Here is a 72,089-nt window from a genome sequence, read left to right as displayed (position 1 = left end):
CTACGATGATCAGTGAACACCTCACAAGATACGCCATACAAGTAATGCCTTCAAATCTTCAATGCATGAACTATGGCATCCAACTCCAAATCATGAACGAGGTAGTTCTTCTCATGGGGCTTCAACTGACGAGAAGCATAAGCAATAACTCTACCCTCCTGCATCAACACACAACCAATCCCAACTCTCGAAGCATCACAATACACAGTATATGAACCTAAAGCTGATGGCAAAACCAACACTGGAGCTGTGGTCAAGGCTGTCTTGAGCTTCTGAAAGCTCTCCTCACACTCGTCTGACCATACAAATGGAGCACCCTTCTGAGTCAACTTGGTCAAGAGCGATGCAATGGATGAAAATCCCTGAACAAACCGGCGATAATAGCCTACTAACCCAAGAAAGCTATGAATATCTATGGCTGAGGATGGTCTAGGCCAACTCTGAACCGCCTCTATCTTCTTTGGGTCAACCTGAATACCCTCGCTGGACACCACGTGTCCCAAGAAAGCCACTGTACTGAGCCAAAACTCACACTTGGAGAACTTTGCATAAAGTTTCTCCTCCCTCAATCTCTACAACACAACTCTCAAATGCTCCGTGTGCTCCTCCTGACTACGCGAGTACACTAGGATATCATCAATGAATACTATAACGAACGAATAAAGATAAGGCCGGAACACGCTGTTCATCAAATGCATGAATGCTGCTGGGGCATTGGTTAGCCCGAAAGACATAACAAGAAACTCATAATGACCATATCTGGTCCTAAAAGAAGTCTTAAGAATATCTGAATCCCTGATCTTTAATTGGTGATAGCCCGAATGGAGATCAATCTTGGAGAACACTCTCGCTCCCTGAAGCTGATCAAATAAATTATCAATGCGAGGCAAAAGATACTTGTTCTTAATAGTTACTTTGTTTAATTGCCTATAATCGATGCACATTCTCATTGTGCCATCCTTCTTCTTCACAAACAGAACGGGCGCACCCCAAGGTGACACACTAGGCCGAATGAACCCCTTATCTAGGAGTTCCTGAAGTTGTTCTTTCAATTCCTTCAACTTTGCCGGTGCCATACGATACGACAGAATAGAAATGGGCTGAGTGCCCGGCACCAGGTCAATACCAAATCAATATCCCTGTCCGGTGGCATGCCCGGCAGGTCTGCAGGAAAAACATCGGGAAAATCCCTCACAACTGGAACAAAATCAATACTAGGAGTCTCGGCTCCAACATCCCTCACAAATGCTAGATATGAAAGGCAACCATTCCCAACCATACGTTGGGCCTTCAAGAAGGATATCACTCTACTAGGAACATAATCAGTCACACCACACCACTCGATCCGCGGTACACCCGGCATAGCCAAAGTGACTGTCTTAGCATGACAGTCTAGAATAGCACAACACGGGGATAGCCAATCCATGCCCAAAATGACATCAAAATCCACCATGCTCAATAGCAATAGATCTACTCGGGTCTCCAAACCCCCAATAGTCACCACAAATTACCGGTACACACGGTCTACAACAACAGTATCGCCCACCGGGGTAGATACATGAACAGGTAAATCAAGAAACTCACAGGGCACACCCAAATAATGAGCTTAGTATGATTACACATAAGAAAAGGTGGAACCAGGATCAAATAATACAAAGACATCTCTGTGGTAGACTGAAACAATAACTGTACTGACAACATCCGAAGCAATGACGTCGGGTCTGACTGGGATTGCATAGAAACGGGCCTGATCGCCCCCTTATCGACCTCCCCCTCTAGGGCAACCCCTGGCTGCCTGACCTCCACCCCTAGATGGATGGGCGGGTGGTGAAGTAACTGGAGCAGAAGTCGAGGGCTGACCCCTTTGCTGATATTGACCATCGTGAAGTCGAGGACACTGCCTCCTCATATGCCCAAACTCTCTACACTCGTAACAACTACCCGGTGCTGGAGATGGGGACTGAAGGGAACCCTTGGCAACAGAATGGCCAGAAGAAGGACCTGCCACGGAAGAACCCTGGACTGATGGGGCACGAGATGAACTCTGAGCTGGAAGGGAGCTGAGTGATGACTGGCCCTGCTGCGACCCATGATAACCATGACCTGAGGATGCCCCACGATACTCTGGACGGGCCGACTGAGCGGGCCTAAAAGAACGACCTCTACCCTGCTAGAACTGGCCCCTCGAAGGAGCACCACTAAAACTGCCAGAACCTCGAGGCCTCTTGACCTCCCTCTCCTCTCTATCCTGACGACGAACCATCTCAATCTCCCGAGCGATATCAACCACCTCCTTGAATGTAGCACCCAATACCCTCTCTCTAGTCATCAAGATACAGAGATGGTAGTTAAGGCCATCCATAAATCTCCTGATCCTCTCCCGATCGGTTGGAACCATCAAAACTGCATGACGAGCCAACTCGGAATACCTCGCCTCATACTGTGACACAGTCATATCTCCCTGCTTTAGCCACTCAAACTACCTACGTAGCTCCTCCATGCGAGATTGTGGTACATACTTCTCTAAGAAGAGAGTGGAGAACTCCTGCCAAGTTAGGGGCGCTGCACCAACCGGCCTACGCCTCTCATACGCCTCCCACCAAGTGAAGTCAGCCCCAGTAAACTGAAAGGTGGTAAATGCCACACCACTAGTCTCACGAATCCCTGCTGTACGGAGCATCTGCTAACACTTATCAAGAAAACCCTAGGCATCCTCGCCCTCGGCACTACTGAATGACGGAGGCTGGAGTCTACCAAACCTCTCAAGATGACGCTGCTCATCGTCCGGCATGACTGGCACAACAAACTCCTAAGCTGGTACAACCGGCTGAGCTAGAGGTTCCCCCGGTGTCTGTAGTCCCTACACTACCTGCTCAGGTGTGCGAGCAGCGGGGGTCTGATTGCCTCCTGCGGCCTGTGAAGTAGTTGCTGCTATGGTGGCTGAAACTGCCCGAGCCAGGCCTGTGCAAACTGTCAAGATCTGTGCCAAGGCCTCCTATAGACCCGGAATCACGATGGGCACTGCTGGTTCCTGAACCGGTGCTGCTGCTGGAGCCTGATCCGGAGTTGGGGCAGCTGGAGGATCAATAGGTGCTGCCCTCGCTACTCTGCCTCTACCACAGCCACGACCGCGCCCACGGCCTCTGGTGACCTCAGTGGGTGACGCTGATGGTCGTCCGCCTCGTCCGATAGCGCGAGCCCTCACCATATACGAGAGAATAGAATAATGGAAGTTTAGCACTCGGACCAACAAGTTCGCACGACAAGAGTTTCAAGGATATGAAGATTTCCTAAAGGTTGTGCAGCCTCTCGAGGATAAATACAGACGTCTCCGTACCGATCCGCGAGACTCTACTAAACCGGCTCATGACTCGCGAGACCAAGTAACCTAGGCTCAAATACCAACTTGTCACTACCCCAACCCCGGCCGTGATGGCGCCCAACACAATGCTAGGCAAGCCCGACCAATTAACATCTCACAATCTCTTTCTTTATAATTCAATACCAATTTAATATAAATAGAAGTATAAATTTTAACAAATGAAATGTGTGGAACCCATAATTGTAAGCACGTGATTTTTGCTTCACGGACAAACGCTCCAAAAGAAAACAAAAATAGTGACCAGTGACCTCGCTGTACAAATTTTCAATTTTTCATGACATGTGCTGTTAGTCATTCGTGGTTCGGCCCATTTTGCATTTAATCTTACCGATCAAAATACAAAGTATGTATGTCATAATAATTAAATCGTAATTCGATCACTAAAAGAAAATCCAAAAATATATGCATCTTTGTGATATGTGTGTGATAATTAGGTTAAGTAATTAAATTAATGATGATTTTAATTTCAAATTTTTTTATAAAACAAAAAGAAAAGAGTAATGAAGTTGGTTTGGGCCCAAAATGAATTAAAATCAGGCCCAAAACCAGGACACAGGTCCATTCCAAACATGAGTTGCCCAGGCACGGACCCAAAACGACGCCGCATAGGGCGTCTGATCTGAGCCGTTCAACCACACTCATCCAACGGTCCACATCCGCACCCGTAACCCGACCTGTTTAGCCGGTCCAACCCAACCCCTCACTTAAATCCAAACGACCCCGTTTTAATACCAAATGACCCCGTCTCACCCCTCACCATCGGATCCAAGCCGTTGAGATCATCTGATCTAACAGCCCAGATCCAATCCTCTACTCCGTATATAAGCCTTCCCTCACACCCCACGCCCCCTATTCGAACCCCCCTCCACTCATCGTCTTCACCAAACACTGAACCCCTCCGAAACCCTAGCAGCCGCCCTGATTTCCCTTTCACCAGAACCCGGCGGCATGAACGCCGGTGACCACCACCTGAACACCCTAGGACCACCTCACTGTCGTGAACATGGATTTGCTATCCCTTTGCCTCGAATCACCTTCTTTCATCTCGAATCTTCATTTGAAGATTCGAGTCGAACTCTGACCTACACCAAACCTTACCATCTTCGTACCAGACACTCCCCTGACCTCCCTCGTGACCAAACCAGGCTTGGTTTGGTCCGAATCTACCCACAACTCCTAAAAAACCAGATCTGAAGATCCAAACCCTAGAACACGAATAGCCTTGGAATCCGGCCAGTCCTAACAGGGGTTTGAGGTCTAATAGACCTTAATCAAGGTGTTCTCGTTTGAGAACACCCTGATTAAAGTTTGTTCGGCCTCAAATGGTCAAAGCTGAGTCCGACTTGGGTCGACTTTGTTTGGACATTTTTTTCAGTAAGTTTTTCTTTGCCTTTCCGTTTTATTCGACTGCTAATTGAGTTGTCAGCATGTTTTGTTGTGTTTGTTTGTTATTTCTGTTATTTTTCATTCTGATTTCTTCCATCTTTGTAAGGCCTTTTATTTGGCCGATTATTTTCTGTATAGGTTTGCATACGTTCTGTGATATACATGTTCGATTAGGATAGTCGTCGCATAAATAATTCATATAGGTTCCTAGTAATTGAACAAAAGTTGTCTGAAGCCCTTTTGGTCCCTGTACGTATTGTTTATATGAACGATTGATTATTACCTGTTATATTTAGTATAGTCAACTCGATAAAACGTCGTCGATTAGTTTTCTATGACTAAATGTTCAAATGAACTAATAATTTCACATGACTAATTGAACCATGTCACTGATTGAATGCCCGACATTGTTTGAAATGAGTTTGTTTGCATTGCAAAACGACTGAAAAGATTCAGTCTAGGGTAGTTATGAAATTGAACTTTCAGAAGTTCAAAATGCCCTGATGCTGCAATGGGTTTAGGGCAGTAATAATCAAGGTTTAACAAGGGTAGTCTGGGGTTCGAAAAGAACAGAAAAAGCTTAGTTTAAGTGAGCTGACAAGTAGGGTACTGAATTAGGATTAAATTGATGTCAATGGGGAACAAGACATAAGAGCATGGGAATTAAAATGAATACTTAAATGAACCCATAACTCTTGAACAAAAGGGATAAGCCAGGCGTGGGGAACAAAGTGGCTGGCATCAAGAAGATGCTTAGGCATGGGGTTTAATAGGTATGGGCAGTCTGTAATTGGCAGAATCCAGGCAGCTGGACTGCACTGGTTTGTTTGGCTTATAAATAAGCTGTTTTCAGAACTTAAGAGGGGCTGGACATTTTAATCTTCAGAGAGATTCTGTGAGTAAGAAAACTGAAAAGGGAAAAACAGAAATAAATTTCAGAATACTGTGAATGAGTATTGTCTAAAAAAAAACTGTGTAAGAGTTCAAGGTGGTCAGGCTGTCTTTGTTGTTTGCTGTTGGTTGTTTGCCAAGCTTTTGTGGTCATTGGTTTTCTGTTGCTGTTAAATTCGATATCCTAGGCTTCCTGCTGTCTCTCTACTCTGTTTCTGGGATTGCCTGTTCATTGCTCGATCACTTGTTGAGTTTCATCATTGTGGCTGTTTGGTTGTTGCTGTGTTGTGCTATTTATCTGCTGCTACTGTGCTTGCTGCGTACCACTCAGTTGATCATTTTCCTTCTTCTTTTGTTCTCTATCCAGGTACACGACTAATAAACTATCAATGTAACTTGAAAGATGAGCATGAATACAAAAGAGAAGATCTGAAGATGTTTTTCATACGTAGACTGTTATGTTAAACCTCATGTAATGTACAATAGTTTGCAGTTTTGTTTGGATACTGAAGATAGCTTGCATGCCTAGTAGATATCAATGTAGGGTGATTAAATGTTAGTTTGTATATGCAGGCTGGTAGATAAAAGTATTCTCAATGCAGTAGGTTGTATCTTAGACTTAGTTTAATTGTGTAGTATACTCTTTAATGTAGGCCAAGCATGAAAACTGTACACTATTAGTTAAGCTCTTTCTCTTTTGATAAATTGTCTCATATAACTGGTAAACCATACTTTAAGACAAAGAATACAAAGCTTACAATCTCAACCTCACGAAGGTTGAGCCCAAGTTGAGCGAACCAAACAGGCTCTCATGGGAAAAACAGTGGCCCAGGCCCAGCCGATACTGTGTGGATTGGGTTTGGGCCCTTAATATTTGATCGGCTAACTGTGTACGTGGCCGTGCTTCTGATTTTGCGCAAGCATTCGGAATCCCGCTATAAATAACCCGCAAACATGTAATTAACTAGGACTATCTCCGTTTTCAGTTAGTAGAGACAAGCGCGACAAGAAACATAGTTGCTATAGGTTTATCCTTAAAAAAATAAAAATAAAAAAAAAAATGAGACGAGCCTCGCCAAATAAATCACAAAAATCGTCGGGGTCCTCGATAAAATGCATCACCATTGACTAGACTTTGGAGTTGGCCGTTTAATGAACCTTCACGGCCTCTTCCTAAAATAACAAGACGTTAGACTCTTTAGGACGCGCCTTAACAAATCTTACCTTCTTAAGCTCGGGTGCACATTCGTGTGACCCAAATCCAAATCTCAGCGGAGTCGAAGCGTGTTTTCTAAATCGTGGGTACATTGATTGTGACTTGGTTCGAGATGCGTGTCCATGACGTTGCAAATTCCTTTTAAAAATAAGAATGAGACGAGCCTCGACAAACAAAGAATGAACAAAGCTGCGGGGCCCTCTAAATATATATATATATTAAATATATATATATATTAAAAATACTTAGAATTCGGGACATGCCGTTTAGCAAATTTTACGGCCTTCCCCAAAATAACAATACGTTAGTTGCTTTAGGCGCGTCTTAATAAGTTATTTTTCTTAATTCGGGTGCACATTTATGTGACCCAAATCCAAATCTCAACCGAGTCGAGATATGTCGACAACCACGTGTGCATTGATGTAACGTGGTTCGAGATATATTTTCACGACGTTGTAACTCCTTATAAAATATATATAATAATTATGAAAGCGGTAAAAAGTTAAATTTTGCACATAGGTTTAACATGTATAAAATCAGATATTCAAGCCGAATATAACAGTTGAGCGACCGTGCTAGAACCACGGAACTCGGGAATGCCTAACACCTTCTCCCGGGTTAACAGAATTCCTTATCCGGATTTCTGGTACGCAGACTGTAATATGGAGTCATTCTTTTCCTCGATTCGGGATTAAAATTGGTGACTTGGGACACCCTAACCTCCCAAGTAGCGACTCTAAAATAAATAAACCAATCCCGTTTCGATTGTCCTTTAATTGGAAAAAACTCCCTTGCCCCTCGCGGGGCGGAAAAAGGAGGTGTGACAATAATCACGAAAAAAAATCTCTGTAAAACAGCCCACTGATCCGGTGTCACAAGTCCGAGCCTCTAATACAAGGTTTCAACAATCTAATATAGAAATATGTCTAAAATGCGGAATAATAAGTGGAGATAGAAGGAGAAATCGGGTCTGCGAATGCCATGCAGCTACCTCGATAACTCCGATGAAAATAGAACGGTAGGAAAACTTGCTCTATGCCTCAGGAATACCTGTACCTGCACACATGGTGCATGGAGTAATGTGAGTACTCCGACCCAGTGAGTAATAACAATAAATAATGGCTACCAGTATGAAATCCCGTAAAGGCACTAAGCAGTTCTATATCAAAACAACAAAATCATTTAAGCAACAGTGAATAAGGAAATCATGTGAAATTTTTTAAACCAGGTAAAACAGATATAATCAGTATAAATCAGCTCCTCAAGCATTTCAGTTCATTTATTCGTTCTTATCCTCTGTTCTCAATTCATATACTTCTCACGATAACCGAATCAATAAATATATATACCGTTGCGGTGTGCAGCCCGATCCATATTATATCGCTATGGCGTACAACCCAATCCATAATAATAATAGTCGACTGCGCTCACTTGGGGTGTGCAGACTCCGGAGGGGTTCCTTCAGCCCAAGCTCTATATAATTGTTGCGGCATGCAGCCCGATCCATATAAGTAATTGATGCGGCATGCAGCCCGATCCATAATATGTATAATATATATATCTGCTGCGGCGCACATCCCGATCCATATCATATAAAATATCCTCACTATTGGGTCTTCGACCCCTATCAGTCATTTAAAAATCACAGCCTCTCGGGCATAATGTACGGTTAGGATCTCAGCCCTCATATCTCATTCTATTTACGATTAACATTTCAAAAATCTGGTTCACCTCATTTTTTTAAAACAATTGGAAACATGATTGAGGATATAAATTCTTTAATAAAATAAGCGAGGAAAACCAGTCAAAAATCCCATAAGGGTTCTACAGGTCGGCACAAGGCCCCAAGCATGGCAACAAGCCCAATTCACAATAATAAAGTATATGTCTCAATTAAAAATGTATTAAAATATCATTCAGGGTGGACCAAGTCACAATCCCCATAGCATTGAACCTCACGCTCGTCACACAACGTGTATATCAACTTAGTATAGCACTACGTTGTGCAAATCCGGGGTTTCAAACCCTCAGGACATCATTTAAAATTATTATTCACCTCAAACTGGCTAATTCTCTAGTTTGCAACGCCTTTGCCCCTCTAATCTATCCAAAATCAGAACGAATACGTCACAATATGCTAAGGTAACAAAGCCCAAGTGAAAACATTCGAAAATATCAAAAATCCCAAAATTAGCAAAACTCGAGCCCCGGGCCTACGTCTTGGAATCGGGTAAAATTTACATTTTCAGAATCCTCATACCCTCACGAGTCTAACCATACCAAAATTATCCAATTCCAATACCATTTGGTCCTTCAAATCATCACTTTACATTTTTGAAAGATTTCACAATTTTCTTCCCAAATTCCATCCCAAATCACGAATTAAATGATGAATTCAGTGATAGATTCATGCATTCTAGCCAAATCTGAGTTAAAATCACTTACTCCGATATATTTCTTGAAAAACCTTCGAAAAATCGCCAAAATCCGAGCTCTCTAGGTTAAAATATTAAATAAAACCCAAAACCTCGTATTTATAGGTATTCCCTCAGATTTCAGCTACCGCGGGCCGCACCAAAATGACTGTGGTCCGCGCAAGCCAGTGCGGTCCGCGCAAACACAACCGCGGCCGCACAAGCCTTCCTCTGCAGTGACATGCTTTAGTATTTTGGACATATTTTTTGCTACAGATGTTCAAATTGCGATATCATTACCTTATGGAAATTAGACACGAAGGGCTACAACTTTCGTTGTTGAATCATCTCAAAATTCCTTGTAGATCAAAAGATATGAGTTTACGAAGTTGGACCAGCGGGAAGGTTCTTCACCGCGGCCACGCCCACTTTTGTGCGGTCCGCGCAATGCCTACCGCGACCGCGCCCACTTTTGTGCGGTCCGCACAACACTCACCGCGGGCACACTCATTTTTGTGCGGACCGCGTGGGTGAGTTCTGGGGCCTGCAACCCTCCTGGACCTACTGCAACTATGATTTTCGGCCTAAAGCATCCCGGAACCTACTCGGGACCCCCGAAACTTTAAACTAATTGTACCAACACATCCTATGACATCTTCAAACTTGTTTAACATTTCGGACGCTTCCAACAACATCAAGACACCAATTTAACATAGGATTCAAGCCTAAGAACTCCAAGAACTCTTAAATTATGCTTTCGATCAAAAGGTCTATCAAATCTTGTCCGAATGACCTAAAATTTTGCACACATATCCCAAATGACACAACGAAGCTACTGCAACTCTCGGAATTCCATTCCGACCCTTATATCAAAATCTCGCCTATCAACCGGAATTTGCCAAAATATCAATTTCGCCAATTCAAGCCTAAATCTTCTCTACAACTCCAAAACCCATTCTGATCGTGCTCCTAAGTCACAAATCACCTCACGAAGCTAACCGAACCATCAGAACTCACTTCCGAGCCTTCTAACACATAAGTCAACATCCGATTGACTTTTCCAACTTAATCCTTCTTAAAAGAGACTAAGTGTCTCATTTCTTACCAAATCCTCTCCGAACTCGAACTAATCAACCCGATCACATAAAACATGGATAACGAAGCGTAAAGAAGCTGAAATGGGGGAAATGGAGCGGTACTCATGAGACGACTTGCCGGGTCGTCACAGATCTTCGGAGCGAGGTGAGTCTCCTTTCTAACCTTGTATGAGGGAATTGTCCCCATAGGTGAGTTAATTGGTTATGTGCTCCTATTTGTGAGGGCTACTTACGCACAAGGTGACGAGAGTCCGTGCGTAGCTACTATTATGCTATTTTCCGGGTAGTTTAGGACCCAAGAGCATGTTATACTTGGATTATTTGTGAACTTATTGACAACTTGAATTGCTTAAATCACATTGAATTAGTAAATGAATTTCTAAACTGATTAAAATTCATTTTTATTAAATGGTTAAAAGAGGATTGGCTTTCTTTGGAAAATTTATCCGTGTGGACTTCTTGGTTGTTAGTCTGTATGTGTTTATTTTTGGAGCGGGCCAAATGCCTCAGTAGATTAAATAAATGCATCTATGGTTCGCGCCGTTCGACCCTCGGCAGTGCACAGTTTAAATATTGTTGGATCGGGCCGTTCAACCTCAGCATGATTTGCGCATGCTTGTATTGCTTGCCTTGAAACTCATTGAAGTCGTTGTTGTCTTCTCCCCGGCTTATGAAATTATGTTAAAATGATGAAGAGAAATTTGGAAATTTTCTATAAAAGAAAAAATTGCTTACTTGCTTCATTCCATTGAATTATAATCATGTTTATAAACACCCCTGATTTACTATATTATCGATATAACATTATTGGACCACTAGTAAGTGTCGAAGTTGACCTCTCGTCTCTACTTCTTCGAGATTAAACGGGATACTCATTGGGTACACGTTGTTTTCGTACTCATACTACATTTGCTGTGCATTTTTGTTGCACAGATTCATATGTGGCTAGTGGCTTAGTGGTATAGCGGCTTTGGTTGATACAGAGACTTAGGCGAGCTGCATTCCTCGAGGCGGCCCGCAGCCAGTACAGTCTCTTTCAGTGTATTGTAATTACTTTCTGTCCAATTTGCATTCTGGACAATTGTTGTGCTTTATTCGATTCCTTAGTAATTGCTCAAGCACTTGTGACACCGGGTTCTAGGATGATCACATGATTTTATTTCAGTAGTTAAATTTTGTAAAGACATCCTCATTTATTCAGTGGAGATTATTAATTATTATTTATTTGTTTAAAGGAAATTATCTCAAAATAATTAGATAAAATGAGAATTTAATAATACTTCCGCAATGGCTTGCCTGACAGTGGTGTCCGGCGCCATCACGACCCTTATTGGATTTTTGGTCATGACATGATTAGTAATCTTATAGATGAATTCAAAGATGATCAATTAATTCCAGATTCAATGAAAAAATGCTTGATCAAATTAGGCACCACACAGGACGATGATTCCACCATCAGAAGAGAAGCTGAAATATTGGACAAAGATTCAGAAGGAGAAGAGATGAAATCCGAAAAGGTTCAATCAAAAATTGAACTCAAAATTCTCCCTTCTCATTTGAAATATGTTTATCTTGAGCAAGAATTATTTTCAATAATTATTTCATCTTCTCTTACTGCAGAACAAGAAAATAGTTTGACTAAAGTATTGAAAGCATACAAAAGAGTCTTAGGGTGGACTGTAGAAGATATTAAAGGGATTAGTCCAGCTATTTGTACACACAAAATCCTCATGGAGGATAGCTACAAGCCAATAGTACAGCCGCAAAGAAGATTAAATCCACCAATGCAGGAAGTAGTGAAAAAAGAGATCGTAAAGTTGTTGGCAGCATGTATTATATACCCCATTTCTGATAGCCCATGGGTATGTCCCATTCAGGTAGTACCAAAAAAAGGAGGAATGACAGTTATAAAAAAAATAAAAATAATGAGCTCATACCTACCAGGATTGTTGCAGGATGGAGAGTCTGTAATGATTACAGACGTCTCAATGATGTCACTAGAAAAGATCATTTTTCTTTGTCATTTATTGATCAAATGTTGGAAAGATTTGCAGGATGTGGTTTTTACTGTTTTATTGATGGCTACTCAGGATACAATCAGATACCAATCACACGACAAGATCAAGATAAGGCAACCTTCACATGCTCTCATGGAACATATGCCTATAGGAGAATGCCATTGGGCCTGTGCAACGCCCCTGCTACATGTCAGCGTTGCATGTCGGCAATTTTTGCTGACATGACTGACAAATTTCTTGAAAATTTTATGGATGATTTTACACTATTTGGCAAAACATTTAAGGATTGTCTTAACCACTTGACCTTAGTTCTTAAAATATGTGAAGAAACAAACTTAGTTCTTAATTGGGAAAAATGTCATTTTATGGTCACGGAAGGAATTGTTTTAGGAAATAAAATCATTGCTAAAGGGATAGAGTTGATAAGACAAAAATTAATCTTATAGTAGAATTACCCCCTCCCACAACTGTGAAAGACATTAGAAGCTTTCTAGGTCATGCAGGTTTTTATGTACGATTCATAAAATATTTCTCAAAGATTTCAAAACCGCTGGCTAACCTCTTGATGAAAGACATTAAGTTTGATTTTTCAGGTGACTGTGTGAAAGCGTTTGAAACCCTTAAGGAAAAGTTATCAAGTGCACATATAGTTGTGTCCCCTGATTGGAACCTACCTTTTGAGGTCATGTGTGATGCTAGTGATACAACAGTTGGAGTTGTTTTAGGCCAAAGAAGGGATAAGATTTTTCGTCCCATTTACTATGCCAGTAGGACATTGAGTGAGACTCAAGTGAATTATGCCACAACACAAAAAGAGTTACTAGCAGTAGTGTTTGCTTTTGATAAGTTTCGCTCCTATTTGATAGGAACCAAAGTCACTATTTTTACTGATCATGCAGCTTTAAAATACCTCTTAGCTAAAAAATATGCTCGACCTAGATTATTAAGATGGATTTTACTTCTGCAATAATTTGACCTTGAGATAAAGGACAAAAAAGGGATAGAGAACCAAGTAGATGACCATTTGTCTAGATTAGAAAACTCTCCTCTTGAGTTTAATGAGATAAAAAAAGAATTTCTTGATGAACATATTTTTCCAGTTGACACAATTGTGACTCAAGCACCCTATTTTGCAGATATCGCGAACTACTTGGTTGGAAAATGAACACCACAAGATTTCTCTTACCTACAAAGAAAAAAACTTATATCTGATGCAAAGTATTATCTGTAGGATGAACCTTACTTATTTAAAAATTGTGGAGATAATATCATTAGAAGGTGTGTACCTAAAGATGAGATGAATAAAATTCTATACCACTTTCATGATGGAGCAAATTGAGGACATTATGCAGCAAATCGAACGGCTTTTAAAGTCTTAGAAGCCGAATTCTTCTGGCCCACACTCTTTAAAGATGTCCAAGCATATGTAGCACAGTGTGATAGGTGTCAGAGAACAGGTAATATCACCAAAAGAGATGAGATGCCACTACAATCAATACCGGTATGTGGAATATTTGATGTTTGGGGAATATATTTTATAGGTCCTTTTCCTTCTTCTCACTGTTTTGAATATATCCTTGTGGATGTGGATTATGCGTCAAAATGTGTTGAAGCCATCCCCACAATAAAGAATGATGCTCGTACAATGTGCAATTTTCTTAGAAAAAATATTTTACCAGATTTGGCACACCGCGAGTCATCATTAGTGACCAAGGAACTCATTTCATCAGTAGGCAATTTTCTACTTTACTGTCAAAATATAATGTGACTCACAAAACAGAAACACCATATCATGCTCAAACTCAAGGGCAAGCTGAGGTTTCCAACCGCGAGTTAAAAGGAATGCTTGAAAAAACAGTTGGAATCTCGAGAAAAGACTGGGCTTTAAAATTAGATAATGCACTATGGGCGTACTGTACGGCTTTCAATACGCCAATTGGAACATTTTCATATAGATTAGTCTTTGAAAAAGCTTGTCATTTGCCTGTAGAATTAGAACATGAAGCTTTTGGGGCATTGAAAACACTGAACTTTGATTTAACCTCCGCTGGTAAAAAGCGATTTATTCAGGTTAATGAATTGGAAGAAATGAGATTGGGAGCCCATGAAAATGCTAAATATTTAAAAAAAAAATATGGCATGACAAGTTGATCCGACCAAAGAGTTTCAAAATTGAAGATCAGGTACTTCTTTACAATAGCCGACTCAGGTTATTCCCATAAAAATTAAAATTCAGGTGGACAGGTCAATGTTATAGGTGTTACTCTATACGGGACAATGAAATTCAGAAAAATGGAGGAGACAAGTTTAAGGTAAATGGTCACAGGCTAAAATTGTACTTTGGAAGACACTTTGAACAACATCCATCGGTTACTTTGATAGACTAATGAATTCTGCAATTAATAAGTCGAGCTGACGACATTAAACTCAGAACTAAGATACAAAACTCGTAGCCATTGAGGGAGAAGCAATGGATCCTCATATGCCCGACATAGATTTAGTAATTAAATTCTTAATCAATTGATCTGGTGAATATCCAAGTTATTGTACAACCAGAACATCTCATGAAGGCCTCTACAAAAACAGAGTCACATGTACAGGAATAACTCCATGGTGATCAGTATGCCTAAGTAACTGGTTGATTAACCATTTAATGAATCAATTCAAAATGTTGGCACAAGTAAATTTGTTGGTTTATATTTAAACCAGAACCAAATGACTGATAAGGTCTTAAATTAGTCAGTCTATTATATATAAAAACATGTGTTGTCACACACTCTTTCAAGTTTTTTCTTCTCTCTCCCTATATATATATCCATCTTTTATTTTATTCTTAATTGTTGTTCTTGTACAATATTAAAGTTTCAAAGTAAAAGTTTACATATTTTTCAAACATAATTTTTTTCATTTATGCCATATAACTTCCAAGTTTGTGATTTTATTTGTGTGCACGCGCGCGTGTGCATATTATGTAAATTAATTAATTGTTGCATATAATGCTAAATTCTAGAATATTATTCATCATTAAAACATAACGATAATAAATAAATAAACAAATACTATATGTTTCAAGAAATATAGCAATGCACAAATAAAAAAAACTTAGTATTTTATTATTCTAAGGATTTAAAATCCTATTAGTTTAAACCTCACGTCTTGTGGAAGACTTTCAGGTACTCTTAATTAAAAAAAAAATTAATTTGGAGTTCCAATGCTAAATTGGAGTCTCACGTAACATTTTAAGGATTAGTATTTCTTTCCCTCTTCCTAAACAATACTTAGTGTATGTATTTTTATTTTCATTTAAAAAAAACACACACTTTAAAGAGACAAAATTTTGTAGTTATCTCACGTGCACATTGGGTCATGGGTTGTTGGGGGTTAAATTACTCTTTACACTTCTTTAGGTCTTTTAAAGTATAAATTTTTTGGGACCTCTAGAACATTCTGAACATTGTTTTCATCTTTACTTCTACAAGGGCTAAAATCAATCACCGTTTTCTTCTCTTCTTCTTTTGTTCTTTACCTTTGTGCTTCACTTTTCTTCTTTAATAGTTCTCATCACTGTTTAAGAATGACAAGCAGTACAAATCTTGCTGACGATTGGAAGGGAAGAGACACCGTTAAAGAAAAGGGAATGGATTTTTTTGCTGCAGATGGTGATTTCGACGAGATGATAGTTGAAACCATCAAGTACTACAAATGGGAGCGTTTCGTACAATCTCCAGGTGATTTCTGTCCAGAACTTGTTTTAGAATTATATGCGAATCTTAACAAGGACAAGAATGAATCTATAGTTAGAGGAACAACAGTAAATTTCTCATATGAAAGTATCAATGATGTTTTTGGTTTAGAAACGGTGAATGATGACTCAATTGATGATTAAAACACCTAATTGGGAAGTAGTGGAAGAGAAATTGTGTCCATTTGGGGCTAATTGGAAATTCTGTGCTTATGGTTCTAGAAAACATTTAAAGGGAAGAAATGTTAGTTATTGTGATAGACCATGGGTTTCATTGATCAGTAGCAGATTGAGTCCAATATCAAAATAACCTAGTGGTATTGGTATCTAGAGTGTCACGACCCTAAACGGACCCGGTTGTGATGACGCTTGTCGTGAAACTAGGCCAACCGACACAAACCCCCAACACCAACCAACCAAGTATAATAAGTCATTTAAAGACATTAATAATCTAAAATCCCATAGAATAAAGTAGGAAAAAATAGTGCGGAAACCAAAACACAGCCCGACTGTCACGACCCCAACTCGCCCTCCGTGAACTATCGTGATGACACTTAGTCTCCACGAATAGGTAAGCCTAACAAATGCGGAAAAAGAAAACAATTGCGGAAAGAAAATAATTAAAAACTGAGATAAAAAAGAAAATAGTGTTTAAAATGCCATCTGGCATGTAACAGTACAAAATCTCAACCTAACACTCCCAAAATCCGGAACCCCATGAATCACAAGCTAAGAGTATATATAAAAATCTCTAACTCCAGAAATATCTATCAAAAAGGAAAATACAAAACGACTATACTAGTACTGAGAATAGAAAGAGACTCTTCGGTCTGCGGACGTGGCAGATATACATTGAAGTGTCTATGAAAGCGCCTTTGCCTAAAATATGATAAGACAGTGTGGAAGTACCTAGATCTGCACATGAAAAACATGCGCAGAAAGAGCATGAGTATACCACATCGATACTCATTACGTGTCAAGCCTAACCTCGGTCGGGTAGTGACGAGGAAAGTCAGGGTCCTACTGAGATTAAATGAAATATAAGGTAAAATAGTGTAGAATGAGACAGGATAACTAAACGCAATAGTAAGAAGTAACACATAATAGAAAGAACAACAACAACTATAATAGAGAAAAAAAATCACGGGAAAAGAGTACAATTCAACTTAGAAATAACAACCAGGGATCTCCCAGGATACCGTCTTGTTGTCCCAATATACATATCCAGTGGATCTCCCGGGATACTGTCCCGTAGTCCAACTCATAATGCGCGGGGATCTACCAGAATCCCGATCCGTAGTCCCAAATGTAAATACCCAGTACTGGGGGAATCTACTGGGTGCAGTCCCGTAGTTCTAATATAAAAATGTAGGGGATCTCCAGGAATACCAATCCGTAGTCTCAAACTAAACATGCAGGGGGATCTCCCGGGATACCGTCCCGTAGTCCCAAAGTAAACATACAGCATCAACAAGAAGAATACATAGTTCAGTTCAAATTCCATACCAAGGTAAAACATGTATTTCTAGCCTAGCATGCTGCACATAATCCAAATAAGGCAGTTTGAGCAAGTAAAGCAATTAAGTCAATTAGACATGCTTTTCTAAGCTAACAACAGGTTTAAATTGCAAGTAGTATAACAGGAAAAGAAATATAGTTAAAAATTACTTAAAGAAAATCGAATTTTTAACAATTAGCACAAGTACGCACTCGTCACCTCACGTACAAAGCATTTCAAATATCAATAATATCAAATCCTAAGGGGAGTTCCCCCACACAAGGTTAGACAAGCCACTTACCTCGAATCGGCTCAATAATCAACCCGAAATCACGTTCTTGCCACGAGTACTCGACTTCAAATGGCCCAAATCTATTCAATTAGATTGCATAATGTAAATAACACTTCAAGTAACTATTTCTACTAATAAATTCTAAGCTAATACGCGAAATTAGGTAAAATGACCAAAATGCTCCGGGCCCACATCTCAGAATCAGGTAAAATTTATATTTTCAATATCCTCATACTCTTACGAGTCTAACCATACAAAAATTATCCAAATCCAATATCAAATTCCCAATCAAAACTCAAAATTTAAGTCTAAGAACTTTCCCCCAATTTTCATCAAAATTCCGAAATTAAATGATGAATTCATGTTTAGATTAATGGGTTACAAGCAAAAAAGGAGTTAAGAATCGTTACCCAATCGATATCTCTAAAAATCCTCAAAACCTCGCTCAAATCCGAGCTCCCAAGCTCTAGTTTTCACAAAAATGGCTAAACCCTCAATTTTTGAACTTAAACATTCTGCCAAGGTACTCCTTCTTCACGAACGCAGAAGGACCCTCGCGTTCGCAAAGTACAACTTCGCTTGTGTTCAGCTTTCCTTCATCGCGAACGCGATGCACGATTTCCTCCTTCTACGCGAACGCAGAACTACCCTCGCGAACGCGTAGGTATAAGACCTCCCAGCTTCGCGAATGCGGGAGCACCTTTTTGAACGCGAAGCATTAAACTTCCCTCAGGCCCAGCTCCTCTTCGCGAACGCGAAGAAGGAAACCAGAATTGGGTTGCTGCAATTTTCTGCAATTTTTCAAGTTCCATAATGACCCGTTGAGCATCCGAAATACACCAGAGGCTCCCGGGATCTCAACCAAACATGCCAACCAATCCTAAAACTGTCACGCCCTCACGACCGACGCTCAACCGAGTAAACCCGACTGAGCAAGCCTGTTAGGTTTCATTCTACCCAAAGTAATTCATGAATAAAGAGGAGATGAACTCCATTAATCATACTTTTGTAAATATTTCATTAACAACTTCCATTTTGTTTTCATTAGCCATTTCAACCATAATATCCAAAATATCACAATTTTTATAAATATGAAGGAAAACATATTTGGCGAATACCAATATTTCTAATTTAATTTCCAATACCAAACACGACCTACAACCTGTCTACGGAGCCTTTAAATATAACTGAAGAGTAATATGGAAATGCTGGCAACAAGGCTCCGACTATACCTCAAAATACAAAGTACATGATAAACAATGGTACAAGACCCCGAAATAAAGTGGGACTCACCAAGTCAGCTGAAAGGAAGATGCGTCACTAGCTGCGACCAACACTACCTGCTATGGAACCAACTACATCCATTTAAAGACGTAGCGCCCCCGGCTAAAGGAACGTTAGTGCTATCGAATAGCACTAGTATGTATGACTAAACACCATCAACAAAGCTTTGAACAATCACCACATCATCAAATACAAATAAGGGATCACATAGCTTTCACACAATTTCCATAGCTTTAAGTTGGGACATTTCATATTGTTGCACCATCATTCACAATACCATCGCCTTCTTGCAGGGAGTCCGATCTCGGCCCGATCGGCTAAGCCATCTCATTTGAGACGTATACCTCAATCACAATTTTATTTTCACTTTCCGATTTCAATATCAGTACAATACTACCATGTGTGCAGCATAGCATCCGATCATGGCCCGATCGGCTAAGCCGTCTTACTAAGACGTTTCCATTTTTCCATCAATCATCTCCTTTCAAGTTTATATTACGCATATTAATTCATCGGCACTTGGGGCCACAATTATCACATCATACTTGGCACTAGGCCACATTTCATAATTCGAGCTCTTTTCCCCCACATTTCACATCAATATTAATTTCAACAACAAGTCATTCAATCCAAGATGTCAAGTACACATGAGAGGAAATCATGAATCATTGGCATATACAATATTTCAGAAATCATACACCTCAAGTTCATTGGCAGTGGAACTTTAAACACAAAGGATTCTTCCAAAAAGGAGGGGACACACCAAACCACAATAGAAACACACATCAAAGTCATAAACAAGAAATTACACCAATTTTATTCTTTGAATAACTTTTTTCCAATCACGACAATATACAATCACATCAGAGCATGTAACAACTCGGATCACTTGGATGTACTTATAAGGCAAAATATTATCTCAAACAGCCACTTATGGGCATAAATTGTGTACAAAGCCTTTAGGACACTTTATTATTGAAGTCATTTATGGAAAGTAGATTCAAGGCTCATTTCATAATCAGTTTCATATTTTCTCATGTCATAGGCATCACCAGGCACAATTATAACTCAAGTTCTCGGCACGTTGGCCACACTCTATTTTTCAAGTTCATTTGATTTATTTCAAACATCTTTATACATAGAGGATTTCACATAGTTTGGCATAACAATCTCAATTTAAACTTAACTTGGAATCTAGGCATTTTAGCACATAGTTCACATTCTTCACATATCCTCAATTTACCAAGAATAACATATTGAACACATTGAGATATGCCTTTCACATATATTCTTGCAACATCATTTCACTTGACATAACAAGTGCTACATTTATAAATTTTTCAAACTTACACATTTATATGGACGCCATGGGAGCTCAATTTCTAAGAAGAGGGGGTTTTGGCCATACATACCTTGTTTAAGCTTTCCTTAAGTTTCTACAATCCACCAACACCTCTAGTAATAAAAATCTATAAGGAGATAGCGGGAATTGATTAATAATTAGAAAGATTACCCATGGTATAACTCTCTTAGGAATTTCATCAAACACATAACATGTGAAGTAGTCTACAAGGTCTGAAAATGGAAATTCCTTCTTCCCTCAACCAATTTTAAAAGGAACTACCCAAATTAGTTCTTTAATATCACATACTATGACTTAGTCCCATATGCATGACCTATTTCTAATCCCAACAACATATTTGAACCCTTAACCTCTTGCATGAAATCTTGGAAGAAGGACTTACCCGGATGGAGGACAATCAAGTGGTTATCTTCCTTGATTCTTGAAAACTTGAGCAAGATTTGGGTGATTATGAAGCTAGGATCCTTCTTTATCTTTCTATATGCTCTCAACTCTATCTAAAATCAGTAGAAAAATGACTCCAAATGAAGCCGCTAAGCCTATTTATCAAAATGGGGTCGGGTTATAAAAATAGAAAAATAAGCCTCCGAAATCGGGTCTGCGGTCGCATAATGGACCGTAAAATAGGAATGTGGGTCGCAAAATGCATCGCGGAACTGGTGCCCAGAAATGGGCTACACTGGATAGGTCTGCGGCCATTTTGCGATCGTATAACCACTTCTGCGATCGCTGAATTGGCCGCAGAATGGGATTTTGTCAATTTTTGGTAATTTGATCATAACTTTGTGTAGTAATGTCCAAATGACGAACGATTTGAAGCGTTGGAAACTAGACTCGAAGATATTTAATTTTATAGGTTGTTCATCGTATAAAACCTTATATATATTTAGATATGCTCGTTCAAAGAGTGGACTTACGCGAACTCATTTGGAATTTTAGCCTATTATGAAAATTTTCAATTTGACTTAGACTTAGGCGTCCCATTAGACGCCACATTACTTATAATATGACTTATACACTTATTTACCAAATACAATTGATGCCTATCATGTTAATAGCATATAAAATATTATAATCAGCCTACATGGCACCAAGAAATCCTAAATTACTTAGTGAAATTTTCCGGGGTCTTACAAAAACATCATTCAAACTTGTTCCAATTTTTGTAACGCTCAAAACAACACCAAAACACTAATTTAACATAGGATTCAAGACTAAGAACTCCAAAAACTCTCAAATACGCTTTCGATCAAAAAGTCTATCAAAATCTCGCCCGAATGACCTGAAATTTTGCAAGCACGTCACATTCGACACTACAGAGCTATTCCAACTTCCGAAATTCCATTCCGGGCCCGAAATCAAAATCTCACTATCGAACCGGAAACTTCAAAAATTCAACTTTCGGCGTTTCAAGCCTAAATAAGCTACGGACCTCCAAAACACAATCCGAACATGCCCCTAAGCCCGAAATCACCCAACAGAGCTAACGGAACCGGCAAAATTTCATTCCGAGGCCGTCTTCATACTGCTCCGACTACGGTCCAAATTCTAAAGCCTAAGCACTCATTTAGGGACTAAGTGTCCCAACTCCGAAACTCAAAACCAAACATCCACGGCGAATCAAAATAGCAGAAACCAACACGGGGAAAGTAGTTAATAGGGGATCAGGGCGTTAATTCTTAAAACGACCGACCGAGTCATTATATCCTTCTACACTTAAGCATTCGTTTGTCCTCGAACGAGCACAGAGACATACCTGAAGTAGTGAAAAGATGAGGGTTACTTCTGCGCGTATCCTACTCAGTCTCCCAGGTCGCCTCCTCGACCGGATGACCCCGCCACTTAACCTTCACTGATGCAGTGTTCTTTGACCTTAGCTTCTAAACCTGCCTGTCCAATATTGCCACTAGCTTCTCAACATAAGATAGATCCTTGTCCAACTGGACTGAACTGAAATCCAACACGTGCGACAGATCACCGTGATACCTCCGGAGCATCGAAGCATGAAATACCGGATGAACTCTTGCCAAGGTGGGAGGTAAATCAAGCTCATAAGTAACCTCCCCAACACGCCTCAATATCTCAAAAGGGCCAATAAACTTCGGACTCAACTTCCCTTTCTTCCCAAATATCATAACGCCCTTCATAGGCGAAACCCGAAGCAGAACCCACTCTCCAACCATATAGGAAACATCACGAACCTTCCGGTCCGCGTAACTCTTATGTCTGGACTGGGTTGTACGGAGTCTATCCTGAATCACCTTAACCTTCTCCAAAGCATTCTGAACCAAGTTTGTGCCCAATAATCTAGCCTCACCCGGCTCAAACCAACCCACTAGGGATCTACACTGCCTACCATATAAAGCCTCATACGGTGCCATCTGAATGCTAGACTAATATCTGTTATTGTAGGCAAACTCCGCCAATAGCAAGAACTGATCCCAAGACCCTCCAAACTCAATCACACACACACAAAGTATATCCTCAAGAATCTTAATAGTGCACTCGGATTGTCCGTAGGTTTGAGGGTGAAATGTTGTACTCAACTCCACCCGCTTACCCAACTCATGCTGTACGACCCTCCAGAACAGTGATGTGAACTGAGTGCCTCTATCTGAAATGATGGATACTGGAATACCATGCATACAAACAATCTCCCGGATATAAATCTCTGCTAGGCGTTCCAAAGAATAGGTGGTACATATAGGAATGAAGTGTGCAGACTTGGTCAGCCGATCCACAATCACCCAAATGGCATCGAACTTCCTCAAAGTCTGTGGGAGCCCAACTACAAAGTCCATGGTGATCCGCTCCCACTTCCACTCCGGAATCTCTATCTGCTGAAGCAACCCACCCGGTCTCCGTTGCTCATACTTCACCTGCTGACAATTGACGCACTGCGTTACAAACCCAACTATATCTTTCTTCATTCGCCTCCACCAATAGTGTTGCCTTAAATCCTGGTACATCTTCACGGCACCCGGATGAATGGAATACCGCGAATTATGGGCCTCCTCTAGGATCAACTCCCGAAGCCCATCAACATTGGGTATACAAATCCGATCTTGCATCCTCAATACCCCATCATCACCAATAGTCACATCTCTGTTATCAAACTGACGCTTCCTGATACGATCAAATAAGGAAGACCGAGAAACCACGCAAGCTAGAACCCGACTAGGCTCCGAAAGATCCAATCTCACAAATTGGCTGGCTAAGGCTTGAACATCCATTGCCATGGGACTCTCCGTTGTTGGTAAATAAATTAAACTCCGCAAACTCTCTGCCCGGTGACTCAAAAAATCAGCCACCACATTGGCCTTGCCCGGGTGATACAAAATACTGATATCATACTCCTTTAACAGCTCTAACCACCTCCTCTGACGCAAATTAAGATCCTTATGCTTGAACAAATGCTGTAAACTCCGGTGATCAGTATAAATCTCACAAGGCACACCATACAAATAATGACGCCAGATCTTTAGGGCGTGAACAATAGCAGCTAGCTCGAGATCATGGATAGGATAATTCTTCTCATGTACTTTCAACTGTTTGGACGCGTAGGCAATAACCCTACTGTCCTGCATCAAAACCATTCTAAGGCCAATCCTCGAGGCATCACAATAGATGGTATAGGACCCCGAACCCGTAGGCAATATCAAAACTGGGGATGTAGTCAAAGCTTTCTTAAGCTTCTGAAAGCTCGCCTCACACTCTTCCGTCCACTGGAATGGAGCACTCTTCTAGGTCAACCTGGTCATAGGGGCTGCAATCGATGAAAACCCCTCAATAAAACGACGATAATAACCCGCCAAGCCAAGAAAACTGCGGATCTCTGTATCTGAGGATGGTCTGGGCCAACTCTGCACTGCCTCTACTTTCTTTGAATCCACCTGAATACCCTCACTCAATACCACGTGGCCCAAGAATTCCACGGAATCCAACCAAAATTTACATTTCGAGAAATTAACATATAACTTCTTTTCCCTCAAAGTCTGGAGCACAGTCCTCAGGTGATGCTCATGATCTTCTCGACTCCGGGAACACACCAAAATATCATCAATAAAGACAATGAAGAACGAGTCAAGATATGTCCGGAACACACTATGCATAGAATGCATAAAGGCTGATGGGGCATTGGTCAACCCAAATGACATAACAAGGAACTCGTAATGACCATACCAAGTCCTAAAAGCAGTCTTCGGGATATCTTGCTCCCGAATCTTCAACTGATAGTAACATGAGCACAAGTCAATCTTAGAAAACACTTGTGCGCCCTAAAGCTGGTCAAACAGATCATCAATACGAGGCAAAGGATAACGGTTCTTCACTGTAACTTTGTTCAACTGGCGATAATCAATGCACATACATATAGAACCATTCTTCTTCTTTACAAATAAGACAAGAGCACCCCAAGGTGATACACTGGGCCTAATAAAACCCTTATCAAGCAATTCCTGTAACTGATCCTTCAACTTAGGAGGAGCCATACGATATGGAGGAATAGAAATGGGCTGAGTGCTCGGCATAAGGTCAATGCCAAAATCAATGCTCTATCGGGCGGCATGCCCAGAAGGTCAACTGGAAACACATCAGAAAAATCATGTACTACTGGTACTGAATCAACTGAAGGGGTATCAATACTGACATCTCTCACATAAGCTAGATATACATCACACCCTTTCTCAACCATTCACTGAGAATTAAGGAAAGAAATAACTCTAGTGGGAGTGTGATCTAAAGCACCCCTACACTCAACACGCGGAACACATGGCATAGCCAGCGTTACGGTTTTGGCGTGACAATCAAGAATAGAATAATGGGGCGATAACCAGTCCATGCCTAAGTTAATATCAAAATCTACCATGTTGAGCAATAATAAATCGGCTCTGGTCTCAAAACCACTAAGAGCAACCAAACACGACCGATAAACGCGGTCCGCAACAAGAGAATCTCCCACAGGAGTAGAAACATAAATAGGGGAACTAAAAAAATCCTGAGGTACACCTAAATGCAGAGTAAAAATAAGAAGACACATAAGAATAAGTGGAGCCTGGATCGAATAGAACAGATGCATCTCTGTGACAGACCAAGACAATACCTGTGATGATAGAATCAGAGGCAACAACCTCGGTACGGGTAGGAAGGGCATAGTATCTGTCCTGGCCTTCCCCTCTAGGGTGACCTCTACCTCCCCGACCTCCACCTCTAGCTGGCTGAGCAGGTGGGCTAGCAACTAGAGCTGTAACCTTAGCCTGAGAACTCTGCGGGGCACGCTGTAGGTGAGAAGTTTGTGGAAGTGTACCGCTCCTAAGTTTGGGGAAATCCCTCACCATATGATGTGTGTCACCACACTTAAAACAAGCTCTGGGAGGATGTGGAGGATGTGACTGGCTCGAGCCAGGTATGCTGGATTGACCACTGAAAGCACCCCGCGTAGGAGGCGCACTAGATACTGGAGGTGCATAATAAGGCTCCTGCGGCCTAGGAGGAGCTGGAATACCACTGGCTTCTGGAAGAGCTGAATGAACGGGGCGACTCATATAACCCCCACCATGACGACCTGCAGCTGGGGCACGGGCACCAGAATAATGGCCCGACTCTCGAGACCTCTTGGCCTCCCTCTCCTCTTTATCCCTAGCATGCATACCCTCAATCCTCCTAGCAATGGTCACGATCTGCTGATAAGAAATATCCATCTCCAACTCACGAGCCATGCTAGAACGGATGTTAGGAATAAGCCCCTTAATAAATCGGTGAACCCTCTTACGAACAGTAGAAACCAAGGCTGGGGCATGTCTAGCCAAGCTAGTGTAACAGACAGTATACTCCGAGACAACCATAGTACCTTGGAGAAAATGCTCAAACTCTACGCGCCACGCGTCCCTGAGGAACATACTCCTCTGGAACATATCTGAAAACTGAGTCCAAGTCAAGAAGCAGCCTCATCCAGACTGTCTAACTCATAGGTGCGCCACCACTCATAGGCGGCTCCTCAAAGCTGGAAAGCAGTGAAGGAAACCCCGCTCGATCTTGATATACCCATGGTACGGAGAATACGGTAGCACTCATTTAGAAATCCCAGAGCATCATCCGATGCTAGACCACTGAATGAATGAGGCTTGTACTTCTTGAACCTCTCAAGCCTCAGCTGCTCGTCCTCAGAAACCGTTGCCCTGTCCTCGGGCTGATTTCGGATTGCAGGCTATACATGAATAATCTCTGGGACCTACTCAACATGAACTTGCTGCTCAGGAGTGTGGGCGACGGGAGTCTTTGCTCCTCCCCCGGCCTGAGATGTAGCTGCAGCAAGGGGAAACAACCCTACCTATGCCATGCCTGAGCCATGCTCATGAACTGTGCCAGAGTCTCCTGAAGTGCTGGAGTAGTAGTAGCAGTAGGCGTATCAGGTGCTTGGACTCCAGTTGGAACTACTGGTGGTACCTCGGTGGCAGCTCGTGTAGGTGCTCTGGCTGCACCACGTGAGCTTCCTCGGCCTCTACCCCAGCCCCGGTCTTTGATGGCTGCATTAGGGGGCGCGAGTGTCTGATCGTCTCTGGTAGCACGTGTCCTCACCATCTGTGAGAGAATAGAAGAACAGAAGTTTAGAATTGTGATGAACAGATTCGCACGACAAGAATTCAAGAATATGAAGTTTTCCTAAAGGTTTTGCAGCCTCCCGAGGATAAATACAAACGTCTCCATACCGATATGCGAGACTCTACTAAACCTGCTCATGACTCGTGAGACCTATGTAACCTAGGCTCTGATACCAACTTGTCACGACCCTAAACGGACCCAATTGTGATGACACCTGTCATGAAACTAGGCCAGCCAACAAAAACCCAACACCAACCAAGCAAGTATAATAAGTCATTTAAAGATATTAATAAGCTAAAATCCCATAGAATAAAGTAGGATAAAATAATGCGGAAACCAAAACACAGCCCGATATCGGGATGTAACTAGTCATGAGCATCTACAACTCATGTAGGAATATGAAAAGGCAACATAGTTTTATATAAGGCTATTACAAAGCGAAATAACAATAGGAAGGAGATGCACTGGGCAGCGAACGCCAAGAAGCTACCTAGTCAACTCTGGAAAGCCTGCTGGAAGACAATCAACACTCGCTAGCGTGACCCGAGACTCCTGGATCTGCACACAAGGTGCATGGAGTAATGTGAGTACGCCAATTCAGTAAGCAATAAAAGTAAAGGCAGCTGAGCAGTAAGAAAACACGTAAACCACGGAATAATGCTACAATAAAATAGTATAAATCCTGAACAATGCAGTAAAACAGTAAAAACTCGTAAAAACATCTCAGTTCAGTAAAACCCTTTTAAAACATCTTTTAGTAGTTCAAACGAGTGATGAAAACAGTGAAAAAAAAGGAAAGAAACATAAACAGCCTCTCGGGTAAAATAACAACAGAACCAGCCCCTCGGGCTACTTCACAATCACTCGTATCAGCTCCCTCGGGAAATATCACATCTCACACTAGGTACCCGTGCTCACTGGGGGTGTCCAGACTCCGGAGGGGCTCCTACAGCCCAAGCTCTATCACAAGCCACCTCATGGCATAACAAAATTAGGCCCTCGGCCTCTCATATATCACAATCAGTACACATGTTGCGGCGCGCAACCCGATCCATAATAATCCTCACAATACAGGTCCTCGGCCTCACTTAGTCAGAATCTCTCAAGCCCCTTGGGCAACAGTAAAACATGATGCTCAGCCCAAAATATCATTTAGAAATATCAAAATGGAGTAAATTTGGCTGAGTTATGAAAACAGTAGAATACAGCATGACTGAGTACAATTATGAAGTAAAAACAGTGAGGAATAGCATTAAAAAGCCCCTAAGGGTCCAAAGCAGTTGGCATGAGGCCCAAATATGACATTCAGCCCAAAACATAATAATACTTTTCAAAACACAATGATATCAAGTAGTTTTAAATCACATATGCGACTTACTAGTCATACGGGATGGACCAAATCACAATCCCCAACGCTGCATGACCCCACACTCATCATCTAACGTGTATGTCACCTCAAAGTAGCACAACGATGTGAAATCCGGGGTTTCATACCCTCAGGAAAACATTTACAATCATTACTTACCTCAATCCGGACCAAATTCTAGCCCACAATGCCTTTGCCTCTCGACTCGGCCTCTGTATGCTCCAAATCTATCCAAAAACAGATTTATACCATCAAAATATGCTAAGGGAACAAAGCCCACTCGAAAACGACCAATTTACATCAAAAATCACGAAATTGGCCAAACCCGACCCCCTGTCCCACGCCTTGGATTCCGATAAAAATCAAATAACTAGAACCCTTACACTCTCACGAGTTCGCACACATAAAAAATACATCAAAATTCGACCACAAATGACCCCTCAAATCCTCAAATCAAAATTTCAAATTCCAAGCCCTAACTTTCAAATTTTAGGCTTTAGATTCCACAAATTTTATGTTTAATTAGGTGGAAATCATAATAGGATCGAGTATTAAGTCCATAAATCTTACTTCCAAGTGTTTCCCTTTGATTCCCTCTTCAATTCTTCTCAAAAATCTCCAAAATCGGTCAAAAATGGTGAAAGTTAGACCCAAAATCGCGAAGGCTATTTAAACATTCTGCCTAGGTGACCCTTTCCTTCTTCGTGAACCCAGTCAACGCCTCGCATTCGGGAAGCACAAAATCCATTGACCACTTAAATCCTTCTTCACGAACGCGACATCCTAAACGCGAACGCGAAGCTTCAGCTCCTCAACCCATCACGAATGTGACCTCTAGCTCGCGAACGCGAAGCAAAAATGAACCTAGACCCCAGCTACTCCCATTTACTCTACTCGAGCGCGGGAAACTCATCGCGTTCGCGATGAACACAAAACCTAACCCTTCGCGAACACGAGAACACATCGCGAATGCGAAGGCCAAACTTCTTGCCTCACACCACATCCCTTCACGAACGCGAAGGCCAAATGTCTGCAACACCAACAGGATAATAAGGATAACTACAACTAAAACAGAAACAGAAACAAGCACCAGGAATACCACTCTTCTCAAATAAAATAACCGAGGATCTCTTAGTACCCTCAATACATGTCAGGGATCTCTTGGTATCCCGAGGATCTCTTGGTATCCTTAATATATGCTAGGAATCTCTTGGTATCCCGGGGGATCTCTCGGTATCCCGCACCTCAACTCAAATCATAAATACGTACAGGGAATCTCCCGGGATGTCATCTTGTAGTCCCAAAGTAAAACACATAACAACAATACAAGGAATACTCAATTAAGCTAAATTTCGTACCAAGTAAAACAGGTTAATTCTAACCTAACATGCTTCACATAATACAATTACGACAGTTTAAGCAATAAAGCAATTAAGGAAATTAAACATACTTTTCTAAGCTAACAACAGATTTATATTTCAAGTAGAATAAGCAGGAAAGAAAAACACAATTAAAGCTGTCACACCTCCTTTTTCGCCCGCGTCGTCGCGAAGGGGGACGCGGAAGGGAGTTTTTTCCAATTAAAGGACAATCAAAATGGGATTTATTTATTTATTTCAGAGTCGCCACTTGGGAGATTTATAGTATCCCAAGTCACCGGTGAATCCCGAATCGAGGAAAAGAATGACTCTGTTTAACAGTCTGCGCACCAGAAATCCGGATAAGGAATTCTGTTAACCTGGGAGAAGGTGTTAGGCATTCCCGAGTTCCGTGGTTCTAGCACGGTCGCTCAACTGTCATATTCGGCTTGATTATATGATATAATACATGTTGAACTTATGTGCGAATTTTAACTCTTAACCGCTTTTATCATTATTATTATTTTTTATCGAGAATTGCAACCTCATGAAAATATATCTCGAACCACGTCACAGTCAATGTACCCGTGGTCGTCGACACACTTCAACTCCGTTGAGATTTGGATTTGGGTCACATAAATGTGCACCCGGGTTTAGGAAAATAACATTATCAAATACGCGCCTAAAGACTAACGCGTTATTATTATTTTGGGTAGGGTCGTGAAATTGGCTAAACGGCTCGTCCCTTAAGTCTAAGTATTTTAAAACAAATAATTATTGAGGGCCCCACAATTTTGTATTTATTTTGGCGAAGCACGCCTCATTTATTTTAAGGATATCCTAAAGTGACTACATTTCTATTAAATTCGTCTCTAAAATAAAAGAGAAAAAATCCTAATTAATTACATGCTTAAAAAAAAGCGTAACATATTAAATGCTAGATTAAGACAAATGTTAACGGAAAGGAATATTACTAAAATTGAAATTATAAATAAAATACGGAATCGACAAATAATATATTCAAAGGAAACTAATTATCCTATAACTAGATTAAACCCGCATTGTTAGATGACTTGAACCGTTGGAATTAATTATTTACAACTATTTGAAACAAGAATCAATCTTAATTACTAATGCATATTCGAAAGTTTATTAAATTTAAACATTAACTCGTCTTGTTTGAACTCAAATCATGCCATAATGCCTAATTCGCGAAATTAATTTAAATTCATGCTTTAACTAAATTTAGCTACATGTTCACGATTAACCTAATGTTGACAATATTAAAACCTTCATAGCTAGTGAACTTAATCAGTTTTGCCAAGCCGATTCACTAAAGACCAACTTATGTTATTTTCCTCTTATTCCAATTATTAAACAGTTTGACAATAATGAGCATGCTTAAATATATACTACCTAATAATCAAGTTAAAGCAAAGTATTATTTAATACATTACTACAAGATGCCTAGTTATGCAAAGCGACAAAAATTTACAGAATAATAATACATGAAATAGCCTAAATACAATTAGTAAAAGAAACAAATAAAAAGCTAAATTAAAACTTCAAAGTTCCATTATTCATATGTATTCATGCTTTCACATTTCAGCTTACAATATGCCAAAGTTACAGTTGTGTACCTGGTATTGCCAATACAAGAAGAAGAAGAAGGTCAGCAAAGTAGTATGTAACACAGCAACAACAATAATAACCAGCAACAACCAGCAAACGGAACACCCAGTGATAGATTTGAAAACCAAAATAAAAATCCAGCAATAACCGGTGAAGTAGTAGCAAATAACCAACCAAATTCAAGGAACAAACCACATGAAAATCCAGAAACACCAACAATAATCAACGAGCAAAAACAAAGTGATTTTTTTTTTAGATTGAAAGACCAGTTAATATTTAACCCTTAATTCTTTCTTAATGTTCAGAAAATTCTTTCTTTTAAACTCTCTTCAAATTCGAATCCTCAAAAATCTTTTAATATTTCTGAATTCTTCTCCTCTCTCAGCCAATCCCCCCTTCTATTTGTGTCCAGCTCCCCCTTATTTATTTACAAACTTGAAGAATTTAAAATTAAATCCTACCATCTTCTACCACCCCCCTTTAACTTCCCACTATTTAATGTTTTGTCCCCCACTATATTAAACAAATATATTAGTTCCCACTAACACATATTTTTTCTTTATTTAATTCCATTATTCCCCATTATCGCATACTTTGTCTCCCACTATATTAAACAATGTATTAATTTCCCACCATTATGTCTTGTCCCCCACTACATATTATTTTATGCATTATTTTAATATATCAACGCTTAGTGGACAGAACACTCAGATTAAATAATTGTTCAAATTTTCAATTCCAAAAATACCCCTATGAAATTACTGAAATTACCATTTTACCCCTGAAAAATACTGCAATTTACCATTCTACCCCCATCAGCTATAACCAATTCACCTAATCATTTTTGACCAAAATACAGCAGCTATAACCAATTCCTAATCAAATTTAATCAACAAATTTAAACTAGAAACTCAGATTATGTCAAATATCATCAAAATAAAGACTAAGGATTCAGGGAACCAAACCATATGATGAACAATAAAGAAACAACTGAAATCATTTTCTGAACAACATTTTTAACAACAAACATACTTTCAGATTCAATAACAGTAACAGATTGAACATAACAAACAAGTAGATTCAAATCAATAAACTCAATAATCAATTGAACTTCAAATTAAATCTAACAACATTACAACCAAGATAAAGGATTCAAGTGATTAAACTAACACACTTCTATATTAAAACTAAACAAGAACAAATGAATAAAAACAAATTGAAGAAATAATCAAGAAATGATAAACAACGAACAAGAAAAGAATCAAACATATGTTGATTTCGGATCCGAGAATATCAAACAAAATACAGATAGAAATGAAACTTAAACCAACTAACCGGAAATGACCGCAACGGAACAGAAACTCAGACAACAACCTCGATGTACCGGATCTCGACTCAACGAAAACCGACCTTCTCTTTTAACCTCGACTAACTAAGAAGGACAAACGATGACCTCGACGGATTGAACCTGAAGAACGACGAGACAGTAGCTGAGTTTCTAGGGGTGGCTGGGCGACGGACGAGTGAGCTGGGTTGCTCGACTAGTGGTCGCTTGGTATGAGGAGATGAAGCAGCAGCAATGGTTGTTGTACATAGAGCGACGGACTGTTTGGTTGCTTGGTGGAGCTCGTTTCTAGACTGGAGGTCGACGGACTGGTGAAGACGAAGAAACAACAACCATGGTTGTTGGTCGTTCATGGTGGAGCTGGGGTGGTGACGGCGAGACAGCAGCTGAAGACGAAGCAGATGCAGTAGCGGCCATGGTAGGTCATTGAAGACGAAGCAACGAAGGACGATGGGGAGCGGCAGTTCGTAATAGTGGTCGATGTTGTCGTGCAACGATGGGAGATGGTCGTCGTCTGGGCGTAATGGTGTTGAGAGGGAAACCATGGGATGTGAGGAGGAGGCTGGAACTGGAGCTTGGGGTCAGCCATGGGAGCTTGGGACGAGGGGAAGGGGGGGTGGTTTGGAGAAGAAGAAGAAGAGAGAGGGGCGGGTAGCTTTAGGTTAGGGTTTTTTAAAAAATGAAAAATGAAAAAATGGAAGAAGGGGGTTTGGGATTAGTTTGGGCTATGGGGCGGACTGGGTCGGGTCGACCCAGTGGGGTTATTTGGTTTGGGCATGGTTGATTTAAATTAAAAGGTGGCCCAATTCCGATTTTCTTTATATTTTTTTTGCTCTCTTTTATTTTACTTTCTAATTAATAAAACTAAAATTCTAAATTAAGTTATAAACTAAATTAACTTATCAAAAATACTAATTAATTCCTAGCAACAATTATCATACATAATTAAACACCAATTAAAATAAAATTGCATAATTTGCTATTGAGTGCTAAAAATGCAAACGATGCATATTTTTCTAATTTTCATTCTTGTAAAACAAACTTAATTACTTCTAATTGTAGAATTAAATCCTAAATACAAATGCGACATATTTTTGTATTTTTTATTAATTTAACAAATAAACATGCATGGACAAATACAAATAATTTATCAAAAATTCCACGAAAATTCTCAAAATTGCACACAAAGGAAAATTATTTTATTTTGAATTTTTTTGGGAGTAATTCTCTCATAGGGAAATCACGTGCTTACAGCTGCCCCTCTTTGTCCGAAAACACGAAGAGTTTTCGTGCAAAGATAAAGTGAGCGATTTTTGCCCATCCGAGTACTCCGTGTGAAGCATTTTTTGAAAAAGATTTAACTGAACCTTTGCTTCAAAGTTTTCCTACATATCCCTGGCTAGAAGGGAATCAGGTTAATGTAGTTCGGAAAGTTTTGGTAGCTGGGACTACCATGGGACTGCAATGTTACTGCTGTTATTACTGCTTGCCGACCTCCTTATTACACCATGCTGAAAGAAAACAAGAAGCTGGACTAAACTATAGTCTATGAATTACAAAATCTTATCTAGATCTCCAGTCATGCTCTTGTATCTCTTGTTGCTTCGATGTCTCGGTGACTCCTCTGGTATTTCTTGTCTTGTATTTTCCCTTGATTGCCGATCTCGAACTGCTTATGTCCTTCTCGGGAGATTCGCATTATTTTTCCATCGAGTCTTGGATTTCCTTCTTCTGCTGGGGATTCTTGTTGTTTACTGCAGGGGATTTCGATTGTATTCCTCTGCTTTACTGACTTCAAACTTCCATGTATTCCTCTGTTATATGGGCGGGCTCCCAACTTCAAAACTTGAAATTTAACAAACTGAAATGTATTCCTCTGTTATATGGGCGGGCTCCCAACTTCTTCAACTTGAAATGTAAAGACTGAAATGTATTCCTCTGTTATATGGGCGGGCTCCCAACTTCAAAACTTGAAGTTTAAAGACTGAAATGTATTCCTCTGTTATATGGGCGGACTCCCAACTTCAAAACTTTGAAATTTAAAGACTGAAATGTATTCCTCTGTTATATGGGCGGGATCCCAACTTCAAAACTTTGAAATTTAAAGACTGAAATGTATTCCTCTGTTATATGGGCGGGCTCCAACTTCAAAACTTTGAAATTTAAAGACTGAAATGTATTCCTTTGTTATATGGGCGGGCTCCCAACTTCAAAACTTGAAATTTAAAGACTGAAATGTATTCCTCTGTTATATGGGCGGGCTCCCAACTTCAAAACTTTGAAAATAAATCGCGATTCTGTTCTTCAGGGGGCTCCTGACCTTAACAACAACTTCGAAAATAAATCGCCATTCCTTTCTTCAGGCGGGCGAGATTTCAACAACTTTGAAAAATAAATCGCCATTCTGTTCTTCAAGGGGCTTCTGACCTCGACAACAACTTTAAAAATAATACGCCATTTTGTTCTTCAGGGGGGCTCTTGACCTCAACAACTTAAAATAAATCGTCATTCTGTTCTTCAGGGGGGCTCCTAACCTTATCAACAACTTCGAAAATAAATTGTCATTCCTTTCTTCAGGCGGGCGAGATTTGAACAACTTCGAAAAATAAATCGTCATTCTGTTCTTCAGTGGGGGCTCCTGACCTCAACAACTTTGAAAATAAATCGCCATTCCTTTCTTCAGGCGGGCGAGATTTCAACAACTTCGAAAAATAAATCGTCATTCTGTTCTTCAGGGGGGCTCCTGACCTCGACAACAACTTTAAAAATAAAACGCCATTATGTCCTTCAGGGGGGCTTCTGACCTCGACAACAACTTTAAAAATAAAACACCATTTTGTTCTTCAGGGGGGCTCCTAACCTCAACAACCATTTTCCTTCTGATTTGAATTATCTTTCCTCAAAACTACTTACCTCAAAACTTGTACTGTCTACTCTGCGGACTGCTGGGGATAACATTTTTTCAAAAATATGTTATCTTACTCCTTCAAAGACTACTTCCCTCAAGACTGATGTTTCATTCTTCTGCAAACCGTTTCCTTTTTGCAAAACTGGTCTTCCTCTTTTTTTCTCTTCTTTTTTTTTTTTCTAAAAAATTTCTTTCTTTAGTTTTTTTTTTTATTTTATTATTTCTTTTTTTTTTGTTATCTTCTTCCTTCGAAGACTACCTTCCTTAAAACTCATGTTATCTTCCTCTTGACATTTCTTTCTTTAAAACTTGTTTTGCCTTCTCACGAAAAACTGCTGGGGATACCGCTTTTCACCAAACTTGTGTTATACTTCCCGAAAATTTTCGAAATGAACGAAAATTTTCTGCCCCAGTTTGACAATCTTTCTTGTGGTGTATCTTTCCGTCATTGGTAGCATACCCTGTCCTTGCTTCAAATCAAAGAAAATTTGGTCAGTTTAAAACGTGGTGGTTGGTTGCGATACTCCTGCTGGGGATGCCATCAACCATTCTCCATCTATGCGTTGTCTGTCCATCTTGAAGCTTGGGCTGATACCTTCCGACCTTCTTGATGATTCCTTATTCCCAAACCTCTTAACCATTTTCTCAGTCTCCTTATCTGACCTCATGTATTTTCATGACAGCTGATTTCACTTGAAGATCTTGCATGTTCATTGATTAACCACTTTCTTTGTTTATTCGTGTCATTGAAAACAACCTTTTCTGCTGGGGATATCCCTCTTCTTTTGTGGCATAGCTCGGAAAGTGGCATTTCCCCGACCTTTTAGTCTCATATGAATTTCCCAAATCATTCCCATTGCTCTCCACGTTGTTCTTTCTTGATTTGTCCACGGGCTTTGGCCTTGAGATCTATAACCTTTGATTTCGCCGAGGATATCCCTCTTGACATTCGTCCATCCTTTTGTCAATTCCCTCTTGCTGGGGATATCTTTCTTGACACTGGCCTCGTGCTTGTTCCTTGCTAACTTACCACTTGGATGTACTAGTCAGATCTCATCTTGCATAATTGGAAAGCTGATGGTAGATTTTGAAGTCATTTCTCACTTGTTCTGACCAAACAGACTCTACTGGGGAATTTTTCTATGAAAGGAGAAAGATAAAAAGGAACAGAATAAACGACAAAGGAAAGAGATGACTATCTAACGAGGAAACTATAAAATAAAAACCTATCAAATGTGGATACCAACTCTAATGGTCATGGCATGCACATATGGCCTATCCTCCGTCGTTAATTGCCTTTCATAACTTTCGTCTGGTGATTTCCATCTGGTTCTCAATATTTATTTGACTTGTAGTGCCCGAAGGGTTTTCACTGCCAAGCCTCTCTCATTTTGGTTTTTCTCTCAGTTTTCATCGCCTTATGGTGCTCGTGAAGATTTTCACCGATAAGACTCTCTTATTTTATTACTTTCTGTCGGGGATTAGAGTGTTATTCTCGACTTCCATTTGCATGACTTGGCATCTTTTGAAGAATGGTCAAAAGGTCTTTCTTTGGACCGTAACATGGGGTTTTGGATAGGGCTAGAAAGAAAGGGTATTAGCGGCTCAAAACGAATCAATTTGGGTTCAAAATTTACAACCTTCAGAACCAGATTTCTTTGCATCAAACACAACTTCTGCCCCAGTTTCTTGCTTGTGGATTTTTTGATTTTTTTGTTACACTATGTTACACTATGCACACTATGACCGAGCCGTGAAGCGCCTACGTATCCTCTTTGAGGAATCAGGTCAAACGTAGTTCCCAATTCCTCTTTTTTCATTTATTTATTGATTTCTTTTCTTTGCTTTCTCTTTCTCCTTTCTCCTTTCTCTTTTGTCGTTTTTCTGTTGTTTTCTTTTCCTTTTTTTTATTTTTCTTTTTCTTTATCTTTTTTTTCTTCCACGTTTGTGTTTCTAACCTTTGCTACTGATTCCGAACGAGGGATATGAAAGAAAATAAATAAGGCTCAAAAGAGGTAACGAAGGATAAAGTGTTTAGGTAGCAGAACAAAATTCTTTCGTCATTCCAGTCTTCAAAACATGCCAAGTGCAAACAACACAATTAAACAAAGATTTGTAGCCTCTTCTGATAGTGCTGGACTTGACAATTATATTCACACATTTGCTTTTTCATTTGTCATCTCTAAAGCACCGTTGGGGAACACTCTCACTCTCATTATCATGAACGACCCTCATGTCAATTTGGCGAATCTTGCCTTTAACGGTTTTCTTTATGTTTTACTTGCCCCAGTTCCACATACTCGAGCTCCAAATAATCTCAAACCGTCCTTATTTCCTTTAAATGTTCCGATCACCTCCCAATGGTTTTATGATTAACTTTTAAGATTAGGCCCAAACTGCGTGCGCATGTCATGTCACTAGAATTGGCATTTGAACAAGGACAAAATAAAAAGAACTAAACAAAGAAGATGACTGGAGGTAACAAAAGACCGGAATTTGCATTAGACAAGCGGTGAAATGGTTCGTATAACAAAACAAGCAAAACAACTGGGGTACAACCTGGGAACAAACCTAAAACGAACCTAGACAACACTAAACGAGTTACTACGAAAAATAAACTAGGCAAAATAAAAGGATAGAAAGGTTTGAATCATAAGACAATATCCGGATTACAACCCTGAAAATAACCCGGACAACAGAAATGACAACAAAATAAACCACCAAGACTCATCTCCAGCTAGCCAAGAGATGAAGTGTCTTTAAAATTACCAAGCACGACATCTTAACCACTGGGTTCCCCATCAATATTGCCAAAACCATTAATAACTTCAATATCATTAACTTCAGTCAGCAAGCTCCCGAGAGGATTCTCAAACTCCGTGCCACCAGGCATCTTCCCCACAAAGTGTTCATCATGATGTGCAGGTAAATGATTTTGCACGATATTCTGGGTGTCACTATCTTGGATCACAATCAGATTTTCCTGGATCATCCTCTCTATTTCTCTTTTCAAATCCCGACAACTTTCAACATTGTGCGCCTGGGCATTGGAATGGTATTCACACCTTTTAGAAGGGTCAAAGCTTCTTGCACGTGGGTCCACATGATGTGGAGGAATAGATGCAATCATGTCATGATGCTTTAACTTCTCACATAAGCTTTCATAGGACTCTACTATTGGTGTAAAATTATCTTTCAACCTCTGTTCCCCTTTATACCTCTGGCTTGGATGTGGGTTATAGGGCACCTGAAAGTTTTGTGGAGGCTTCTGGAGATTTTGTGATGCTCGTGCTCGCCTTCTGGGGTGTTTTGGTGGCTGGGCAACATACTGAGGTGGAACAACAGAGTGTTGTGGGTTCTGAGGGGGATAATAATGCTCAGGGGATTCATGGAAAACTTGAGGAGGCTGCTCATACCTTCGAGATGTTCTCCTGGGACCTCTTCTTGACCCTGATGTCATCATGATTTCTTCAATCTTCTCATTTGTGTCGCTAAAATTATCAGACTCAACCCGGACAACGTGAGTTGCGTCTTTAAAAACCGCTTGACTTATAATTTTGCCCGTCTTAAGACCACTCTATATCATTTCTCCCATTTTGATTGCTTCCGAGAAGGATTTGCCAACTGCGGACATCATGTTTTGAAAGTAATATGGCTCTTGCGCTTGAAGGAAGACAGTTATTAGCTCGTGGTCATCCATGGGTGGCTTAACTCGAGCTGCTTGCTCTCTCCATTTAATGGCATATTCCCTGAAACTTTCACTTGGTTTCTTCTTCAGGTTTGAAAGGGAAATGCGGTCTGGGGCAATGTCGATGCTGTATTGAAACTGTTTAACAAAGGCCTGTGCCATGTCATCTCAGACATACCAGCGAGACGTGTCTTGATCCATAAACCATTTGGAGGCTACTCCCGTAAGGCTTTCCACAAAATAAGCCATCAACAATTCTTCATTTCTTCCCGCACCTCTCAGTTGATTGCAATACCTTTTCAGGTGGGCTATGGGATCTCCATGTCCATCCTACTTTTCAAATTTGGGAGTCTTGAAACCAGGCGGCAAGTGGACATCAGGGAACATACATAGATCTTTGAAGGCAACACTCTTTTGACATGTCGACCCTTGCATGTTTATCAACCATTGTTCTAAGCTTTTCACTCTTTGCGTCATTTCTTTCTGTACCACCTTTCGGGCAGGCTTCTCAATCTTTGCAGGAAGATCAAACGAGTACGAGTGGTACTCATGAGAGTGGTGCTGTTCTTGTTGTGTCGCAAATTGTGACTCATGTCGAGGCTGTTCTTGACCACTGGCCCATGCTTGACACATTCCGGTTGATAGGTGAGATTTTGATCTGGGAGTCGGAATGGAATTCCGAGAGTTGTTGTAGCTTTGTTATGTCATTTGTGATGTGTGTGCAAAATTTCAGGTTATTCGGACATCGTTTGGTCGGGTTTTTGATCGAAAGTGTATTTTCAAAAGTTTTTGGAAACTTAGGCTTGAATTCGATGAGTTTTGAATAATTTGATATTGTTTGAGGTGTTTTGATGATTGGAGCAGGTTTTAATGATGTTATGAATTATGTGGGCATGATTGGTTGAGGTCCCACTGGCCTCGGGTGTGTTTCGGATGCCTAACGGGTCATTTTTGGTAGATTTTTGCCGTTTTGAGCATAAATGTAATGATCTAAAGGTTCATTTGTAGTTCTAGATATCCAAATTTGATTTCGAGACTTCCAGAATTTAAATCATGAATTATAGGACTGATCTGGAAATTTTGGTTTAATTTCATCAAGTCGCGATTGGGTTTTTGACGTGAAATGTGAGTTAATTGTTTAACGAGCGAAATGGGTATTGAACTGGGAAAACGAGCTCCGAATTAAGTTTCAATTGAAGGGTTGTGTTTGTATTATTATTTGTGACTCATAGGAACAAGAATCGTCTAATTACGAGTTCGTATGATGGAGTTAGAGCCATTTTAGTAAAAACATGGTTGTGCTGCAAATTTCACATAAAGCTGCTGTATTTACTTCCGTGAACAGTGAACAGTGTCGTGAATAGTGATCCGTGAACAGTACTTCCGAAATATTAACATTTCATCCGCGAACCCAACCCATTTTTCCACCATTTTTGAGCAACCTTGAGAGCTTTTGGACGGGAATTGAAGGGGTTTTGACGGGAAGTGATTGGAGGTAAGTCCTATGAACTAAATACATGATTATATTGTGCAATCATCCTTGAAATTCATGAAAATATAGCCAAATTGTAAGAAAATAGGGCTTGAAATTGAAATTCTAAATTAGGGATTTGAGGGGTCAAATGGACTCCGATTCTTGTGAATTTGGTATGTATAGACTCGTGGTGATATAAGGAACATTTTGATGTAAAAATTTCTGGATTTTGAGAAGTGGGCCCGGGGGCTCGGATTTTGCTAATTTCGGGATTTTCGACATTTTTCGAGTCTTTTCGATTGGGTTATATTTCCTTAGCCTATTGTAACGTATTCGTTGTGGTTTTGACTAGATTCGACGCGCGAAGAGGTCGGTTCAAGAGGAAAGGGCATTGCGGACTAGTCTGCGGTCGGTTAGAGGTGAGTAATAGATGTAAATGTTGTTCTGAGGGTTTGAAACCCCGAACTTTCACATCGTAACGCTATATTGAGGCATGACACCCACTCCATGGCGAGTGCGGGGTCGGATACTATTGGGGATTGTGACTTGGTCTATCCCGTGTGATGTTTATACTATACTGGTGATTGATACACATACTTCATTGATATTACAGGGCATGATGCCATGTTTGGGGCCTTGTGCCGATTTGTAAATTCTTCGAGGATTGATATTACTGCTTTGCATGATTTGCATATCATTTAATTTCAGTCCAAGGTTTTAAATATTGTTTTGCAAACTCAACCATAATTCTAAGTGTTGAAAACTTAAATGATATTTTTAAATGTATTCCGGGCTGGGAACTTCTGTTTTGTAAATGCCCAAGGGGCTTATTATATTATTTTCTGGACTGATTATAAAGTGACTTGAAACAGTGGTAACAATGACATTATGTGATATACTTGAAACAGTGGTAACAATGACATTGTGTGATATACTTGAAATAGTGGTAACAATGACACTGGATGATATACTTGAACAGTGGTAACAATGGCACTGTATGATATAAATTGGTCAGGTAACAATGGCTGACCGGTCAGGTAACAATGACTGACCAAGATATTGCGCTTGGGATGTAGGAGCCCCTCCGGAGTCTGTACACACCCCCAGTGAGCGCCGTTGACGATAAATAAATATGGATGGCTCGGGCTGCACGCCGCAGTGGGTACTGGAATGTACCATCATATGCATTGCATTATATTCATGTATTTGTATCTATACTGTTGTTTAGCTGCTCGGTTCCATACATTGCTGTATATTTGGATTTTAGCTTACTTTGTGTATTTACTGGGTTTTCTTATCTTCGGACTGTAGTTACTTTATTACTCACTAGGTCGGAGTACTCACTTTACTCCTTGCACCTTGTGTGCAGATCCAGGGCAATATCAGGCAGTTGATCAATGGATCCAGCATTTTGGGGAGTATCAAGGTAGTTGTACGGCGTTCGCAGCATTGATTTCTTCCCTCCTATCCTATCTTTTTTTTTATTTCCGCATTATTAGACTTTGGATACACTATGTATTAGGATGATATTCTGTACTCTAGAGGCTCAGATTCGTGACGCCGGGTCCTAGTGAGATTATGTTGTGTATTTTGTTAAACTCTTCAGTACTTTGATCTTGAATTAATTGATATTTCCATCAGCTATTTTTGATAAATTGGGTTAAGTGTTGAATAATGGTCGGGCTTGCCTAGTAGTGTGTTGGGCGCCATCATGACTGAGATTTGGGTCGTGACATATGCGCCACAAAATTTTCATTTTTGGCTTGTTCCCTTCCCCGTTTCCTATTATACTATTTCTTGCCTTAATTGCTACTTGCTCATAATTGCTTCCATGTCTTAATTGCTACTTGTTCATATATGTTTTCATGTCTAATCGCTTCATATTAACTATTGTTCTCTTTATTGAAGAGTTTAATTATTTCATGGTTTTGTTTTATTACACTGTCTGCTTATATTGGCTTGTTGGTGCCTTATGATACACCTTGATTGGTCTCGCTGAGTAGTTACCCTGGTGAGGTTTCATAATCGTAGTGATATTCCATTGTGTGGATTGCGGTATAAGTATATTGGAGGATTTGAATTAACCTATGAAACATTTGTCTTTATTCATTTGTGATTGGTGTTGATATATATATATATTGGGATCGGGTTGCACACCGCAACAGGAGGAATAAGGGTAAAATGTGATTGTCTGGTGGGATCGGATTGCATGCCGCAACAAGGAGTAATAAGGGTGGACAGGTGGTTGTCTGGTAGGATCGGGTTGCACGCCGCAATAAGGAGTAATAAGGGTGGACAGGTGGTATCGGGTTGCGCGCTGCAAAAGAAAGAGTAAGGGTGATATGTTTTGAGGAGTAATAAGGGTGGACAGGTGGGATCGGGTTGCGCGCCATAATATGAGGAATAATGGTGATATGTGTTGAGGAGTAATAAGGATGGACAGGTGGGATCGGGTTGCACGCCACAACAAGGAGGTATAAGGGTGTATATTGATATCGTTGTTGTTTATATGATGAGATTGGGATGCGCGCCACATCAGTTGTTGTTATGTGTTCATATATGTTGAGGCCCATTATTGTGATGTTGAAACACCCTTAAGGATTGGTTATAGCTGAATACTAGTAGAACAATTGGGTTCCGGATTTATTTAATGCCAGTTATTGTTTTATTACATTATATATTTCCTTTCTGTTTTGTATAAACTGTTGCTGGTCGTATATGTTATATGCCCCGACGCTGCCTCGTCACTACTTTGTCGAGGTTAGTCTCATCACTTACCAGTACATGGGGTCGGTTTTACTGATACCGCACTTTGCACTTCTTGTGCAGATTTTGGAGCTAGTGGATGATTGAGAGGTTGGTTGTTGTTGCTGCATTTTGGAGACCCAAGGTAGTCCTGCAGGCGTCCTCATGCCCTGGTGTCCCCTTCTATCCAATTTCATTTTTGTTTTATCTACTTTCGAGATAGATGTAAACATTTTGTTAAGAACATTATTTGTAGTATTCGTAGACAGTTCAAGAGTTGTGGCACTAGTTCTGGGTGGATTTTATTTCGATTTTTGTTATTGCATAAAGTTACATTTTTATTCGTAGACAGTTCAAGAGTTGTGGCACTAGTTCTGGGTGGATTTTATTTCGATTTTTGTTATTGCATAAAGTTACATTTTTAAATTGTTTTCTCTTGCACTTATTTCCGCTAGTTTATTTTGTTAAGTCTTAAATATTTGAAAGATAAAGGAAAAGGTAAGATATTTTGAAACGTTGGCTTGCCTAGCGAGTACAATATTAGGCGCCATCACGGTCCCGACGGTTGAAAATTCGGGTCGTGATAAGTTGGTATCAGAGCTTTAGGTTGCTTAGGTCTCACAATTCATGAACAAGCTTAGTAGAGTCTGAGGGATCGGTACAAAGATGTATGTGTTTATCCCCTAGAGGCTACAGAGTTAGGAACAATTTCACTTCTATTCATCTATCGTACGGTTTGATATCTCAATACTAACTGAACTCTCTACTATGTTCTTTCGCAGATGGCGAAAACACGTACCGCTTCTTCAGCTGATCAATAGCCCGAGCCCCTAGTAGCAGCTCCTATACAGGGCACAGGACGAGGTCTAGGCCACGCTAGAAGCTAAGGTAGGGGCAGGGCTCAGTCCAGAGATCGAGCATCTGCACCAGCGGCGGAGCCTCAGGTAGATTTTGATGATGAGGTTCCAGCCTAGACCATTCCAGCAGGCCAACTCAGGTTCCAGAGGGGTTTATAGCTACCCCAGTACTTCAGCATATTTTGGTCCGACTAGTGGGCCTTATGGAGAGTGTTACTTAGGCCGGCATACTTCCTGTAGCACCAACCGCCTCTCGAGCTGGGGGAGGAGCACAGACTCCCGCCACTCGCACTCCAAAGCAGATGGCTCCTCAGCTTCAGACTCCAGCAGCTCAGCCAGTTGGGGTAGTTCCGCCGGGTGTTGTAGCTCAGACCGATGATAGAGCAGCTATGTCTTTTGATGCTTTGTGCAGATTAGATAGGTTCACCAAGATTTTCACTACTACCTATGGTAGTACATCTTCAGAGGATCCCCAAGACTATTTGTACATCTGTCATGAGGTTCTACGGAACATGGGGATAGTGGAGACCAATGGGGTTGACTTTGTTGCTTTTCGTCTGTCAGGTTCTGTCAAGAATTTGTGGAGGGATATTGTTTGGCCAGACCAGTTGGGTCGCCTGCTTTGACTTGGGACCAGTTCTCTCAGCTATTTCTGGAGAAGTTCCTTCCTATCACTCAGAGGGAGGACTATCGAAGGCAGTTTGAGCGTCTCCAGTAGGATTCTATGATCGTCACTCAATACGAGACCAGATTTATTGACTTGGCTTATTATGTTCTTCTTATACTTCCCACCGAAAGAGAGAGGATGAGGAGGTTTATTGAGGGACTAGCTCAGCCTATCAGATTGTAGATGGCTAAGGAGACAGGGAGTGAGATTTCTTTCCAGGATGCAGCCAATCTGGCCAAGCGAGTTAAGATAGTTCTATCACAGGGGAGTGGTCAGGGGTCAGACAAGAGGCCGCGTCATTCCGGTGGATTCAGTAGGACCTCATCTGGAGGTCGAGGTACTTTTGGTAGGGGCCATCCTCCTAGGCCATTTCATTCAGCACTCTAGATATCCCATGGAGCTTTAGGGGGTCGTGGTCCTTATGTACCTCCTTTAGGACAGCCAGCTTATAGTGTACTGCCAGCTCCTATCAAGGCATATCCTCTTCATAGTTATTATAGCGGTCAGCCGGCCCGTCAAGGTCAGTATCAGTTTTCTCAGCTCCAATATTCAAATAGATGTTTTGAGTGTGGTGAGTATGGTCATATCCGGAGGTCTTGTCCGAGATTAGTGGGTGTTTAGTCTTAGTAGGAGAGTTCTCGTACCATGATTCCGGCACCACCTGCCCAGCCAGCTAGAGGTAGGGGTCAGGGATCCAAAGGTAGGGGTCAGCCCGCTAGAGGTAGAGGTCAAGCCGTTAGAGGTAGAGGCCAGCTGCTAGAGGTGGAGGCCATCTAGCAGGAGGCCATCCCAGAGATATAGTTCAGAGTGGTGGGGCCTACCCCTGATGTTATGCTTTCCCAGCCAGGCCTGAGGTTGAGTCCTTTGATGTTGTTATCATAGGTACTGTTTTGGTTTGTAGTAGAGATGTTTCAGTTCTGTTTGATCCAGGGTCTATATACTCATATGTGTCTTCTTATTTTGCTTCATATTTGGTTGTGCTTCGTGATTCTTTGAGTGCTCCCGTATATATGTCTACACTGCTGGGTGATTCTATTATTGTAGATCATGTCTATCGTTCGTGCGTCATTGTTATTGGGGGTCTTGAGACTAGTGTAGATCTCCTACTTCTCGATATGGTGGATTTCGATGTCATTTTGGGGATGGATTGGTTGTCACCTTATCATGCTATATTGGATTATCACGCCAAGACGGTGACCTTAGCCTTGCTGGGGTTGAATCGAGAGGGAATCTTGGCCATTCTGCCAGCAGGGTTATCTCTTATATGAAGGCTCGGCATATGGTTGAGAAGGGGTGTTTGTCTTATTTGGCTTATGTTCGTGATTCTAGTGTTGAGGTTCTTCTATGGATTCTGTGCTAGTTGTTCGGGAGTTTCCTGAGGTATTTCCTGCAGACCTCTTGGGGATGCCACCCGACAGGGATATTAACTTCTGCATTGATGTGGCTCCGGGCACTCAGCCCATTTCTATTCCGTCGTACTATATGGCCTCGCCAGAGTTGAAAAAGTTGAAGTAGCAGTTGCAGGATTTGCTTGATAAGGGCTTTATTAGACATAGTGTCTCGTCCTAGGGTGCACCGGTGTTATTTGTTAAGAAGAAGGATGGATCGATGAGGATGTGTATAGATTATCGGCAGTTGAACAAAGTCATAATCAAGAACAAGTATCCATTGTTGAGGATTAATGATTTATTTGATTAGCTTTAGGGTGCCAAAGTGTTTTCGAAGATTGATTTGAGATCTGGCTACCATCATTTGAGGATTAAGGCATATGATGTCCCTAAGATAGCTTTTCAGACTAGATATATGCATTATGAGTTCCTAGTAATGTCATTTGGGTTGACAAATCGCCCAGCAACATTTATGGATTTGATTAACCGAGTGTTCAAGCCTTACCTGGATTCCTTTGTGATCATTTTCACTGATGATATCTTGATCTACTCCTGTAGCCGAGAAAAGCATGAGTAGCATCTTCGAGTCATTCTCTAGACTCTGAGAGACAGCCAGTTATATGCTAAGTTTTTGAAATGTGAGTTTTGGTTGAGTTTAGTTTCATTCTTGGGTCACGTTGTATCAGTAGAGGGTATTCAGGTGGCTCTTAAGAAGATTGAGGCAGTCAAGGACTGGCTTAGACCCACATCAGCTACAGAGATCCGGAGTTTCTTGGGTTTGGCGGGTTATTACCGTTGGTTTGTGGAGAGGTTTTCATCTATAGCAGACTTGATGACCAGGTTGACCCAGAAAGGTGCCCAGTTCAGGTGGTCGGACGAGTGTGAGGCAAGCTTTCAGAATCTCAAGACAGCTTTGACTACGACATCGGTGTTGGTATTACCCACAGGTTCAGGGCCATATACAGTATATTGTGATACATCTCGTATTGGACTTGGTGCGGTATTGATGCAGAATGACAAGGTTATTGCATATGCTTCGCATCAGTTGAAGATCCACAAGAAGAATTGTCCAATTTATGATTTGGAGCTAGTAGCCAATGTTCACGCGCTGAAGATTTGGATTCATTATTTATATGGCGTGTCGTGTGAGGTGTTCACGGATCATAAAAGTTTGCAGTATTTGTTCAAGCAGAAGGAGCTAAATTTGAGGTAGAGGAGGTGGTTGAAGCTATTGAAAGACTATGATATTACCATCTTGTATCATCTCGGGAAGGCCAATATCGTGGCCGATGCTTTGAGTAGGAAGTCAGCCAGTGTGGGCAGCCTTGCATATATTCTAGTCGGTGTGAGACCTCTTGATTTGGATGTTCAGGCTTTAGCCAATCAGTTTGTGAGGTTGAATGTTTCTAAGCCCAGCTGTGTTTTAGCTTGTACAGTCGCTCGATCTTCATTATATGAGTGTATCAGAGATCGACAGTATGATGACCCTCATTTGTTGGTCCTTGGAGACATAGTGCGGCACGGTGGTGCCAAGCAGGTTACAGTTGGAGGTGATGGGGTTTTAAGGATGCAGGGCCGTGTTTGTGTGCCTAATATAGATGGACTTCGTGAGTTGATTCTAGAGGAGGCCCATAGTTCCCGGTATTCTATCCATCCGGGCGCCGCTAAGATGTATCAGAACTTGCAGCAACATTATTGGTGGAGGAGGATGAAGAAGGATATTGTTGCATATGTATCTCGATACTTGAATTGTCAGCAGGTAAAGTACGAGCATCAAAGATGGTGGTTTGCTTCAGAATATTGAGATTCCTGAGTGGAAATGGGAGCGTATCACTATGGATTTGTTGTTTGGCTCCCACGGACTTAGAGGAAGTTCGATGCAGCATGGGTTATTGTTGATAAGTTGACTAAGTCAGCGCATTTCATTCCTGTGGCGGTTTCCTATTCTTTAGAGCGGTTAGCTGAGATCTACATTCGGGAGATTGTTCGTTTTCATGGTGTGTCCGTTTCTATCATTTCTGATCGGGGTACGTAGTTTATCTTGCATTTTTGGAGGGCAGTACAGTGTGAGTTAGGTATACGGGTCGAGTTGAGCACAACATTTCATCCTCAGACGGATGGACAGCCCGAGTGCACTATTTAGATCTTAGAAGATATGCCATGTGCCTGTGTTATTGACTTTAGGGTTGTGCATGGATCGGATCGGATCGGATTTAGCATATTTTGGATTGAAATTTCGGATTTCGGATTCCACAAATTGCAATACGAATCCAATCCGAATTATATCGGATTGGATCGGATTTTTAAAGTTTGGATCGGATTTTTAAAGTTCGGATCGGTTTGGTGATTGGATTTTCGGATCAGATTGTACGTATTATTAAGGAACTTTTCTTTTATTCTTTGTTGGACATATACTCATAAGCCAGGAGCCTGTGTGTTCCTTCAGCACAATAGCCTCTCAGTCTCACCAGATGAAGATGATGGATGCTGCCTATAATACTAACTTCTGCCCGAAATTCTTTCTTTCCCTGACCAACGCCTTCCAATTTCTTCACAGCAATTCTAGTCCCATCTGCAAGAACCCCTTGGTAAACTGAACCAAATCCACTTTGCCCATGTTTTATTGAGAAGTTATTAGTTGCATTCTGAAGTTCTCTATAGCTAAAACGAATCCGGCAACTTGTTGTTCTTTCTCCTCTGATAACAGATACTTCCCCTAATAAATTCGGATTTCGGATCGGATCGGGTTCAAACAATACAAATCCGAATCCAATCCAAAAATCCGAAATTTTAAAAAATCGAATCCTAATCCGATCCAAATATCCGAAATCCGAAATCCAAAATCCAAAATTGAGCGGATCGGTTTGGATTTCGGATATCCGATCCAAATGCACAACCCTAATTGACTTTGGAGGTTCTTGGGATCAGTTTTTGCCATTAGCGAAGTTTTCCTACAACAACAGCTATCAATCGAGCATCCAGATGGCCCCTTATGAGGCATTATATGGTAGACGGTGTCGATTGCTGGTTTTGGTGGTTAGAGATGGGGGAGGCTAGGTTGTTGGGTACCAATTTGGTACAGGATGCCTTGGATAAGGTTAAGATCATTCAGGATAGACTTCATACAGCTCAGTCTAGGAAAAAGAATTATGTCAACCGTAAGGTAATTGATGTGGCATTCATGGTTGGAGAGCGAGTGTTATTTCGGGTGTCGACCATGAAGGGTGTGATGAGATTTGGGAAGAAGGGCAAGCTAAGCCCTAGGTTCATCAGACCTTTTGAGATCCTTCGGAGAGTGGGAGAGGTGGCTTACGAGCTTGCGTTGCCACTGGGTTTATCAGTAGTGCATCCAGTATTTCATGTGTCCATGCTTCGTAAGTATCACGGCGATCCATCCCATGTGTTAGACTTTAGCACCGTCTAGTTAGACAAGGATTTGACCTACGATGAGGAGCCGGTAGCTATTCTAGACCAGCAGGTTCTTCAGTTGAGATCGAAGAGTTATCCTTCGGTTCATGTGCAGTGGAGAGGTCAGCCTGTTGAGGCATCTACTTGGGAGTTCGAGTCTGATATGCGGAGCCGATATCCCTATCTTTTCACTGACTCGGGTACTTTTCTATGTCCATTCGAGGACGAATGGTTGTTTTAGAGGTGGAAAATGTGATGACCCAAAAGGTCTTCTTTTATTTTAGAATCCGTTTTCGTGTTCTGAGTCCTTGAAAACCTCCTTTTATCTCTCCTCAATTTGCGTGCGTAATCTGGCATGATACCGGAAAGCTTTTGTATGAAAAGTTTAAGAAACAATGATTTTGGCTTAAAAAGATGATTTTAGTTGATTTCGATTAATATTTTAGGTAAATGGACCTGGACCCGTGTTCTGACGGTCCCGGAGGGTCCGTTGTAAAATATGGGACTTGGGCATATGCCCAGATTCGAATTTCGAAGTCCCTATCCCGAAAAATGAATTTTTGAAAAAAATTGTTAAACTGAAAATATAATGGTTTTTGGAAATTTAAATAGATTTGATCTTATTGGTATCAGGCCCATATTTTAGTTTCGGAGCCTGGTACAGGTCCGTTATTTTATTTAGACCCTAACTGTAAAAAATTTGGTGGAAAACGGAGGTGATTTGACGTGATTCGGACCTTTGGTTGAAAAGTTAGAAATTTTGAACTAACTTGAAAATTTCATGAGTTTTGGTGTTGAATTCATAGTTCAAGATGTTATTTTGGCGATTTGATCATGCGAGCAAGTTCATATGATGTTTTAAGACTTGTGTGCATGTTTGGTTTGGAGCCCTGAGGGCTCGGGTGAGTTTTCGATAGGCTACAGAGTGTTTTGAGACTTAAGGAATTTGTTGTTGTGTTGCAGATCTACAGACTTCACAATTGCGAAGTCTGGCTCGCAAATGCGAGCATCGCATTTGCGAAGTTCCATTACATTTGCGATTAGAGGGCAGGGAGGGGGACCTTCACATTTGCAAAGTTCATCGTCGCAATTACGACTCTAACAGTGACCGCATTTGCGAATAATTGTTTGTATCTGCGAAGGCAGCAGGTCAGGCCAAGCTTTGCAATTGCGATGCATTGGTCGCATTTGCGAACCTGTGATCACAAATGCGATATATGCCACTGTTAAATCATAACTTAAACAGGATTTTCACCTATTTTTCAATTCTCTCAAACCCTAAACCTCCCTAGGCAATTTTCCAAAGACCCAAACTTCTTCAAATCATAGGTAAGTGATGTCTAACTCAACTCTTTCAATCTATCTCATCTTTTTTCAAGATTTAGACACAAAATCTAGGAATTTTAATGGGAAATTGGGTGTTTTTGGGGTGAAATTTGGAGAATTAGACCTCAAATTGAGGTCGGATTCCAAAACCAATTGCATATCCGGGCTCGGGGGTGAATGGGTAATCTGATTTTGGTCTGAACTTCGAGTTTTGACCAAGCGGTCCCAGGGTCGGTTTTTGACTTTTTGTGTAAAATGTTAGAAAATCTATGCTTTAGCATTTATTGATGTTATTAAATTAACTATGACTAGATACGAGTGAATTGGTAGTGGAATCGAGATGTAAAGCGGTGATTGAGTGTTGAATTATCTGTTGGCATGCGGTAAGTGTTTGGTCTAACTTTGACTTGAGGGAAATGGAATCCCCAACTTATTTGCTATATGAAATTCCATGTGTGTGGCGTATAGGTGTGTTGACGAGTACCTATGCGCCCCCAAATTTCCATTTTTAGCTTGTTCCCTTCCCCGTTTCCTATTATATTATTTCTTGCCTTAATTGCTACTTGTTCATAATTGCTTCCATGTCTTAATTGCTACTTATGCATATATGTTTTCATGTCTAATTGTTTCATATTAACTGTTGTTATCTTTATTGAAGTATTTAATTATTTCATGGTTTAGTTTTATTACACCGTTGGCTTATATTGGCTTGTTGGTGCCTTATGGTACACCTTGGTTGGTCTCGCTGAGTAGTTTACACTGTTGAAGTTTCCTAATCGTAGTGATATTCCATTGTTTGGATTGCGGTATAAGTATATTGGAGGATTTGAATTAACCTGTGAAACACTTGTCTTTATTCATTTGTGATTAATGTTGATATATATTGGGATAGGGTTGCACGCTGCAACAGGAGGAATAAGGGTGAAATGTGATTGTCTGTTGGGATCGGGTTGCACGCTGCAACAAGGAGTAATAAGGGTGAACATGTGGGATCGGGTTGCGCGCCATAATATGAGTAATAATGGTGATATGTGTTGAGGAGTAATAAGGGTGGACATGTGGGATCGGGTTGCACGCCACAACAAGGAGGTATAAGGGTGTATATTGATATCGTTGTTGTTTATATGATGAGATCGGGATGCATGCCACATCAGTTGTTGTTATGTGTTCATATATGTTGAGGCCCATTATTGTGATGTTGAAACACCCTTAAGGATTGGTTATAGCTGAATACTAGTAGAACAATTGGGTTCCGGATTTATTTAATGCCAGTTATTGCTTTATTACATTCTGTATTTCCTTTCTGTTTGGTATAAACTGTTGCAGGTTGTATATGTTGTATGCCCCATCATAGACTCGTCACTACTTCGTAGAGGTTAGGCTCGGCACTTACCAGTACATGGGGTCGGTTGTACTGATATTTCACTCTGCACTTCTTAGGCAGATTTTGAAGCTAGTGGCTGATCGAAAGGTTGGTTGTTGTTGCTGCATTTTTGAGACCCAAGGTAGTCCTGCAGGAGTCCGCAGACCCTAGCATCCCCTTCTATCCTATTTCATTTCTATTTTATCTAGTTTCGAGACAGATGTAAACATTTCGTTTAGAACATTATTTGTAGTATTCGTAGATAGTTCGTGAGCTAGGGCACTAGTTCTGGGTGGATTTTATTTCGGTTTTCGTTATTGCATAAAGTTAAGCTTTTAAACTGTTTTCTCCCGCACTTATTTCCACTGGTTTATTATGTTAAGTCTTAAATATTTGAAATATAAAGGAAAAAGGTAAGATATTCTGAAACTTTGACTTGCCTAGCGAGTACAATGTTAGGCGCCATCACGGTTCCGACGGCGGGAAATTCGGGTCGTGACAAATATAAACCTCATGTCCTTCAATTGGGGTGATTGCATCACCATTGTTGTAGTTTGTGAGGTCAGGTCTAGCCCCCCTCTTGCATTTTTTTGAATACACAACACAACCTAGACAGCTGTCTGGGAAACTTTATAAAAAAAAGATAAAGCATACCAGTGTTTGAATGGAATTCAGCCCTCAAGCTTGAATACCCTCGGATTGATTGGTGCAAGAATAGTTAAAAATATAACAAGCTAATGAACGAGAATATAAACGAAAGAGAAAGTGTTGTATTTCTTTGATCTCTATGAACAACGTGTCTTACAAATGATTAGAACCTCCTTTATATAGTAGAGGAATTCTAACTTAAGGCACAATTCTAAATATAGAAGGAAATCCTATGATTGGATGAACAACCGGTCTTTAGTTGATTCATGCCGAGATTCTCGCCACGATCCTTGGCCGATCCTAGATATCTCGGTTTTCTGTTACTCGACTTAGCTTCGATCTCCCTCTTATTTGGTCTCGATCTTGGTCGACCTCGAGCTTAATCGGTCCAAGGGTCTCGATAACTTAACAACGCTCCATAGATAAAAATTGAGGTCCAAACTTGATCTACCACGTTCCATCCTTGGTCAGTCAAAAAAAGGGGCATCCCGATTTTTACTGTATATAAATACTCCCCTCGTTTTTGGTCACTCAAAAAAGGGTCTTCCTTTGCTTGTTCTTCTCAAAGCACCAAATATTCCAATATTTATTCTTCCTTGCTCACAAAAATAAAATGGCCAAAACATCTAAAACCGTTCCGCAAAAGGAAGCTGCGCAGGCTCGGGCAAAGGAGGTTGCTGAGCGCACCAAGTGTCAGTCTCAGAGGGAGGCCCTTAAAAAATCCATGCTCGGGGCTTTGATCTTTCGACCGAGATCGATGGACCCCGATGACCATTTGAACTAGAGTTTGATTAGATCTTAAGCTTAACAGTCGGGTGAAGATTCGCTCGAACTCGAAGTAAAGTTAGCCTTTAGGCTTTATAGATAGTCCCCGAGTGAGAGTTTACTCGAACTCGGTTAACATAGCCCTTGGTATTTTATGATCGAGTGAGGACTTGTTCGAACTTAAAGTTAACTAAGCCCTTAAACTTTATAGTCGAGTGAGGATTTTCTCGAACTCGAAGTAAAGTTAGACCTTAGGTTTTATAGATAGTCCCCGAGTGAGAGTTTGCTTGAACTCGAGTTAGGATAGCCCTTGGGCTTTTATGATCGAGTGAATACTTGCTCGAACTTGAAGTGAATTAAGACCTTAGGCTTTGTAGCCGAGTGAGGATTTGCTCGAACTCGAAGTAAAGATAGCCCTTAGGCTTTATAGATAGTCCCCAAATGAGAGTTTGCTCGAACTCAAAGTAGAAGTATCACTTAGGTCTTTGTATTTGTTACAAATTACGGATGTCTCCGATCCGCGTTAATTTGGTCTTAGCATATTTAGTTCGGAATCTACTCTTTGGGCTTATTTTCTATTTCACTTCGAGCTTGTGCGAAGTGTTAGTCCCCGAGTGGGGTGGCTATGGCCTGTAAAATTGAGGGTCACCTTTAAGGTGTTATGGTCTCGAAATTTTAGTAGTTTGATTTCATTTTTTTTCGAACGACAGTCCTCAAGCATGGGGTTAAACTTCCTTCATGATCGGCCCTTAAGCCCGTTTACACAATAGATCAAGAGAATGAAGTAGGAAATTTTTCTAAAGGCACGCGATATCGGCAAGGAAAAATACTTCTCTCAATAGATGATTATACATGCGTGCATGTTTGATGTTAGGGCTCCAGTAACCTATATAAGCATGGTTCATTTGACCATGTGATCCTTACAACATTTTCCTATTGAGACCCTACTGTCACGAAGTAATTTCCTTGCAACAAAATAGACATTCGAGGGTAATGCCCCCAATACGCGAGGCTCATTGTAGGGAACCTCGAATACTATTGAATTGCTCTAAGTTAGCACGAGAAATGGTTGCCTTGTTGAAAACCTAGCCGGAAAAACCCATTTGGGATAAAAACCGGTCTAAAGGAAAACGAGTGCAATGCGTGCTTTAAGATCCAAAACTTTGTGTCGATCCTTGTCGATAGCCTGCAAGTGTTAGTCAAAAAAAATAGAAAGAATTGGAATGGGGTTGTACCTTCATTCGGATTTAGGATATTTAACATGATCTCCCTAAGTATCAAGTCCCCGTAAACTTTGACCTCGATCACTTCTCCTCTCATTTTGTGCGAAGCTTTGCCCAGATCCATTGCTTCTACGGTCTCTATTGTACAGTTGATATCGATCTCTATTCAACCTTGACTCTCGATTGATGTCCCTTTTCATCCTATCAATGGGCCTGTTAGGATAAACGAACCCAGAAGGGGTCCCCAGTTGATCATCCTCGACCCTGATCTTCGAATCGATTATGTACGTCGGCCCAAGTGATAGCCGAGTACTCGATCAAAATTTTGCTTCAATTGATGTGAAGCTATGGAACTCCGTTCGTTGAGACCTTGAGTAAAGGATTGAAAAGCCCAATCATCGGTGATCGGTGGCAGATCCATCCGTTCCATTTGCAATCGAGATATGAATTCTCTGAGCATCTCGTTTGTCTTTTTGCCTTACCTTGAATAGGTCGAATTTCTAGTTGCAACCTTAATGGCTCTAGCGTGCGCCTTTACAAATGAATCTGCAAGCATAGCATATGAATCAATAGAATTAGGTGGTAAATTATGGTACCATACCATGGCACTCTTTGATAGAGTTTCTCCGAATTTCTTCAAGAACACAGATTCAATATTGTCATCTTCCAAGTTATTTCCCTTAATGGCGCACGTATAAGAAGTAACATGCTTATTAGGGTCAGTGGTCCCATTGTATTTGAGAATTTCTAGCATGCAGAATTTCTTCGGAATGGGCTTCGGAGCCGCACTTGGAGGGAAAGGTTTCTGCACAAACTTCTTCGAATCCAAACCCTTTAGAATCGGTGGTTCCCCCGGTATTTGGTCAACTCGGGAGTTGTATGTTTCTACCTTTTTATCATTCACCTCGATTTTCTTTCCTAGTGATTCAATCCGTTTGGCGAGCTCCTCGAGCATTTTCATAATGGCAGGGTCAGTTCCCAAGACATTGGCATTCGATCTCTCCGGTATAGGTTTGGCCCTACGAACAGCTTCTGGTTCGGGTTCTGGTTCGATCCCACTTAGTGTTCGATGTTGATTCTATAGTTGCACTATAACGGCTTGCTGAGCCTGTAGCATTTCAAATATCAATTGGAGGCTGACTCCACCATCTTCTCCGCCCTGCATACCTCGACCACCTGATCGAACTTCCCTATGTATGCTACCTTCGGGATCAACGGCTAGATTTGCATTTAGGGTGACATGTGAACTGACATTGACGGGATCTACAATTGGTACTCCCTCGAGGCCAGCCTGAGGAACTTTGATCATGGCAGCTATGTTGTCGTTTTCTCCATGGAAATCGAGGTCGTTGTCGGCGTGAGTGGGTACTGCTTGCGAGTTTGACATGTTGATCTTGAAATAAAAAATGCTTACAAGAACAAGCATAAAGTAGTGTGTGTTATAAGAATAAATACCAGGCAATCACTATTATCCTTAGCCCCACGATGGGCGCAAAACTGTTTACCCTTAAAATTGGATAACAATTGAACTTATAATGTGGTTTTAAAGATACGTGTTTTCACCTAATATCAATTGACTAATATGAAGATTAGTAATAGAAATTAACAATAAGATAAAGCAAACCAGTGTTTGAATGGAATTCAGCCCTCAAGCTTGAATACCCTCGGATTGATTGGTGCTAGAATAGTTAAAAATATAACAAGCTGATGAACAAGAATATAAACGAAAGATGTATTGTTTTGACCTTGGTGAACAACGTGTCTTACAAATGATTAGAACCCCCTTTATATAGTAGAAAAATTCTTACATAAGATACAATTCTAAATATTAAAGGAAATCCCATGATTGGCTGAACAATCGGTCTTGACTTGATTCGTGCCGAGATTCTGGTCGCGATCCTTGGCCGATCACGGATATCTAAGTTTTTTGTTACTCGACTTAGCTTTGATCTCCATCTTATTTGGTCTCGATCTTGGACGACCTCGAGCTTAATCGGTCCCAGGGTATAACTTAACCCCGCGCCATAGATAAAAATCAAGGTCCAAACTTGATCTACCACGTTCCAGCCTTGGTCAGTTGAACAAAAAGGGGCATTCTGATTTTGACTGTATACAGATAGTTCCCTCATTTTTTGGAGTGTAATGACAAGAAACGAACTGAGTATGAGTTCCTTTGCTTATTCTTCTAAAAGCACCAAATATTCCAATCTTTATTCTTCCTTGCTCACAAAAACAAAATGGCCAAAACATCTAAAACCATTCCACAAAAGGAAAAAGCTCAGGATCGGGAAAAGGAGGTCGTCGAGCGCGCCATGTGTCAGAATTGGAGGGAGGCCCTTGAAAAAACCCATGCTCAGGGCTTTAATTTTTCGACCGAGATTGCTGGACCCTGATGACCATTTAAACTAGAGTTTGAATAGCTCTTAGGCTAAACAGTCGAGTGAGGATTCGCTCGAACTCGAATAAATTTATCCTTTAGGCTTTATAGATAGTCATCGAGTGATATTTTGCCAGAAATCGAGTTAAGATAGCCCTTGGGATTTTATGATCGAGTGATGACTTGCTCGAACGCGAAGTGAAGTTAGCCCTTAGGCTTTATAGTCGAGTGAGGATTTGCTCGAATTCGAAATAAAGTTAGACCTTAGGCTTTATAGATAGTCCCCGAGTGAGAGTTTGCTCGAACTTGGGTTAGGATAGCCCTTAGGATTTTATGATCGAGTGAGGACTTGCTCGAACTCGAAGTGAAGTTATCCCTTAAGCTTTATAGTCGAGTGAGGATTTGCTTGAACTCAAAGTAAAGTTAGACCTTAGGCTTTATAGATAGTCCCCGAGTGAGAGTTTGATCGAACTCGGGTTAGGATAGCCCTTGAGCTTTTATGACAGAGTGAGGACTTGCTCGAACTCGAAATGAAGTGAGCCCTTAGGCTTATAGTCAAGTGAGGATTTCCTCGAACTCCAAGTAAAGTTAGCCCTTAGGCTTTATAAATAGTCCCCGAGTTAGAGTTTGCTCGAACTTGGGTTAAGATAGCCCTTGGGCTTTTATGATCGAGTGAGGACTTGCTCGAACTCGGACGTCTCCAATCCGTGTTAATTTGGTTGTAGCCTCTTTAGTTTGGAACCTGCCCTTTGGGTTTATTTTCGATTTCACTTCGAGCTTAGACGAAGTGTCGGTCCCCGAATTGGGTGGCTATGGCCTGTAAAATCGAGCGTCGCCTTTAAGGTCTATGGTCTAGAAATTTTTGTAGTTCGATTTCGTTTGTTTTTCGGACGGCAGTCCTCAAACTTGGGGTTAGTTATTCAAACTTTCGCCATGATCGACCCTTAATCCCATTTACACAACAGATTAAGAGTATGAAGTAGGAAAATTTTCTAAAGGCACGAGATATCGGCAAGGAAAAATACTTCTCTCAATAGACGATTATACATGCGTGCATGTTTGATGTTATGGCTCGAGTGACCTATATGGGCATGGTTCATTTGACCGTTTGACCCTTACAACATTTTCCTATCGAGACCCCGATGTCACGAAGTAATTTCCTTGCAACAAAATAGACATTAGAGGGTAATGCCACCCAGTACTCGAGGCTTATTATAAGGAACCTCGGATACTGTTGAATTGCTTTAAGTTAGCGTAAGCAATGGTTGCCTCGTTAAAAACCTCATCAGAAACACCTATTTGGGACAAAAACCAGTCTAAGGAAAAAAGAGTGCAATACGTTCTTTAAGATCCAAAACTTCATGTCGATCCTTGTCGATATCCTGCAAGTGTTAGTCGAAAAAATAGAAAGAATTGGAATGGGGTCGTACCTTCATTCGGATTTTGGATATTTAACGTGATCTCCCTCAGTATCAAGTCCCAGTGAACTTTGACCTCGATCACTTCTCTTTACATTTCGTGCGACGCTTCGCCCAGACCCGTTGCTTCTACAGTCTCCATTGTACGATTGATATCGATCTCATTTCGACCTTGACTCTCAATCAATGTCCCTTTTGATCATATCCATGGGGACGTTAGGATAAACGGATGTGGAAGGGGTCCCCAGTTGATCATCCTCGGCCCTGATCTTCGACTAATATCGATTATGTATGTCGGCCCAAGTGACAGCCGGGTACTCGATCAAACTATGCTTCAACTGTTGTGAAGTTATGGAACACCGTTTGTTGAGACCTTGAGTAAAGGCTTGAACAACCCAATCATCGGTGACCAGTAGAAGATCCATCTGTTTCATTTGAAATTGAGATATGAATTCCCTGAGCATCTCGCTGTCTTTTTGCCTTACCTTGAATAGGTCCAACTTTCTAGTTGCAACCTTAATGGCTCCAGCGTGCACCTTTACAAATGAATCTGCAAGCATAACAAATGAATTAATAGAATTAGGTGTTAAATTATCGTACCATACCATGGCACTCTTTGATATAGTTTCTCCGAATTTCTTCAGCAACACGGAATCAATCCTGTCATCTTCGAAGTCATTTCCCTTAATTGCGCACATATAAGAAGTAGCATGCTCATTATGGTCAGTGGTCCAATTGTATTTGAGAATTTCTAGCATAAGGAATTTCTTCGGGATGGGCTTTGGAGCAGCACTTGGAGGGAAAGGCTTTTGCACGAACTTCTTCGAATCCAAACCCTTTATAATCGGTGGTGCCCCCGGTATTTGGTCAACCCGGAAGTCGTATGTTTTTACCTTTTTATCATTCACCTCGATATTCTTTTCTCCTAATTCACTCCGTTTAGTGAGATCCTCGAGCATTCTTATAATGACAGAGTCAGTCCCCAAAACATTGGCGTTTGATCTCTCTGGTATAAGTTTGGCCCTACGAACAACTTCTGATTCGGGTTATGGTTCGATCCCACTTGGTGCTTGATGCTGGTTCTGCAATTATGCTATAACGGCTTGTTGAGCTTGTAGAATTTCAAATATCAATTGGAGGCTGACTCCGCAGTCTTCTCCGCCCTGCGTACCTCGACCACTGATCAAATTTCCCTGTGTATGCTACCTTCGGGATCAGTGCCCAAATTTGTATTTAGGGCGACATGTGAACTGACATCAACAGGATCTGCAATTGGTACTCTCTCGAGGCCAGCATGAGGCACTTCGATCCTGGGGCAGCTACGTTGTCATTTTATCCATGGAAACTGAGGTCGTTATCGGTGTGAGCAGGTATTACTTGCGAGTTTGACATGTTGATCCTGAAATCAAAAAGGCTCACAAGAACAAGCGTAAAGTAGTGTGTGTTATGAGAATTAATACCAGGCAATCACTATTATCCTTAGCCCCATGGTGGACGCCAAACTGTTTATCCTTAAAATTGGATAACAATTAAACTTATAATGTGGTTTTAAGGATACGTGATTTCACCTAATACCAATTGACGAATATGAAGATTAGCAATAGAAATTAACAATAATATAAACCAAATCAGTATTTTAATGGAATTCATCCCTCGAGCTTGAATACCCTCAGATTGATTGGTGAGAATAGTTAAAAATATAACAAGCTGATGAACGAGAATATAAACGAAAGAGAAAGTGTTGTATTGCTTTGATCTCAGTGAACAACGTGTCTTACAAATAATTAGAACCCCCTTTATATAGTAGTGGAATTATTACTTAAGGTACAATTCTAAATATGGAAGGAAATTCCATGATTGGTTGAACAACCAGGCTTGACTTGATTCTTGCCGAGATTCTCGCCACGATCCTTGGCCGATCCCGGATATCTCAGTTTTATGTTACTCGACTTAGCTTCGATCTCCATCTTATTTAGTCTCGATCTTGGTCGACCTCGAGCTTAATCGGTCCCAGGGTCTCGATAACTTAACCTAGCGCCCACTACTATAAATCCGGAAAAAAGCAACCAAAATTTGGCGATCAAAATTGGTTTGTCAAGAAAAGCGACCAAAGTTGGTCGCTAAATTGGAGAAAATAATTAAATAACTATTCTAAATACATTGGCGACCAAGATTGGTCGCTTTTTGGTCAATAATGTGGTCAAAATGTTGACCGGACTTGTCAGACTTGCTTGGTCTAAGAAATACTAAAATTAGCGACCAACTTTGGCCGCTAAAGTGGGACCCTGTTATAAAATTTTAATAATTATATTATTATTTAAAAAAATTATAAAATATAAATAAATATAATTTAAAATTAGCGACCAAAGTTGGTCGCTTACGAAAGGGAAAGCAGATAGAGACCAACTTTGGTCGATAATCTAGGACCCAGTTATAAAATTTTAATAATTATATTATAATTCAAAAGTTAGCGACCAAAGTTGTTCGCTTACTAAAATAGAGACCAACTTTGGTCGCTAATCTAGGACCCAGTTCTAACGTTTAACAATTATATTATTATTTTAAATATTATATAAAATATAAATAAATCTGATTTAAATTTAGCGACCAACTTTGGTCGCTAATTTTAATTTCTGGATAATTAGCGACCAAAATTGGTCTCTTTTCAGGTCAACATTGGTCAAAATTAAAAATCACTTTTGTATTTACTATCTAAATAATATAAATGTAATCCGTTAACACTTTTGTAATACAAGGGATGAATATACTAAAATATACTCTAACATACTATATATGTAGTTAAGTAGTACAACGAAGCATGCGTGTGTCTAGTAACTTCTTGTTTTAAATATTGCTGAAATCACTTCTTTTATACGTTTAAACAATAAGGAATGAATTTCCACTTAATGAATAATGATATCTTTAACAATTTTAAAATACTGACTACTTCCATAGACATCCCAGAATCCAGTGTCACAAGTGCATGAGCTATTTCTAGGAAGCAGTACAATACAACAACCATCCGGAATACAAATTGGACAGAAAATAAATACAATAATCTAGAAGAGACTCTGCTGGCCGTGGGTCATCTCAGGAAGTGCAGCTCACCTACGTCTCCATGTCAACCATGCTGTTACGCCCACTAGGCCACTAGAGATGCATGTGCATGTGCAACAAAAATGCACAAAAGTGTAGTATAAGTACAAAAATAATGTGTACCCAATGAGTATCCTGTCTAATTTCGAAGAAGTAGAGACGAGAGGTCGACTTCAAGGCAAGAAATACAAGCATGCGCAAATCATATCGAGGTCATACGGCCCGATCCAACAATATTTAAATTGTGCACTGCCAGAGGGTCGAATGGCGCGAACCATAGATGCATCTATTTAATCTGACAAGGCGTTCAGCCCATTCCGAAATTAAACACACACAGACAGTCAACCAAGGAGTCAACGTGGAACAATTATCCAAAAAAAGCCAATTCTATTTTAACAATTTAAGAAAATGAAGTTTAATCTTTTTAGAAATTTATTTCTAATTCGACGTGAATTAAGCAATTCAAACTGTCAACAAGGTTACAAATATTCCAAATATAGCATGCTTTTGGGTCCTAGACTATCCGGACCTACACATACTAGTAGCTACGCACGGACACTCGTCACCTCGTGCGTACGTAGCCCCCACAAATAGGAGCACATAATCAATTATTTCACCTATGGGGGCAATTCCCTCATACAAGGTTAGAAAGGAGACTCACCTCACTCCGAAGGTCCATAATCGACATTCCTCGTCCTTCCGAAGACTCGAATCGATGTACAAAGCTTCAAAGCTAGCCAATAATCATACAAATCCATTAATATATGCTCAATTACCACTAATGATCCAATTTATAACAATTCCTAACCCCGGTCGAAAAGTTGACCAATACGCCCTCGGGCCCACATGCCCGGATTCTGAAATTTTTCGAAGAATAAGTTTACCCACAAGCTCAAGAACTCAAATATATAATTTATTCTCAATTTACTACCCAAAATCGCGGCCAAAATCCAAAAATACCATTTCTAGGTCTTTCCACCAAAACCCCAAATTTCTACCAATTTCATGCTCAATTCCATACATAATCAATGTATTTAACTCAAGATACGTGGGGATAGCTTACCTTTTCATTGATGATGAAATCCCCCTCTTGAAACCTTCGAAGAATCGCCCAAGCCAAGAGAAAGATGAAAGAAAATAGCCAAATCCCGACTTTAAAACAACCCACTGCCTCCAGCAATTCCCGCACCTGCGGTCTCGCAGGTGCGAACTAAACGCCGCTTCTGTGGTCCAGAGCTCCCAGCACATTCCGCTTCTGCGTCCTCTCCTCCGTAGATGAGATCTCGTATCTGCGGCAAAACAACCGCATTTACGGTCTCAGCCTAGCCATCAATTTCCGCTTCTATGGCACGAAGGCCGCTTCTACGGCTTCGCACCTACGGCCCTAGTCTCGCAGGTGCGGTTACACCAGCAACCAGCAACTTCAGCCCTTTCCAAAATTCCATTTTCGATCCGTTAACTACCCAAAATCCACCTAAGGCCCCCAAGACCTCAAACAATCATACCAATCAGTCCCAAAACACATTACGGACTTGTTCGAGGACTCAAATCATATCAACCAATGCTAAAATCATGAATCGACCTCCAATCCAAGCTTAATGAACTTTAAAATTTCTAACTTCTACATTTGATGCCGAAACCCGTCAAATCACATCCGATTGACCTCAAATTTTGCACACAAGTCATATTTGACATTATGGACCTACTCCAACTTCCGGAATTTGATTCTGACCCCGATTTCAAAAAGTCTACTTCCGGTCAAACTTCTCAAAAACCTTCAAATTTGTATCTTTAGCCAAATGACTCCAAAATGACCTACGGACCTCCGAATTCACTTCTGATCGCGCTCCCAACTCCAGAATCACTATACGGAGCTACTTCCAGACTCGGAATCCCAAACAGACATCAATAACACTGAAATGCACGTCAACCCAAACTTATGAAATTTCTTCCAAAATGCTAACTTCCACAATAGGTGACAAAACGTTCCCAGGTCTTCCAAAACCTAGTCCGGACATACGCCCAAGTCCGAAATCATCATATGAACCTGCTGGAACTTTCAAATCCTGATTCCAAGGTTGTTTACCCAAAAATCCAACCTTAGTCAATTCTTTCAACTTAAAGCTTCCAAAATGAGAATTTTCTTTCCAAATCAACTCCGAACTTCCCGGAATTCAATTCCGACCATGTGCTCAAGTCATAATACCTGAAGTGAAGTTGTTCATGGCCTCAAGCTATTAAACGACGCGCTAGAGCTCAAAATGGCCGGTCGGGTTGTTACAGGATGAATACACTAAAATATACTCTAACATGCTATATATGTAGTTAAAGTAGTACAACGAAGCGTATTATATATATATATATATATATATATATATATATATATATATATGTAAATTGATTCATCGACTTATAACCTACTCAGATGCATCGTTGAATATTAAAAACAAAACGTCTCGACTTATATCAATTAATCTATTATAATTGATTCATCGACTTATAACCTAGTGATGAATGAATGTAATTCATTAACTCTGTTATAATACAAATAATGATTATAGTATCATGTACTATAACATGCTATATATGTAGTTAAAGTAGCAAGAAGTGTGTGTGTTATAATACACACACTAACATATACTATAACAAGTTATATATACGTTATAGTATTGCAGTGAAGTGTCTATGTGTGTGTGTCTATATATATATATATAAGAACATGAAGCGCTCGAAACACAGGGACGGGTTCTTTTAGGTATTGATACACTTGTAAATTAATTCATCGACTTATAACCTACTCTGATGCATCTTTGAATATTAAAAACAAAACGTCTCGACTTATATCAATTAATATGTTATAATTGATTCATCGACTTATAACATAGTGATGAATGAATGTAATTCATTAACTCTGTTATAATACAAATAATGAATACAGTAGCATATACTATAACATGCTATATATGTATTTAAAGTAGCACGAAGTGCGTGTTATATATATACACACACTAACATATACTATAACAAGTTATATATACATTATAGTATTATAGTGAAGTGTCTCTATGTGTGTATGTGTATGTGTGTCATGAAGTTCTAGGAACACAGTGTCGGGTTCTTTTAGGGATTGCTTAAATTGTAAATTGATTAATCGGCTTATAACCTACTCAGATGCATCTTTGAATATTAAAAACAAAACGTCTCGACTTATATCAATTAATATGCTATAATTGATTCATCGACTTATAACCTAAGTGATGAATGAATGTAATTCATTAACTCTGTTATAATACAAATAATGAATATAGTAGCATATACTATAACATGCTATATATGTAGTTAAAGTAGCACGAAGTGTGTGTTATATATATACACACACTAACATATACTATAACAAGTTATATATACGTTATAGTATTACAGTGAAGTGTTTGTGTGTGTGTATGTGTGTGTGTGTATATATATATATATATATATATATAGAATAATGAATACATATTATATAATAGAATTATATTATATTGGTTTATCAATTCATTAATTATTCGTATGTAGTAATGTATAAGATTGATCATCAATTACAATATAGTTTATGCGTGTGTATGAAATTACTCATATACTTAAATATAACTTAAAAAATTCCTTTACATACATGCTATTATAATCTATTAAAAGTAATTACCTAGTTAATATAATTTTTTTTAAAGATTATGTTCTTTTAATAATAATTATAGTTAAATAAAATACATATTTATAGATAATAAGATTTTTTATAGCTTATAATATTTAAAAACCAAAATAGAAAAAAAAAGTTTTTTTTTTAGAAATGGCGACCAACTTTGGTCGCTATTTTGGTCAAACAGTCAAAAATAGCTGTAGACATGTAATTTTTAACCCTCCCCAAAATTTTACATCATTTACTACTTGTATATTGGTTTTAGGTCTAACAATGCTATTTTAACTATTTTAATTTTTTTTTTACTTTATTTTTCTGTTAGAAATAAAAATACAAAAATATATATATTTTTTTTAGCAGCTGGCATTCTTTTTTTATTAGAAATAAAAATACAAAAAAAAAATATATATATTTTTAGCAGCTGGCATTCTGTCTAGCTATATATAAATTGAAAATCACAAAAGAGTTTAGTACAGTTCCGTACTTGTTGGCCAAGAAAATTATTATAAAATATGCCTTCTTTTAATTTTAGATTGTTCTTTTTAAAGAGTGTCTAATTAAAGATTAAAATGAGTAGCAATTTCAAGTTTTTAGGCTTGTCATTATTTATGTTGCTATTTTGGTTGTTAGTTTGTAAGAAAGAGAAAATGATTTGAAAAAGAAGGAAATGGGTGTAAATAAGAAAATCAAATTTGTCCAATTTTTAAGTCTCATTCACGTGGCTCTAATTTCTCCTTTGTTTTCAAGTGGGGCCTACTTCCCTTGACTTGTTTTGACATGCCAGAGATGCTTTTTCTGGACTCTTGTTCTTTACATTGTGGAAAATGAGCATAATGGCAATTCCACTCAGCTACACCCAAGAGGGCCCACACGATTTTGCTCTCGCACATTTCTTCCTCTATAAGAATTAGATCCATTCACACACAGAGGGAGAGGGAGGAGAACCCCTGAGAACTTCATCTTCTTCATGAGGTGAGCGCCGCAATACAGACGACCCCCCTCCCTACCGGATTGCTTGGTCTTCAGCCATACACAAACGACCCCGCCCCCTGATCATCGTCTTCCCCGACCCACCCCACTGTCGTTCACTTCTTCTTTTTCAGTAACAGCCAGCGCCTAGCAACGCCATCGACAACCATCCTTTAGCTCACCATCGTCGTTGAACCTCCTCCACACCCTAAGCCAGCGACGCCCCACAACCACAGCACAAAACCAGTCGTCACCCCTCATCGAACCAGCGCCATCGCGAAACAGCCATCCTCCATAGCCGCTGAACTTCTCGAACAACTCTAGACCCCTAAGCCACCGACTAGCCTGAACCTGCCGGAAAACAGCCGCAACACCCAACAACCAGACCCCACCACCCATTTTTGTCGACCTTGACCCGCCAGACCTTCTGCCAACAACGCCATAACCGGCGAGCTTCACCTTCGCACACACAGTCAAGCACATGAACGGAGTGAGGGAACGAGCATAAGGAAGATGAAGTTTGGAGTCATTTATGAGTTCGAGTCGTGAGGAAGTTGCCGTACGTTGGTTCCGGTCTATGGTTATCGCTGTCCATTTTTTCCGTCGAGCTCGAGCTGCTAAAACTCGATGTTGCTGTAAACGTGAGTATTCTTGTTACATTTTCGTTTGGATCAGTTTTGTTTGCTAGCTTTAACATCTTGCCTTTGTAAAATTTAGTAGTTGTAATATATTTGTTATCTTTTAATTTTATATTGTTATGTCTTGATTGTTTATTACTAGATTATTAGTTGTTTTGTCATTTTGGAATAAACAATTTTGCAGCAAAAGCACTATTATTTGTTGGGTTTCGTCATGTTAAGGTTTTTATCAATTATGACTGATTTCACGCGGTTTAAGTGTTATGCATTAGGTTCAGCTGTTCAGTACATGTGAGAGTTTCTATAAAATGTAGGATCTAGAATTACCTTAAAAATAAAAGTTAGCTAGGTGTTCTATCCGCTGAGAGTGAAGCTGGTGGTACCATGGTTTCAATTAGCTAGACTAGAGTGCCAAATAAAATCTCAAATGCATGGCCCTCATTTAATTAACATGTGAATCCTTAAAATTTGAGGCGTGCCATTTAGTTGAATTTCCATGGCCCTCGCAAATTTAAAGACGTGTAGTTACTTTAGGCGTGCTATTTAATAATTTACCTTCCTAAACTCGGGTGCGCATTTATGTGACCCAAATCCAAATCTCAACGTTAGATAAAATATATTGTGGATCGGGGGTGCATTTATGTAGCGTGGCTTACGACGTGTTTTAAATAACTTTGAATTTTTTCCGAAATATTAAAAACGACTAAAATAATAGTACCCTTTTGCTTTTGCTTTTGCTTTAACTTTAACTTTAGCTTTAGCTTTAGCTTTAGCTTTAGCTTTTGCTTTAGCTTAAACAAATGTACAGCATGTGCCGAATGTTCTTTTGGAGTATATTTAAGTTTGTTGTCATTTGGTTGAAACTCATAAATCAAAGTTTGGTTTTTAAATTAACTTTAGGTGCTACTCTTTTGAACTCATCATTGGATGTATATTAAATTGAGGTGATAAGAAATTTATCTTCCTTATTTTCATTTAGCATAGTATTTAGCGTACTGGATTACTTATTTTTAGTATTTAATGTGTTAAGTTGTACGGTGTCTTACATGTAAATTAGCAGCTCATAGTTCTTAGCTTATTATTTGCTATTAGTTGATTGTGCAGTAGTGAGAAAATTGGAGATCAACTTGTGTGCCATTATTTATTTATTTTTTGCCACAATTCCCTATTATTCTTGTTTGAAGTTCGTGTATCAAGTTTCAGTGACTCAACTCTGTTTTGCTTGGTGATGCTCGTTATTGGTTTCTTGGCACACATTTTGTATGGAAATTTGAGGTGTGCCGTGACAAACAAAAGTCGTAAATGCACGGACCTCGTTTAATTAACTTGTTTATTTTTTAGAAATCAAGTCGCCGCGATTTAGCGAATTTTCCATGGCACTCGCAAAGTTGCAAATTCGTAATTGCTTTAGGCACGTTAATTTAATAATATTACATTCTTAAATTCGGGTGTGCATTTATGTGACCCAAATCCAAATCTCAACGATGTTAAAATATGTCAAAATCACGGGTGCATTTATGTGACGTGGTTGAGACGTGTTTTAATAACGTTGCAATTTTCTTTAAAAAATGAATAAAAGCGGTTTAAGTTAAAATTTGCACATAGGTTTAAACATGTACTAAAATCAGATAATATGCCAATTATAACAGTTGAGCGACCGTGCTAGAACCACGGAACTCGAGAATGCCTAACACCTTCTCCCAAGTTAACAGAATTCCTTACCCAGATTTTTGTGTTCGCAGACTGTAATATAGAGTCAACCTTTTCCTCGACTCAGGATTTGAACCGGTGACTTGGGACACCATAATTATCCCAAGTGGCGACTCTGAATGATTTTAAATAAATAAATCCCGTTTCGATTGTCACTTTAAGTTGGAAAACTCCATTATACCCTTACGGGGGTGTAATGAAAAAGGAAGTGTGATAGCTCTGGTGACTCTGCTGGGGATCAAAACCAGAATCTCTGGTTCAGGGTTCAGAATTCGAGCTTAGATAAATTGTTATATTTGGCTTTATCTGATTTTGCTACATGTTTGGGCCTAATGTGCTAAGTGATGCTTTTACCGCTTTGATATTATCTGAACTGTATATAAATTGCTACGAAACCCTCCTCTTCTCCCTCCTGAGAAGTGCACGCTGGCCGTGACTTCTTTCTGTTAGTGTCAAATCCCAAATAGAACGAGGTTCGGACAAGTTGCAAAGCCGGATGATCTTTTGGTTACAGGTTGTAACGACCCGATCGGTCGTTTTGAGCTCCGGCATGTCATTCAGCAGTTTGAGGCTATGAGCAGCTTCATCTCAGGTATATTGACTTGAGTGTATGGTCAGAATTAAAATTCAGGAAGTTTGGAGTCAAATCTAAATGGAAATTCTCATTTTGAAAGCTTAAAATTGAAGAAAAGAACTAGGATTGGAATTTTAAGTAAAAGACCTCGGAATTGGGATCCGAAGGTTGCAGCAGGTTAGTATGATGATTTCGGACTTGGGCGTATGCCCGGATCGGGTTTTGGATAACCCGGGAGCGTTTTGGCGCCTATTGTGGAAGATAGCATCTTAGAAGAAATTGCATCAGTTTGGCTTAAAATGCATTTCAGTGTTATTGATGCCCGTTTGCAATTTCGAGACTGGGAGTAGCTCCATATGGTGATTCTGGATTTGGGAACGCTATCGGAAGTGAATTCGGAGGTCCGTAGGTCATTTTGGAGCCGTTTGGCTAAATATAGAAATTTGAAGGTTTTTGAAAAAATTCGACCGGAAGTGGAAATTTTGATATCGGGGTCGGAATGCGATTCCGAAAGTTGGGGCAAGTCCATAATGTCGAATGTGACTTTTGTGCAAAATTTGAAGTCATTCCTGAATGATTTTGGTAAGGTTTGAGACACTTAGTCTCTTTTAAGGAAGCTTAAGTTGGAAAAGTCAACCGGATATTGACTTATGTGTTAGAGCACTTGAAATGTGAATTTTATGGTTCGGATAGCTTTGTTAGGTGATTTGGGACTTAGGAGTGTGTCCGGAATATTTTTGTGATGACCGGTGTAGAATTAAGCTTGAATAGGCAAAGTTAGTATTTTGGCGAATTCCGGTTGATAGGTAAGATTTTGATCTGAGGCTCGGAATGGAATTTCGAGAGTTGCTGTAGCTTCATTATGTCATTTTGGACTTGTCTACAAAATTTGAGATCATTCGGACTAGTTTTGACGTGTTTCGACATCGGATGTGAAAATTTGAACTTTCAAAGTTCATAGGCTTGAATCCGAGGTGAATTTAATATTTTTGCGTTGTTTTTGGTGATTCGAAGGAACAACTAAGTTTGTGTCATATTATGGGACTTGTTAGTATACTTTGTTGGGATCCCATGAGGCTCGGACAAATTTTGGAAGAGTTTTTGGAAGATTTTTGCCGTTTTGAGCATAAATGTAATGTTCTAAAGGTTCATTTTTAGTTCTAGAGATCCAAATTTGATTCCGAGACTTCCAGAATTTTGATAATGAATTATAGGAATGATCTGAAAATTTTGGTCTAATTTCATCAAGTCGCGATTGGGTTTTTGACGCGAAACATGAGTAATTGTTTAACAAGCAAAATGGATATCGCACTGGGCAAATGAGCTCCTAATTGAGTTTCGATTGAAGGGTTGTGTTCGTATTATTATTTGTGACTCATAGGAACAAGAATCGTCTAATTCCGAGTTCGTATGATGGAGTTAGAGACATTTTAGTGAAAAATGGTTGTGCTGCAATTTAAATTGGCTGCTGGTGTATTTTTTTAGCAGCAGTGAACAGTAACCCGCGGGTGAACAGTCCCGCGCGTGAACAGTAATTTCGAAAATCTGGGTAGTGAGTTTATATCCGATTTTGGGTCATTTTTCCACCATTTTCAGTCATTTTGAGAGCTTTTGGACGGGGATTGAAGGGAGTTTCAACTGAGATCGATTGGAGGTAAGTTTTATGAGTTAAATACATGATTTTATTGAAGAATCATCCTTAAAATCCATGAAAACATAGCCAAATTATAAGAAATTAGGGCTTGAGATTGAAATTCTAAAATGAAGATTTGAGGGGTCATTTGAACTCCGATTTTGGTAAATTTTATATGTACGGACTCGTGGCGAGACGAGGAATCCGGTGATGTGACTTTCGTAATTTTTCGACAAGTGGGCCCGGGGCTCGGATTTTGCAAATTTCGTGATTTTCGATATTTTTCGAGTCTTTTCGATTGGGTTATATTCCCTTAACCTGTTGTAATATATTCCTTGTGGTTTTGGCAAGATTCGACGCGCGAGGAGGTCGATTCGAAAGGAAAGGGCATCGCGGAGTAGACTTTTGGCCGTCTTGAGGTGAGTAATAGATGTAAATGCTGTTCTGAGGGTTTGAAACCCCGGACTTTCACATCGTAACTCTATATTGAGGTATGGAACACACTCCATGGCGAGTGCGGGGTCGGATACTAATGGGGATTGTGACTTGGTCCATCCCGTGTGATGTTTATACTATACTGGTGATTGATACACATACTTCGTTGATATTACTGGGCTTGATGCCATGTTTCGGGCCTTGTGCCGATTTGTAAAA

General features: G+C 40.1%; 1 long non-coding RNA gene across 1 annotated transcript; it reads left to right on the top strand.

Moving 5' to 3' along the window:
- Positions 1–15,821: 15,821 nt before the first annotated feature.
- On the top strand, positions 15,822–42,625 carry LOC107801679 (uncharacterized). Its single transcript, XR_012708085.1, has 3 exons — positions 15,822–16,132; positions 41,307–41,373; positions 42,324–42,625. It is a non-coding gene; the product is annotated as an uncharacterized LOC107801679 (long non-coding RNA).
- The last annotated feature ends 29,464 nt before the right edge of the window (positions 42,626–72,089 follow it).

The sequence above is a fragment of the Nicotiana tabacum genome, chromosome 3, assembly GCF_000715075.1.
Source record: "Nicotiana tabacum cultivar K326 chromosome 3, ASM71507v2, whole genome shotgun sequence".
NCBI lineage: Eukaryota > Viridiplantae > Streptophyta > Magnoliopsida > Solanales > Solanaceae > Nicotiana > Nicotiana tabacum.
The sequence above is the reverse complement of the archived record's forward strand: the minus strand, read 5'-3'. Positions and strand labels throughout refer to the sequence as shown.